General features: G+C 40.9%; 1 protein-coding gene across 1 annotated transcript; it reads left to right on the top strand.

The window, feature by feature from the left end:
• Positions 1-42,744: 42,744 nt before the first annotated feature.
• Positions 42,745-44,430, top strand: TPD52L3 (TPD52 like 3). Its single transcript, XM_077910943.1, has one exon. The coding sequence runs from the start codon at positions 43,081-43,083 to the stop codon at positions 43,603-43,605; it is 525 nt and encodes a 174-aa protein (XP_077767069.1). The 5' UTR covers positions 42,745-43,080; the 3' UTR covers positions 43,606-44,430.
• The last annotated feature ends 16,518 nt before the right edge of the window (positions 44,431-60,948 follow it).

Genomic DNA, 60,948 nt, shown 5'->3' on the forward strand with positions numbered 1-60,948 from the left:
TCACACCCTCTGTATTATGTTTGTGGTCTCATTTTATTAGGGTATAAGTCAGCTTTGAAATTAATAGAAAGGAAGCATGCAAGTTAAAGACTGCCAAATTAGTTTAAGGGTTAGTGTTGAATTTGTTTTTAAAGTCTTTTTTTTTTAAGATTTTATTCATTCATTCATGAGAGACACAAGAGACAGAGACATAGGCAGAGGAAGAAGCAGACTCCTTACAGAGAGCCCAATGGGGTACTCGATCTCAGACCCCACAATCGTGCCCTGAGCCAAAAACAGACCTCAACCACTGAGCCACCCAGGTGCCCCTAAAGTCTTTTCTTCTATTCACTCAGTCTTGACTTTCCAGAATGCAGAGGTTCAATTCAGCAAATTATTCCTCTCTTACAGCCGATTGTTGACACCATATTCTTTACCCCTAATGAAAGAACTATGGATCATATTAACATTTCATGGGCTTAAGAATAATTTGTGTTATTTTTAATCATTCAGTTAGATAGTATGGCAGACACTGTTCATGAAATTTATAACACTTGGGATAATCATACAATGCTTCTTCCCTGTTCGTGTACAATGAAGCTTATACTTGTCAATGGACATTGAGTTGTTTTGTTTTTTTGTTATCACAAACTGCACTGCTGGGATCCCTGGGTGGCGCAGCGGTTTAGCACCTGCCTTTGGCCCAGGGCGTGATCCTGGAGACCCCGGATCAAATCCCACGTTGGGCTCCCGGTGCATGGAGCCTGCTTCTCCCTCTGCCTATGTCTCTTCTTCTCTCTCTCTGTGACTATCATAAATAAATAAAAATTGTTTAAAAATTTTAAAAAACTGCACTGCTATGAATATTCCTATACTTTCTTCACATGTGCCCCAGTGCAAATGTGCAAGAATTTCTCTTGAAGTGAGACTGATGAATCATGGGGTATTTTTATTATGATTTTGTATTCCGAAACGGTTATACCAATATACATCCTGATCCACAGTGTATCTGTCCCTTTTGTAATTTCTGCCATAAAGTACTTGAACTTGTTAGGTTTCTTCTTGTTAGGTTGCTTCCAAGAACTTAATATATCTTAATACTGTTGTAAACTTTGTTGAATTACACTTCCTATTGCTATTGCATAGCAATGCGATCACTTTTTAGTAGATTTATATTTTGCCTAATAGACTTGCCAAACTTTCTTAATAATTCTAATGGTTTATTTATTGACTAATTTTCTAATCTTTACACATTTTATTCCTTTTTTATTGCCATATCACATTAGCTAGAACCTTCACTATGGTTAAAAGAAAGCAGATGATAGACTTTCCTCTTGTTCCTGTTATTTAAGGGAATGCTTTTGACCTTTCAACACTCAGATATGCTAATACTTAAAGTTGAAAAAAATCATGCTGCTGAAAAGTAAAGCAGCTGTTCAAGATCATAAGACCTCTAAGTGATAAACTCAGGATTCAACATTGATCCAAGCCCCATGCTCTTTTTTATTAATTTATGTCAGTGAACAAATACATTTGCTAGTGGGACTTAAAACAGGCAGAGGCAAAGAAATACTTTTGGATTTAAGACAATCTAAATCACAGTAAAAATAAACATCTTTGCTAAAACCTCAGAAAATCCTAGGAACCATTCTGAGAGGCAAACATAAATATAATTTTTCCTTAAAATTGCTTGATGGCTCCCTGCTAACTCACAGGGATAAATTCTCTATTCTCAGCACTACCCTTCAAAATTTATTTCTAGCCATCCTATCCCCCAAATACCTTCAACTTTACACATTTCCAACCGTGTTATATATTTTCATGCTTCTGTGACACTGAACATTTAGTCCTTCCCACTGTTATATAATTATGACTCCTAACCATTCATTCGTTCAACAAATACCAGGAGCCTAAAATGTGCCAAAAGTGCAGTAAGCACTGAAGATACATTAGTAAAGAAAACATTATTAGTGTCAGCATTTGTCAAAGCTTCAGAGAAGAATTTGTGACAGAGGAATAAGAAAAAGAATAGTACTCTTCTAAATGTCTTTACATTTGTTTTAAAGTGAGTTTTTAATTTGTAAGCTGGATTAACCATTCTGAACTCCCCTATCTTATCTTCACTTCTTATTTTAGTTAGGGTTGTTGAAAAAATAGAAGGATGGGGCAGCCCGGGTAGCTCAACAGTTTAGTGCCATCTTCAGCCCAGGGCCTGATTCTGGGGTCCTGGGATCGAGTCTTGTGACAGGCTCCCTGCATGGAGCCTGCTTCTCCCTCTGCCTGTGTCTCTGTCTCTCTCTCTCTCTCTGTGTCTCTCATGAATGAATAAATAAAATCTAAAAAAAATAGAAGGATGAATGTGTGTGCATGTATACACATACATATATATATAAATATATGTACAATAAGGGTGAACATGTATGTATATACACATACACAATGCACACATATGTATTTATGTATGTATATATGTAGAGAGAGAGAGATTGGGAAATTTATTTTGAGGAACTGTACATGATTGTGGAGGCTTGGCAAGTTCAAAATATGATAGGTAGACCAGCATGCTGGAGACTCAAGAAGCAGTTGCAGTTTGAGTCTAAAGGTAGCCTATTGGCAAAATTCCTTCTTACTTAGGGAAGGGTTGGGGAGAGGGATCAGTCTTTGTTCTGTTAAGGCTTTCTTCTGATTAGATAAGGACTGCCCACTCATATTATAGAGGGCAATTTGCTTTACCCAAAATTGACCAAATTAAATGTTAACATCATCCAAAATTTAAATGTTGATCTCACAAAACATCCAGAATAAGGTTTGACCAAATATCTATGCACCATGGCCCAACTAAATTGACATATAAAATTAACTGTCACATTTCCTACACTTTCTTTTCTTTCCCACATCCTTGAATTCATTTTTTTAATTCAATTTTTTAAGGAGAATTGAGTAGAAGAAAAAGAGGGATAAAAGAAATGTGTCCACAGGCAGAGTTAAGATGCAAGAATAGTAGGGTGACCCTGAGCTTGCCTTGTCCCTCTAACACAGCTAGATCAACATCCAACTATTTTGAACAACTAGGAAGATGATCTGAGTATTAAGAAAACAATCTGCACAGTTGGAGGGAGTGAAGGTGGCAGATGTGAAGTTTGGAGCCAAGGACTAGAGGAGAGGAAAACTGCAGAGCCACGAAGAGGAGGAAGTTGTTTTTGTGGAGTGAAGACATGGAGAGGTAGAGAGGGAGAGACAACGCAGTGGGTTAGGGATCACACAATAAGCAGCAATGAGAAGATCCCCTGGGTCACACTGGGAGAGATTGCTGCTCTTCCCAAGTACATTAAGAAGAGTGTATTTTGCCACCCTAGGGACAAAGGTCAGCTGGGAGCCACTGAGCAGAGCTCAACAGCAGAGACAGAGGTTAAGACCACAATAGATTTAAACCTCTGTATCTGCTTTTCTGGGAAGAAGTGAACAGAGAAAAGAGACACAGGCAGGCTGAAGATAATCTGTCTGCTGCTTTTTGCTTTCTACCATAATAGATTCAAGCCTCTGTACAACTGTTTTTCTGAGATAGAACAGAGTAGGAAACTGAGTCATACATAGGTGATAAACTGATTCCCACCCATGCTCACCAGTAGAGTCAGACTTCAGAGACAAAGGCAGTGCCTCCAGTGGAGGAGGCACTCCCCTACCCTAAAACCCACCCTTCTGCACCTGGCAGGGGTATCTATGAAAGGGCAAGGCAGCTTGTGAGCCAGCCCCACAGGCCTCTCCCTGGGAAGACCAACATAACACAGGCCCCCACATGTACCAAGTCTATTGAACAAAGAATGCTTCAAACCATCAGCTTCTGGTGAATATAGGACCAGACTGCCTTCTTTTTTCCTTTCTTAACTTTTTAAATATTTTCCTTTTTCTTTTTCTTATTTTTAGTTTTCTATCTTTTATTTTATATATTTTTTCTTTTTGATTTCTCTTTTTTTTCTTGGTATCAGGTTTATAATTTTTTGTTCATTTGTTAGTTTGTTTGCTACCTTTTCTTATTTTTCAGTCTTATTATTTCTCTTTTTTAGTCTTATTTTTTTCTCTTTTCTTTTTTGCTTATTCTTTTTCCCTTCTGTTTTTATTCTTTGGAATGACACTTAAGGTTTTTTCTTTATGTGTTTGCATTTTTCTTCCTTTTTTTTTTTTCTCTTGTCTTGGATCAGGCTTGTTTTTTTCTGTCTTTTTTTTTCCCAAGCTTATCTGAACAAACAAATCAAGGCACACCTAGTTAAATGTCAAACACCTCCCACTACAAACAAAGAGGAATTCTGTAGAGGAAAGACCAGTGGGAAAGAGAAGCCAAAACCCAACAGCAGAGTGGATAAACCATACAAAAGAAACAGCTCCTAAAGTTTTTTGTGGTGGTGGTGGTGATAGTGGGTTTTTCCTTCTTCTTTCTTCCTTTCTTTTCTGGACAAAAATTACAAGATGGAGAAATTCACTCCAAAAGAAAGAACAGGAGGTAGTACTCACTACCAAGAATTTAATCAAAATGGATATAAGTAGGATGTCTGAACCAGAATTTAAAACAAGAATTACAAAAATACTATCTGGGCTTGAAAAAAGCATAGAAGACATTAGAATCTCTCTTACTGAAGAAATAAAAGAATTAAAATATAGTTGGGCCAAAATTAAAAATGTAATTACTGAGATGCACTCCCAAGTGGAGGCCATAAAAATGAGAATAGATGAAGCAGAAGACTGAAAAAGTGATATAGAAGATACAATGATAGAAAGTAAAAAGCTGAAAACGGAAAAATTGCAAAGGGAGACTTAGAGAACTCAACAATTCTATAAACTGAAATAATATCCATATTCCAAAAGATGAGGAGAAAGAAAAAGGGCAGGCTTATCTGAAAAAATTATAGCTGAGCACTACCCTAACCTGGGGAAGGAAATAGGCATTCAAGTCCAGGAGGCACAGAGAACCCCCCTCAAAATCAACAAACATAAGTAAACACTTCAACATATTATAGTGAAGCTTACAAATTATAAACATAAGAGAAAAGTCTTGAAAGCAGCTCGGGACAAGAGGTCCTTACCTGGGATACCTGGGTGGCTCAGTGGTTGAGCATCTGCCTTCAGCTCAGGACGTGATCCCAGGGTCCTGGGATTGAGTCCCACTTTGGGCTCCCTGCATGGAGCCTGATTCTCCCTCTGCCTGTGTCTCTGCCTCTGTGTGTGTGTGTGTGTGTCTCTCATGAATAAATAATATGGAATCTTTAATTTTAAAAAAAGAGGTCCTTACCTACAAGGGTAAACACATAAGGCTGGCAGAGACCTGTCCACAGAGACTTGGCAGGCCAGAAAGGACTCCCATGATATATTCAATGTACTAAATGGGGAAAATATGCACCCAAGAATGCTTTATCCAACAAGGCTGTCATTCAGAATAGAACGGAGAGATAAAGAGTTTCCAGGACAAACAAAAACTAAAGGAATTTGTGATCACTATACCAAGTCCTGCAAGAAATATTAGAGGGAATCCTTTCAGTAAAGAGAGAGAGAGAGACCAAAAGTAACAAAGATCAGAAAGGAACAGAGGCAATCTACAAGACCAGCAACTTTACAGGTAATACAGTGGCCTTAAATTCATATCTTTCAATAATTACTCTGAATGTAAATACACTAAATGCTCCAATCGAAAGACATAGGATATCAGAATGGATTAAAAAAAAAAAACAAGAACCATCAATATGCTGCTTACAAGAGATGAATTTTAATCCAAAGACACCTTCAGCTTAAAAGTGAGGGTATAGAGAACAATTTATCATGCTAATGGGCCTCAAAAGAAAGCTGGAGTACCCACTCTTACATCAAACAAAGTAGATTTTTAAACTAAAGACTGGAAAAAGAGATGGACACTATACCATAATAAAGGGGTCTATCCAACAAGAAGATATAACAATTGTAAATATTTATGCCCTTAACTTGGTAGCAGCCAAATATATAAACCAATTGATAACAAAATTAAAGAAGCTCATTGATAATAGTATAATAATAGTAGGAGACTTTAACACTTCACTTACAACAATGGATAGATCATCTATGCAGAAAATCAACAAGGAAACAAGGACTTTGAATGACACACTGGACCAGATGGAGTTGACAGATATATTCAGAACATTTCATCCTAAAGCAGCACAAAATACATATTCTTTTCAAGGGTACCTCAAATATTCTCCAGAATAGATCACCTCCCACATCACAAATCAGGTCCCAACCAATACAAAAGGACTGAGATCATACCATGCATATTTCCAGACAACAATGCTGTGAAACTTGAGGCCAACCTCAAGAAGATATTCGGAAGGACCACAAATACATAGAGGTTAAAGAATATCCTACTAAAGAATGAATAGGTCAACCAAGAAATTAAAGGAGAATTATAAAAATACATAAAACAAATGAAAATGAAAACATAACAATTCAAAACCTTTGGGATGCAGCAAACATGGTCCAAGAGAACAGTATACAGCAATACAAGCCTCTCCCAGGAAATGAGTCTCAAATACACAATCTAACGTTACACCATAAGAAGCTGGAGAGAGAACATCAGGAGAAGAGAAATAATAAAGATTAGAGCAGAAATCAATGATACAGAAATTTAAAAACAACAACAAAGTAGAACAGATCAACAAAACTAGAAGCTGGTTCTTTGAAAAAATTAATAAGATTGATAAACCCCTACCCCTTTCCAAGATGCATTCTTAGAAATATACAAACTACCCCTACCCAGACTTATCAAAAAGTAAAAAAGACCCAAATAAAATCATCAATGAAAGAGGAGAGATCACAACCAACACTACAGAAATATAAACAATTATGAGAACATATTATGAGCAACTATATGCCAACAAATTAGGCAATCTGGAAGAAATAGATGCATTCTTGGAAACATACAAACTACCAAAACTGTAACAGGAAGAAACAGAAAACATGAGCACACCCGTAACCACAAGGAAATTGAAGCAGTAACCAAAACTCCTCTAAAAACAAGAGACCAGGACTCAATGGCTTCCCAGAGGAATTCTATCCAACATTTTTTTTATCCAACATTTAAAGAATTGATACCTATTCAGGAATGGAGGCAAGATGGCTGAAGAGTAGGGGACCTTGTTTCATCTGGTCTCTTGAATTTAGCCAGATAACTATCAAATAATTCTGAACACCTATGAATTCAACCTGATATGTAAGAAAAGAATTGCTGCAATTCTACAAATAGAAAAACAACCACTTTTTACAAGGCAGGAGGTGCAGAGAAGTGAATCTGAGATGATATATCAGAAGATAAATTGCATGGTGGAAGGAGCCTCCATAAGCCAGCTAGAGCGCAAAATCAGAAGTTTCAGAAATCTGCTCCAGTGAGAGACATCCCTGCCTGAAAGGTGCTCAGGCAGCAAATCAGGGCAGAACCCTGGGTGGAACAGCGTGGTCTCAAGATCCCTGGGGTCACAGAAAGAATGGGGGTGCCTGAGCTGGCAGTTTCCAAGCATTGGAGCAGGGAAACCGACTACAGTCAGTGAGCTTGAGAGGGAGCTCTCAGCTTTTTTGAAATAAACTGCACCAAAGCACAATCAGGCAACTGCTCTCCATGCAGGATTTCTGAAAGCTCAGAAACTGCTCTTCCCTGGGAGGATCCAAGCAGGTGCACACCGCAGGAGTCTGCAGTTTGGCATACACAGGAGTGAAGACTGCTCTTCCCTGAGGGTTTGCTGAAGAGAGGAGGCCTCGATCTTTCAGCTTCAGGGCTGGAGATCAGGGCCTGGTCATTCTGCTTTTGACCCTCTAAAGCAGTGAGGAAAGCCTTCAGGGAACAAAAGCCACATAGAGCAACCAGAAGCAGCTTACACTGAGCCAGACCAGTGGCAAGGGGCAGTACAACAACACCCAGGCCGATGCCTGGGCAAAAGTGCTGCAGGCCCCTTCCCCGAGAGACTGGCTGGAACAGTAGGTGAAAACCAAGCTCACAGAGTACACAGAACTACAAAACACCAACACTAGGGGAAAATACTGTGTAGAATTCAAGGGGTTTTTTTCTCATGATTTTTTATCATTCAGTTTAAAATTTTCCTTTTCTTTTATTCTTTTTTCCTTTTCAAATAGTTTCTTATTTTGTCAACTATTTGTTTTTTAAGTCTTTTTTAAATTTTCATTTTTACATTATATTTTATAGATCTATTCTCCATTTTTGTCTTCCTTTCACTGTATTCAATTTATTTTTGTATACATATTACAATTTTGGGATTTAGTGTCTTATAACAAACAGACTAAAGTACACCTAGGACCAAGTGGATCACCCTGTTTTGTCCACCTGGGAGATTATATTCTCTTTTTTCCATTGTTTCTTTTTCATTCTTGGTTTCTGACTTCTTTGGATTGGTCTAATGTGTATTTTGCTCCGGCCGTGTTTGATATATATTTTTTCTCTTATTGATCCCTTCATCTCTAGGAAACATGACTAGTAGATAATACTCTCTGCCAGAGACCTAACCAATATGTATATAAGTAAAATGTCAGAGTTGTAATTCAGGATAACGATCATAAAATTACTAGCTGGCCTTGAAAACACTAAACAAGACACTAGAGAACCTCTTAGTGCAGAAATAAAATCGAATCTGGCCAGAATTAAAAATGCTTTAACTGAGATACATTCTAAAATAGATACTCTAACAACTAGCATAAATGAGGCAGAAGACAGAGTCAGTGACATAAAATAAGATGATGGAAAAGAAGGAAGCTGTGGAAAGGGAGAAAAACTAATGGACCATAAGGGAGGCTTCAAGAAATCAGCAATACCATAAAGCAAAACAATATTAGAAATATTGGAGTCCAAGAGGAAGAAGAAAAAGAGAGAGACAGAGGTATATTTGAGCAAATCATAGCTGATAACTTCCCTAATCTGGGTAAGGAAAGAGCCATAGAACAGGAAGGACAGAGAATCCTCCTCAAAATCAATAAAAATAGATCAGCACCCCAAATATAATAGTAAAACTTGCAAATTTCAGGGATAAAGAGAAAAAGCATCAAGGATAGCCATCTTATTCTCTTTTCTAGTTTGAACCTGTGAGGAAGGTGTAGTTAAGGAACGGCTCAGTTGTGCAGTCTGTGGAACCCTGGAACCCCAACAAACAGCAATGTCTTCATGATCACCTTCCTCAGAAGCTCCTAGTACATGCATAGATTACCAACCTTGCTGCAGTTAAGGGAAATAATCTTATAAAGCAGAGTATTAATTTTCTTTATTAAGAGACAATGAACATAAAATCGCTTGGGATTTCTATTCTTTTATGGTAGACACAAACTAAAAGAAACTAAATTTCAATCTGGAATATCAGAAATAACAAAAATTATTATTTAACATCCTATAAAATAAGAGTATAGGGAAGATAAAATATATTAAATACAAAACAAGAGGGCCCTTGTGGGGATACTGGAAGTACATATGTGTTTGTTTTTCTAAGTCTCTCTTTTACACAGATGAAAAAAAAGAAAAGAAATACCGAGTAACAAAATGTATTTCACTTGTAATATCATATAAAATAGTTTCTTCAGGATAAGTATAAAGCTCATTTACCAACAGATAAATAACAATCATAAAGCATTGTAAAATAAGGATGCAAATAAAGAAATCTGAATCCACGAGAGGCAGGGCAAGACGGCAGAGGATTGGGGTCCCCGCCTCGCCTGGCCCCACCAACTCACCTAGATACCTTCCAAACCATCCTGAACACCTACGAATCCGGCCTGAGACTTAAAGAGAGAACAGCTGGAGCGCTACAGAGGGAAGGGTTTTCGCCTCTAGCAAGGTAGGGAGGTGTGGACACAATGAAATAAGAAAGAATCCAGTGGGGGAGGCCCCGGGGAGCCGGCCGAGGCCGGGGTGAAAGCCTCGGCACACGGAGGCCCCGCCCGGGGCAGCGGGAACTTCACACCCGCCCCGGATTCTTCCCGAGGGAAAGGCGCTGAGCGGGGAGCCCGGGCGGAGCCGCGGAGGGGCCGTGGGGCCTCCAGCCTCCCGGGGTCACTGGCAGGACGTGCGCCCGGGGCAGGGCGCCCCACACCCCGCGGGCCGAGCGCGGGAAAGGGCTGGAGCGCCCGGCGGGGCCTCGGGGAGCAGCCGGGCGGGCGGGGGCTCCGGGCGGAGGGGGCTGCGCCCTGCTGCCTTCGGGAGCCGCGGCCCCGGGAGCGACCCCAGCAGCGCAGGCCCCGGAGCCCAGGGCGCGGGGGACACGGCCGGGACCCTGCGCTCCCCCCGGGACGGGGAGGCGGGGAGGCGGGGAGGCGGGGAGGGCCCGGGACGGCGGGGACGCTCCTGCCGCCGCCGCCGGGCGCCCCCGAGCTGTGCGGGGCCGCGCCCCCCGCCCCGGAGCATCCAGGCCAGTGCGGACGGGGAGCTGCGGTCGGTACCGCGGGAGCTGACGCCGGGGCTGGGGACCCGGCCGCCGCCAGGGGGGTTGTCCCTCCTGGGTCACCCTGCGCCTGGGAGGGGCGGGGCCGCCAGGGGACGGGGCCTCACGGGGTCAGCAGCAGGGGCGGAGCATCTCCCCAGGTGCACACACCTGAGAACCGGCACAGCAGGCCCCGCCCCAGAAGACCAGCTGGAAGGACGGGGAAGGGCAAGTTCTCCACCCAGCAGCGCTGTGAAGCTCCAGGGGAAGTCGAGAGATTTACAGTATATAGGACCAGAGGGTACCTCTCCTTTTTTTTGCCTTTTTCCAGTACAATTCATTTTTATATGAAACTATAAATTTCCAATTTTTTTCTCTTTATCCACCTTAACCACAATATTTTACCACCCCTTCATTTTTAAGTTTCTTCCTTTTTGATTTTCATATTTCTACAATTATAGGTCTTAGATATAGTTTCCACTTCTAGATTCCCTTCAACATATTCAACTTAATTTTGGGAGATATACAAGATGTTTTTTTCTGTGTTTTTTTTTTGTTTGTTTGTTTGTTTTTTTCTGCCTCATTTTGTTCTACAATGGTGGAAGTTAATACTTTCTAAAACATGACCAGCATGCACCCAGAACCAAGTGGTATACCGTGCTGGTTCATTCTGTCAGATTATATTCTCTCTTCATTCCCATTCTCCCCACTCTTGTATCTCATTTATGTTTTGGTGGTCAATGGTGGGGCTCTCTACAAGTATTGCTGGTGTATATAATTTGGGACTGAGCATCTTCTAACATACAGAACTTAATATGCTCAGAACCAAGAAGATCACCCTCCAGGACTCCTCAGGTAGACTACATTCTCCCTCCACTACAACTTCATCACCACCACCATCTTCCAGTACCCCCCTTTCTTTTTTCTTATTTTTTAACCTCTTCTTTTTTTTCTTTTTCATCTTCTTTTGGATTCTTGACCTTTTACTTTTTACTGCTTTGTTTTAAAATTTGTGTTTCACTTTAGTGGTCCTTTTGTTTTATTTTGTTCTGATCTTTGTTTTCAATTTCTGGTCTCTGACCTCAGCAGAATCATCTAGGGTGAAATTTACTGAGGTCGTGGTTGATATTCTTGACTCAGCACACTGATAAGCCCACTCTGCACTGAGCAAAATTACTAGAAGGAAGAACTCACCAAAAAAAAAAAAAAGAATCAGAAACAGCACTCTCTGCCACAAATTATAGAATATGGATTACAATTCAATGTCAGAAAGCCAATTCAGAAGCATAATTATAAAGCTACTGTTGGCTCTGGGAAAAAGTATAGTGGATTCTAGAGACTTCATGACTGCAGAATTTAGATCTAATCAGGCCGAAATTAAAAATCAATTAAATGAGATGCAATCTAAACTGGAGGTCATAAATGAGGGTTAATGAGGTAGAAGAAAGAGTGAGTGACATAGAAGCAAGTTGATGGTAAGGAAGGAAGCTGAAGAAAAAGGAGAAAAACAATTAAAAGTCCACAAGGAAAGGTTAAGGGAAATAAATGATAGCCTCAGAAAAAAAAAAATCTATGTATACTTGGGGATCCAGAGAGCGCCAAGAGGGACAGACTGCCAGAAAGCATATTTGAACCAAGCATAGCTGAGAACTTCCCTAACTTGGGGAGGGAAACAGGCATTCAGATCAAGGGGATAGAGAGGCCCCCCAAAAAATCAATAAAAACCATTCAACACCTCGACATTTAATAGTGAAACTTGCAAATTCCAAAGATAAAGAGAAAATCCTTAAAGCAGCAAGAGACAAGAGATCCCTAATTATATGGGGAGGAATATGAGATTAGCAGCAGACCTCTCCACAGAGACCTTGCAGGCCAGAAAGGGCTGATATGATCTATTCAGGGTACTAAACAAGAAGAACATGCAGCCAAGTATACTTTATCCAGCAAGGCTCTCATACAGAATAGAAGGAGAGATAAAGAGCTTCCAAGATAGGCAGAAACTGAAAGAATATGTGACCACCAAACCAGCTCTGCAAGAAATATTAAGGGAGACCCTGTAAAAGAAAGAGGAAGCCCAAAGAAATAAGAACAGGGACTGAATAGGTAATACGGTGCCACTAAATTCATATCTTTCAATAGTTATTCTGAATGTGAATGGGCTAAATGATCCCACCAAAAGACGCAGGTTTTTGGACTGGATAAAAAAGCAAAACCCATCCATATGCTGTCTACAAGAGATTCATTTTAGACCTAAAGACACCTCTAGCCTGAAAATGAAAGGGTGGAGAACCATTTAGCATTCAAATGTCCTTCAAAAGAAAGCAGGGCTAGCAATCCTCAATCATATCAATTAAAGTTTATCCCAAAGACTGTAGTAAGAGATGAAGAGGGACACTGTATCATACTTAAAAGGTCTATCCAACAAGAAGACCTAACAATACAATCATGAATATTTATGCCCCTAATGTGGGACATGCCAAGTATATCAATCAATTAATAACCAAAGTAAAGAGGTACTTAGATAATAATACACTAATAGTGGGAGACTTCAACATGGCACTTTCTGCACATGACAGATATTCTAAGCACAACATCAAAGAAACAAGAGCTTTAAATGGTACACAGGGCCAGATGGTTTCTACAGATACATACAGAACTTTGCATCCAAACACAACTGAATACACATTCTTTTGAAGTGTACATGGAACTTTCTCCAGAATACACCACATACTCGGTCACAAATCAGGTCTCAACTGATACCAAAAGATTGGTTTCTCCCCTGCATATTTTCAGACCACAAGGCTTTGAAACTAAAACTCAATCACAAGAAGAAATTTGGAAGAAACTCAACACATGGAGGTTAAAGAGCATCCTGCTAAAAGATGAATGGATCAACCAGGAGGTAAGAGAAGAATTAAAAAGATTCATGGAGACTAATGAAAATTAAGATACAATGGTTCAAATTCTTTGAGAATAGCAAAAGCAGTCCTGAGAGGAAAATACATCGCAATACAAGCATCCCTCAAAAAATTGGAAAAACTAAAATACACAAGTTAACCTTGCACCTAAAGGAACTGGAGGAATAACAGCAAATAAAACCTACACCCAGCAGAAGAGAGATAATAAGGATTCGAGCAGAACTCAATGAAATAGAGACCAGAAAAATGGTAGAACAGATCAACAAAACCAGGAGTTGGTTCTTTGAAAGAATTAAGAATGTAGATAAACCATTAGCCAGTCTTATACAAAGAAAAGAGAAAAAAACTCAAATTAATAACATCATGAATTAAGAAGAAGAGATCACAACCAATACGAAGGAAATACAGATGATTTTAAAAACATTATGAGCAGCTATATGCCAATAAATAAGGCAATCTAGAAGAAATGGGTGCATTTCTGGAAACCCACAAATTACCAAAACTGGAACAGGAAGAAATAGAAAATCTGAACAAGACAATAACCAGGGAGGAAATTGAAGCAGTCATCAAAAACCTACCAAGATACATAAGTCCAGGGCCAGATGGCTTCCCTGGGGAATTCTATCAAACTTTTAAAGAAGAACCCATACCTATTCTACTAAAGCTGTTCCAAAGGATAGAGAGGGATGGAATATTTTCAAACTCATTTTATGGGGCCAACATCACCTTAATGCCAAAACCAGACAAAGACCTCACCAAAAAGAATTATAGACCAATATCCCTGATGAACACAGATGCAAAAATTCTCAACAAGATACTAGCCAATAGGATCCAACAGTACATTAAGATTATTCACCATGACCAAGTGGGATTTACCCCGGGATACAAGGTTGGTTCAACACTCGCAAGCAACCAACATGATAGACCACATCAACAAGAGAAAAAACAAGAACCATATGATCCTCTCAATAGATGCAGAGAAAGCATTTGACAAAATAGCATCCATTCCTGATCAAAACTCTTCAGAGTGTAGGGATAGAGGGAACATTCCTCAGCACCTTAAAAGCTATATATGAAAAGCCCACAGCGAATATCATTCTCAATGGGGAAACACTAGGAGCCTTTCCCCTAAAATCAGGAACACGACAGGGATGTCCACTCTCACCACTGCTATTCAACATAGTACTGGAAGTCCTAGCCTCAGCAATCAGACAACAAAAAGACATTAAAGGCATTCAAATTGGCAAAGAAGAAGTCAAACTCTCCCTCTTCACAGATGATATGACACTGTATATAGAAAACCCAAAAGATTCCACCCCAAGATTGCTAGAACTCATACAGCAATTCGGCAGTGTGGCAGGATACAAAATCAATGCCCAGAAATCAGTGGCATTTGTATGCACTAACAATGAGACTGAAGAAAGAGAAATTCAAGAATCAATCTCATTTACAATTGCACCCAAAAGCAGCATAAGATACCTAAGAATAAACCTAACCAAAAAGGTAAAGGATCTTTGCCCTAAAAACTACAGAACACTTTGAAAGAAATTGAGGAAGACACAAAGAGATGGAAAAACATTCCATGCTCATGGATTGGAAGAATTAATATTGTAAAAATGTCAATGCTACCCAGGGCAATTTACACATTTAATGCAATCCCTATCAAAATACCATGGACTTTCTTCAGAGAGTTGGAACAAATCATCTTAAGATTTGTGTGGAATCAGAAAAGACCCCGAACAGCCAGGGGAATATTGAAAAAGAAAACCAGAGACGGAGGCATCACAATGCCGGATTTCAAGTTATACTACAAAGCTGTGATCATCAAGACAGTGTGGTACTGGCACAAAAACAGACACATAGATCAATGGAACAGAAGAGAGAACCCAGAAAGAGGCTCTCAACTCTATGGTCAACTAATATTCAATGAAACAGGAAAGACTATCCACTGGAAAAAGGACAGTCTCTTCAATAAATGGTGCTGGGAAAATTGGACAGCCACATGCAGAAGAATGAAACTAGACCACTCCCTTGCACCATACACAAAGATAAAGTCAAAATGGATGAAAGACCTAAATGTGAGACAAGAATCCATCAAAAACCTGGCGGAGGACACAGACAACACCCTTTCTGAACTTGGCCACAGCAACTTCTTGCAAGATACATCCATGAAGGCCAGGGAAACAAAAGTAAAAATGAACTATTGTGACTTAACAGGATAAAAAGCTTCCGCACAGTAAAAGAAACAGTCAACAAAACTAAAAGACAACCTACAGAATGGGAGAAGATATTTGCAAATGACCTATCAGATAAAGGGCTAGTATCCAAGATCTATAAAGAACTTATTAAACTCAACAGCAAAGAAACAAACAATCCAATCTTGAAATGGGCAAAAGACATGAACAGAAATTTCACTAAAGAAGATATACACATGGCCAACAAGCACATGAGAAAATGCTCTGCATCACCTGCTATCAGGGAACTACAAATCAAAACCACAATGAGATACCACCCCACACCAGTGAGAATGGTGAAAATTAACAAGACAGGAAACAACAAATGTTGGAGAGGATGTGGAGAAAGGGGAACCCTCTTGCACTGTTGGTGGGAATGTGAACTGGTGCAGCCACTCTGGAAAACTGTGTGGAGGTTCCTCAAAGAGTTAAAAATAGAGCTACCATATGACCAAGTAATTGCACTACTGGGGATTTACTCTAAAGATACAGATTCAGTGAAAAGCTGAGACTCCTGCACCCCAATGTTTATAGCAGCAACGTCCACAATAGCCAAACTGTGGAAGGAGCCTCGGTGTCCATCGAAAGATGAATGGATAAAAATGTGGTCTATGTATACAATGGAATATTACTCAGCCATTAGAAAGAATGAATACCCACCATTTGCTTTGACGTGGATGGAACTGGAGGGTATTATGCTGAGTGAAGTAAGTCAATCGGAGAAAGACAACATTATATGTTTTCACTCATATGGGGAATATGAAAAATAGCGAAAGGGATTATAGGGGAAAGGAGAGAAAATGAGTGGGAAATATCAGTGAGGGTGACAGAACATGAAAGACTCCTAACTCCGGGAAATGAACAAGGGGTAGTGGAAGGGGAGGTGGACAGGAGGATGGAGTGACTGGGTGACAGGCACTGAAGGGGGGCACTTGATGGGATGAGCACTGGGTGTTATGCTATATGCTGTCAAATCGAACTCCAATAAAAAATATACAATAAATAAATAAACATCTGAATTCACCTTAGGATCAATGAATAGTGAACCATCAGAAGAGTTTATACTACCATCTAGTGGTTCCTTTAGGAAAAAGACATTTGTACCATTCAAAATGTTTCAACTAGATAGGAAATATAACAGATAACAGGCTATTTTCCTGAGAGAAAACAGGCTAAAAGCATTAAGACAAACACTGCAATATACAGTAGGCCATTATAGACAGGTTTTTTGGCTAAAAATCTGATTTTTGAGTTCTAGCTCTGAGCTCTACTATTCACAGCTGTTTGATATTGAAAAAGTTTTACCTCTCCAAGCCTGTTTCTCATTTGTAAAATAAAGTGACTACACTAGACTGGTGTTTCTGAAATGACAACTTATAACACGGTGGTCATACAATCAATTTAGTGAGTCATGGCCAGGATTTTTTTAATTTAAATGTAATCCCCCCCCCCAAAAAAAAATATGAGAGTGCATCACAGACTGTAAGAGTTTTGTTTGATGAAGTGAATAACATATATGTTGTGTGAGTGTGTCTGTGAATGTCTCTGGAATATAATATAAAATGTATCTGTTCCTATGGATCACAATCAAAAAAGGTGGAAAGCCTCTAAGTTTCCTATCAGCTACAAATTCCATGTTCCTATTAATTGTGGTCATGAGTCCTGCATCAGAGTACTGATACAGGGTTTGAGCCTGTATAATTTATAGTTAGATGTTTGATAGACCTGTGTGCTGACAGTTAGATGTCTTTGTTTCTCTCTTACAGCAACTCAAAAAGAGAAGTATTTTCCTGGCTTTGTTTAAGTGGTTTTTTTTTTTTTTTTTTTATTTTTCCTAAGACTACTACTAATCTTTTTAACATAGTGATTTTTTTAAATAATGGTCCAGGAACCAAATGCCTTGGGTTTATGTCAGGTGGTTGTTTAAAATATACATTTTTGCCTCCCCTCCCCACTCACTGCCAGATCTACTGCATCAGAACCCTAGGGCATAGAACTCAATAATCTGCCCTAAATTTTTAAGAAATATTAGTTTAATTCTCAATAACATTTTCAAGGAGAGCTCTTAGCAAGTAATTTTTGTTAATACTTGTTCATCCTCTGTGTTGTCTCTATCCTTCCTTCCATTTATCCCTCCCAAAAGGAGGTAATCCTTGCTAATCACCATCTCCAAATGACAGGTCTCTACTCTCTACAGAGAATTAGGCCAATGGAAGCAACTGGTAATTTCCAGGCGTAAGATCTATAATATCTAACATACTACCTAAGACCAAATATGATTAATATATTAAGCTATACTGAATACAAATCACACAGCAATTATTTGTTTGCATGTACCCATGCTTGATAACTTCTTAAGCAAAGCCCCAATCTTTTCTTTTCCAATTTTCCAAATAAATACTTCTGAGTATATATGGTTACATATATCCTTACTATTCAAAGTGTTGTCCTATTCCAGCAACATCGACGCTACCTGAGAGATTGTTGGTAATGGATAAACTCTACTTCAGAATCTGAGTCATCTGCATTTTAACAAAATTTCCCAAGGTGAACTGTATATACACTGAAGTTTAACAAGCACTACAAATAGTGAATGTGAAATAGTCAATCAGTACATGTACAAATGACTGCAACCAGAATTTTTGATGATGCTATTAGGAAGAAAAAAAGTAATGGCTTCTATGCATTGTTATGGACTGAATGTTTATGTCCACTCCAAAATCATATATTGAAGCCCTAACCTCCAATATGATGGTATTTGGAGGTGGGGGTCTTTGGGAAAGTAATTAGGTTTAAATGAGGTCATGAGTGTGGTTCTTATGATAGGATTAGCATCCTTCTAAGAAGAGACACCAGAGCTTTCTCTCCATCATGTGAGAATACAGTGAAAAAACAGTCATCTGCACACCAGGAAGATAGCTCTCAAAAAGAATCAAATCTGCTGGCACTTTGATCTGGACTTCTCAGCCTCCTGAACTTTGGCTGTTTGAGCCACTTAATATATGGTATTTTGTTCTAGTAGCCTGAGCTAAGACAATGTACTAAACTATCTTTTTAAACCTAGAATCTACTCTTTAAAAAAAAAGTAAGAACCTTAATACCATCCTGCCTATGTAGGAAAGCTCAGAGTAATACACAAGAGAGACAGAGACAGAGTCGGAGAGAGAATTTTTTTAAGAACCACACATCTCCACTTAGTTATTGAACGTTATGCACCAAATGAAGTAGTTGCAATAGAGAGACAGAGAAATAGCTAATATCAATATGAAATCATTGATACAAGGATATGAGCAAATCAATATTAGACACAGAAAAAGATCAAGGCCAATATAAACCAGTTAGATGCCAGAACAAGACATTTGCCAATTGCAGTAGAGATTCCATTACTTAAAGTCACCAAAGCAGAGATTATTGCCAGGATGTTCACATGTTATACAAACCCCACGATTGCTGCCAAAATACTTTTTAAAAGTTGAGTCCATTTGGGGAAACTACCTAGACAGAATGAACACAATTTTTTAAGACTTAAGGTTTAGGGGCTCAATGTTTTTGGTACAAAAGGAAAGTGATAATAACACCATAATTATAATATCCTTGACATCAAGGCCATTTATTCTTAAGAAGTGAGGTAGAAATGAGATGTATAAGAATCTAATATAAATAAATGCATCTCCTATCCTGCTCAAACTATCTTTCAGTTTTGACTTTCTTTCCGACTTGATTTTGTTTCCCTAGTTTGAATTAACCTCCACTCTGCAAATAGTGTGAATCAGGACTTGAAACATTCATATGTGTCAGGTAATCTATTAATTGCCTCTTCTTAAAGAAGTCTTCTGAATGCTCCATTCTGGACAAGTTGCCTTCAATGCCTTGTTGCATCACTCTCATCCTGGAATATTTCTTCATCATCAATCTCAGGAATTCCTTTGACCTCTTATGTATCATCTATTTCATGTGCCCTATGTCTTCCTCTTCTTTATTTTGGTGGAGCATATCCTCCAGTAACTTCTAGGGAAGGGTGAATTGTAGATAAAATATATTTAAATTTTTTATTCTACCTTCACAGTTGATCAGCAGTTTGGGACAGAATTCTAGGATAAATCTTGAAGGCATTGCTCCATTGCCTACTAGGTTCCAGTATTGCTTCTAAAAAATCTGAAGCCACTGTGATTCCTAGCCTATTGTATTTGACATTCCTCTGTCTCAGCCCTTCCTTGTTCATAGAATCTTCTCTTTGTCTCTTGAGTACTAGAATTTCACAATGATGTGCCTTATAAAACTATGTTGAAACTGATTCCTATGGTTCTGAAGAATATTCTTGACTGATGTCACTGACAAATTTCTCCCCCTCACTTTCTCAGTTCTCTTTTTTGAAATCTCTAACATTCAGCCATTAGATCTGCTAGAATCTAAATGTTCTTTTATTTTCTCTCTTTTTTTCATTTCCTTTTTTTTTCTCTATATTCAATCAATATGTCTTCAATTTCACTGCCTGATTCTTTTATTGAGTTTACCATTTTTGTGATAGTTTTCGTTTATATGAGTTCTTTTTTTTTTATTCTTCAAATATTCCTTTTTTTGGTTTTTTTAAAAGGTTTTATTTATTTATTCATGAGAGACACAGAGAGAGAGAGCCAGAGACACAGGCAACAGGAGAAGCAGGCTCCTTGCAGGGAGCCCAATGTGGGACTCGATCCCAGATCCCGGGATCATGCCCTGAGCTGAAGGCAGAAGCTCAACCACTGAGCCACCAGGCATCCCTAAATATTACTTTTATAGTATTCTCTTCTTGTTTCATGATTATAATATTCTCTTATCTCTCTGACAATACTGATAATTTTAAAACTTTTTTCTTCTCCCTACATTGTCTGTCTTCTCCAACTTATTTTTTGTTTACATGCTTTGGTATCCTCCGTGTGTAGTTTTCCCCATATATATGATAATCTTTGGCTGTCTTCTCATAGTTAAGAGAGGAGTACTAAAAAGCCAGTTGGAAGCCCTGAGTATCTGAGTAGCATTTGCCCACTATAAGCTTCATCACAAGATATCTTGGAGGGCCTGTTGGGTTGGGAACATTCCATGCTAGTATGTAGTATGGTGTGCCAAAAGCTATTTGATAGCTAACCTGTTAGTCATTCTTCCCTCCATCCTTAATAACATAACATCTATTTTTTTAGGGTGGTAAATTTGCTCAATCCAAGGTATAAAATATAGTCCTGTGGGGGCAGCTGGACAGCCTATACTATAACATCCAGAGTTCATAGAAATACTTGGCTGTGAGTTGAACAAGTATCAATGTAATCCAGGAGTAAAGAACAGCACCGAGGTGACAGTTGTCAGTTGTGTTCCATGGGAACTATATCATGATTTCAGGCTATATCCGTCCATTTGCAGCAAGAGAACAGAAAATGACTGGGGAGAGGGGAACCAAAGGAAGTAGGATGTACCAAAAGTTATCAGGTACCAAGCATACTGGGGAAGGAAACTGAGGCAGAAGTCCACCCTACTAACAAAATCAATATTGAGAGATGGAAGGGAAAGCTACAACTCAGGGATTACCTAGATAGCCAGGGCTCTTGTTGGAGAGCAAGTGCTAGATTGCTGATGTTATTGATTAGACTACCACCATCTTCAGGGTTGGCTCAGAACTAGTGAGATCCTGAATCTAATATATGGGATCCATCATGTGTAGAAAGCTGGGAAAGATATTGAGTAGAGGAAATAATGAGTGACAGACAAAATAGGTAAAACATAGGTTAAAGTAACATCTACAGCATCCTTAAAAGGGTAAATAATTCACATTAGGGCACCATGGTTGGAGGAAAGGGAAAGGCTCAAAGTTGATAATTAATTATATATACCATTGTGGTCTACCTACCATAAAATATAAAAATACTTCTATACCAGTTGACAAATAGGAGCTTCACTCAGCCTCAAATTATTCCTCTTCCCTCACTCTGCCCTTTCCTAGGCCTCCCCAATGGCCCAGATCATCGTATGATCCAGCATATAAATGACCCAGCAGAAGGCCTCGTAGACCCTATTCCAGCCACTGACAATTCTGATTATCTGTGCTCATGCATCATCAGTTATTAAATATTTTGCAATTTCCCTGAGAGGTTTAACTTGAATTATGAATATAATAAATGTGTACCTGTCAGGTTAATTAGACTGCATGCAAATAAGCAACTTCACAAGTTTCTTGTATGAACAACCCAACTGTTTGGTACCTTTAAAAATATGAGTGCAGAGATATTCTAAAAGATCATAAATAGAATTTTCATCAATAAAAGAGCCTTCCTTGTACTGATCTGGAGCATCTACAAGGCTCTCTGGTTTCAACAGCTATCCTTTATATCCATTCTGAATCTATGAAATATTTGTGGTACTTACCAACCTAACAAGGCCCAGCAAAACACTTTCAACTTCAAGATATAAATTCAACTCAAAATAAAAAAAAAAAAAAAAAAAAAAAAACAGAACGTAAAGACTGCTAACTCTGGGAAACGAACTAGGGGTGGTAGAAGGGGAGGAGGGCGGGGGGTGGGAGTGAATGGGTGACGGGCACTGGGTGTTATTCTGTATGTTAGTAAATTGAACACCAATAAAAAAATAAAAAATAAATAAATTCAACTCAAGACTTCCCTGTTAAAACTCCATGTCCCCCAATAAAGAGTAAAATAACAGCAGAGTGAATTATATACTTTTAAGGCATAGTCTATAAGGACAAAAAAGATTAGGAGATGAGATAACCACCACAAAAATGAAGAAGATGGGAAGCACAAGGGAGAACAGTAACTTATTCAGAAGACCTAAGAAAAGTAAATCTTAAACTGGCAGTGGAGAAAGTCAAGAATCAAAGCAAATTACATTGTATTCCACCAAAAGGCCTGGGAATTGGCAGCACCAGGTATCTCTGGCAGTAGGAAGAGGTGGGTAGTGGTGTGAAACGAGACTAAAAACATTAACATGGGTTGAAAATCTAGTTAAGGAGGTAGACACTCTTATAGCTCTCCCTAAGATCTAGTAAAGCAACTATGGCAAAGATCATCACAAAATACTAAAAGTTTACTCTCTGGAGAGAGTAAAACAGAGGACTATGGATTGAAGGGCACTAGGTACAAATGAGAGCATAGAATTTAACAAAATAGCACAGCCACAAATGTTCAATGAAGATCTTTTTTATTTTTAAGTTCAACTAGTAATCTAGAAATATAAATTTAAACTGTAAGATGAAATTTTTTCTATTAAACTGACAAAGACTAATGATAACACCTTGTGTTAATGAGAATGCAGGGAAACATGGGATCCCTGGGTGGCGCAGCGGTTTGGCGCCTGCCTTTGGCCCAGGGCGCGATCCTGGAGACCCCGGATCGAATCCGACGTCGGGCTCCCGGTGCATGGAGCCTGCTTCTCCCTCTGCCTGTGTCTCTGCCTCTCTCTCTCTCTGTGACTATCATGAATAAATAAAAAATTTTTAAAAATTTTAAAAAAAAGAGAGAATGCAGGGAAACAAACTCATATTCTCCTGGTAGAGGGTAAATTGTTAAAATTTTTCTGAAGGTGTTCCAGTCCAAGATAGCAACATAGAAGATTCTGAGCTCATGTCCTCTAAGGACACACCAAACCTACACCTATTTATAGAGCAATTCCTCCTGAAGAACTGAGACCTGTCTCACAAAAGAAGAGCTTCTACTCACAAAAGAAAACCGTAAGAAAGACAGAGACATGGTAGCAATGGGAACCTCCACCGCTGATACTGCAAACTGTAGTGGGAAGGAATAGTATAAGAGACAGGGTGGCAGATTCCTATGCCCTGAGGCAAAAAAGCCTTGGTTTCAAAGAGCAGCTAGACTGTAAAGGAACTAGCCTAGAGCCCTACCAATAGTTAAGGAACTACTAAAACTCTCTCCAGGTCAGAAAGGCTGGCAGGTGCCACATTTTATGCTCCCCTTCCACCATGATAGCATGAATAAGAGCAAGGTCTATGCACCCTAACCCACCAACTGCATCAGTGAACCATGAGCCCCTAGCCCACACCAGCCCCAGGCATCCCACTAAGGCAGTTGCAGGGCAGTGCACTGGAACACCCCGGACAGCGCTCACTACAGCTCCAGCCATCACCTCACAGTAATACAAGCATAAAGCACCCTGGACACTCTAGGCCCCACTTTGGCTTCAGATAGCTTGCTAGGGCACCCCCAGGGCACAGCACTCTGGGTGTTTCCAGCTGTCCCACATCAGGACACCCCAGCTTGCACCCATTTCAGCTTTTGCTGTCTTGCCTAGGAACCCTTTAAACAAAGAGCCTTAGGACCACCTCAGCCTGCACCCACTTTAGCTACAGCTGTCTTACCAAGGCACTCCTTGTGCAGAGCACTCTGGAACCCTGGTTTGTGCCCCACTTTAGCTCCAGCTGCTCCACCAGGGCACCTTCTGCACACAGAGTCCTGGAACACCCAGCTTAAACACACTTCAGCTTCAGCTATCCTCCCAAGGTGCCCTCTGTACATAGGGTCTTTGGATTCCCCAGCTTGCACCCACTTCAGCTTCAGTTATCCTGCCAGGGCACCTTCTGCACAGAGAGCCTCAGAACTGCCCCCAGCCCATACCCACCTGAGCTCTGGCTATCTCATCTGGGTAGCCCCAGCACAAACTGACCCACAGCATGCATTGCACACCAGACACAGATCCAGCCAGCCATAAAAGTCACCAAACACAGTCTACACAGGGGATAAGCATACATAAGACTATTCCTTCAAGGTTAAGTAACTATTCCACCCAGTTCAGAGAAACAACACAAAATCAAGCTAAATAAGGAGACAGAGAAATATGCTCCAGATGAAAGAATAAGACAAAATCTCAGAAAAAGAACTAAATGAAATGGAGATAAGCAATATGTTTGACAGAGTTTAAAGCAATGATCATAAAGATACTCACCAGACTAGAGAGAAGAGTAGTAAACTCAGTGAGAACTTCAATAAAAAGATAGAAAACAGAGAAACCAATCAGAGTTGAAGAATACAATAACTGGAATGAAAAACACACTAGAAATATACAAGAGTAGATTAGCAGATGCAGAAGAACAGATCAAAGATCTGGAAGACAAGACAGATGAAAGCACCCAACCTGCAAAACAAAAAGAAAAAAAAGAATTTTTTAAAAATGAAGGTAGGCTAAAGAATCTCTTAGGCAACATTAAGCAAATAAACATTCATATTATAGGGGTTGCAGAAGAAAAAGAGAAAAGGTGGTAGAAAACTTTTAAAAAGATTTATAGATTTGTTATATAAATGAGAAGAGTAGAAGCAAGTAGAAAAGAGGAAGTCTGGAGGAAACCGTTAATCCAGTATCCATATGTTCATGGAGGCATTTTATTTGATGTCCATGACAGTTGTTGCAGGTAAGCTGAAATCCAATAGAAGAGCCAAAGCAAAACAAACGTGCAGCTCCAGCATTGCTAGTATTAACTCTTTAATTCTACATTCTTATCAACTTGCAAATCTATCCATCCCTCTCTTTTTTGCAGTTGTTTCCTAAGTCAGAGATTCTACCTCTTAAATACTCCTCAATCTATTTCCATAGAGACCAGAGTGGAAGATGGCAGAGGAGTAGGGTCCCCAAGTCACCTGTCTCCACCAACTTACCTAGATAACTTTCAAATCATCCTGAACACCTACGAATTCGGCCTGAGATTTAAAGAGAGAACAGCTGGAACACTACAGAGGGAAGAGTTTGTACTTCTAACAAGGTGAAGGCGGAAAAAATAAAAATAAGAAAGAATCCAGTGGGGGAGGGGCCCCGCGAGGAGCCGGGCTAAGGCTGGGGGGCGGGAGCCCCCAGGACAGGAAAGCCCAGTCCTGGAGAATCAGGAACTTTACCAATCTTCCCGGACGGAAAGGGGCTCGCAGGAACTCGGGCAGGATCTCAGGGTGGGCAGTGGGGCCTCCAGCCTCCCGGGGTCACTGGCAGGACGTGCGCCCGGGGCAGGGCGCCCCACACCCCGCGGGCCGAGCGCGGGAAAGGGCTGGAGCGCCCGGCGGGGCCTCGGGGAGCAGCCGGGCGGGCGGGGGCTCCGGGCGGAGGGGGCTGCGCCCTGCTGCCTTCGGGAGCCGCGGCCCCGGGAGCGACCCCAGCAGCGCAGGCCCCGGAGCCCAGGGCGCGGGGGACACGGCCGGGACCCTGCGCTCCCCCCGGGACGGGGAGGCGGGGAGGCGGGGAGGCGGGGAGGGCCGGGGACGGCGGGGACGCTCCTGCCGCCGCCGCCGGGCGCCCCCGAGCTGTGCGGGGCCGCGCCTCCCGCCCCGGAGCATCCAGGCCAGTGCGGACGGGGAGCTGCGGTCGGTACCGCGGGAGCTGACGCCGGGGCTGGGGACCCGGCCGCCGCCAGGGGGGTTGTCCCTCCTGGGTCACCCTGCGCCTGGGAGGGGCGGGGCCGCCAGGGGACGGGGCCTCACGGGGTCAGCAGCTCCCGCTGAGCCCGGCACCGGCAGGGGCGGAGCATCTCCCCAGGTGCACACACCTGAGAACCGGCACAGCAGGCCCCGCCCCAGAAGACCAGCTGGAAGGACGGGGAAGAGCAAGTTCTCCACCCAGCAGCGCTGTGAAGCTCCAGGGAAAGTGCAAGGATTTACAGTATATAGAACCAGAGGGTACCCCCTCCTTATTTTTTCTTTGCTTGTTTGTTGTTTGTCCTTTTTCTTCCTCCTTTTTTTTTTCTTCCTTTTTCCAGTACAACTCATTTTTAGCCACTCTGCACTGAGCAAAATGACTAGAAAGAAGAACTCACCACAAAAGAAAATCAGAAACAGTACCCCCCACCACAGAGTTACAGAATTTGGATTACAATTCGATGTCAGAAAGCCAAATCAGAAGCACAATTATAAAGCTACTGGTGGCTCTGGAAAAAAGCATAAAGGATTCAAGAGACTTCATGACTGCAGAATTTAGATATAATCAGGCTGAAATTAAAAATCAATTCAATGAGATGCAATCCAAACTGGAGGTCCTAACGATGAGGGTTAATGAGGTAGAAGAAAGAGTGAGTGACCTAGAAGACAACTTGATGGCAAGGAAGGAAGCTGAAAAAAAAGGGAAAGACAATTAAAAAACCATGAGGAAAGGTTAAGGGAAATAAATGACAGCCTCAGAAGGAAAAATCTACATTTTATTGGGGTACCAGAGGGCGCCAAAAGGGACAGAGGACCAGAATATGTATTTGAACAAATCGAAGCTCAGAACTTCCCTAATTTGGGGAGGGAAACAGGCATTCACATCCAAGAGATAGAGAGATCTCCCCCTAAAATCAATAAAAACCCAACACCTCAGCATTTAATAGTGAAACTTGAAAATTCCAAAGATAAAGAGAAAATCCTTAAAGCAGCAAGAGACAAGAGATCCCTAACTTACATGGGGAGAAATATTAGATTAACAGCAGACCTCTTCACAGAAACCTGGCATGCCAGAAAGGGCTGGCAGGATATATTCAGGTCCCAAATGAGAAGAACATGCAGCCAAGAAAACTTTATCCAACAAGGCTCTTATACAGAATAGAAGGAGAGATAAAGAGCTTCCAATAGGCAGAAACTGAAAGAATATGTGACCACCAAACCAGCTCTGCAAGAAATATTAAGGAGGACTCTGTAAAAGAAAGAGGAAATCCAAGAAACAATCCACAAAAACAGGGACTGAATAGATATCATGATGACACTAAACTCATACCTTTCAATAGTAACTCTGAACATGAACGGGCTTAATGACCCCATTAAAAGGCGCAGGGTTTCAGGCTGGATAAAAAAAGCAGGACCCATCTATTCGCTGTCTACAAGAGACTCATTTTAGACAGAAGGACACCTACAGCCTGAAAATAAAAGGTTGGAGAACCATTTACCATTCAAATGGTCCTCAAAAGAAAGCAGGGGTAGCCATCCTTATATCAGATAAACTAGAATTTACCCCGAACACTGTAGTGAGAGATGAAGAGGGACACTATATGATACTTACAGGATCTATCCAACAAGAGGACTTAACAATCCTCAATATATATGCCCCAAATGTGGGAGCTGCCAAATATATCAATCAATTAATAACCAAAGTGAAGAAATACTTAGATAATAATACACTTATACTTGGTGACTTCAATCTAGCTCTTTCTATACTCGATAGGTCTTCTAAGCACAACATCTCCAAAGAAACGAGAGCTTTAAATGATACACTGGACCAGATGGATTTCACAGATATCTACAGAACTTTATCCAAACTCAACTGAATACACATTCTTCTCAAGTGCACATGGAACTTTCTCCAGAATAGACCACATACTGGGTCACAAATTGGGTCTGAACCGAAACCAAAAGACTGGGATCATCCCCTGCATATTCTCAGACCGTAATGCCTTGAAATTAGAACTAAATCACAACAAGAAGTGTGGAAGGACCTCAAACACATGGAGGTTAAGGACCATCCTGCTAAAAGATGAAAGGGTCAACCAGGAAATTAAGGAAGAATTAAAAAGTTTCATGGAAACTAATGAGAATGAAGATACAACTGTTCAAAAACTTTGGGATGCAGCAAAAGCAGTCCTAAGGGGGAAATACATCGCAAAACAAGCATCCATTCAAAAACTGGAAAGAACTCAAATACAAAAGCTAACCTTACACATAAAGGAGCTAGAGAAAAAACAGCAAATAGACCCTACACCCAGCAGAAGAAGAGAGTTAATAAAGATTCGAGCAGAACTCAACGAAATCGAGACCATAAGAACTGTGGAACAGATCAACAGAACCAGGAGCTGGTTCTTTGAAAGAATTAATAAGATACAAAAACCATTAGCCAACCTTTTTAAAAAGAAGAGAGAGAAGACTCAAATTAATAAAATCATGAATGAGAAAGGAGAGATCACTACCAACACCAAGGAAATACAAACGATTTTAAAAACATATTATGAACAGCTATACGCCAATAAATTAGGCCATCTAGAAGAAATGGACACATTCCTGGAAAGCCACAAACTACCAAAACTGGAACAGGAAGAAATAGAAAACCTGAACAGGCCAATAACCAGGGAGGGAATTGAAGCAGTCATCAAAAACCTCCCAAGACACAAAAGTCCAGGGCCAGATGGCTTCCCAGGGGAATTCTATCAAATGTTTAAAGAAGAAACCATACCTATTCTACTAAACTGTTTGGAAAGATAGAAAGAGATAGAGTACTTCCAAATTCGTTCTATGAGGCCAGCATCACCTTAATTCCAAAACCAAGACCCCACCAAAAAGGAGAATTACACACCAATATCCCTGATGAACATGGAAGCAAAAATTCTCAACAAGATACTAGCCAATAGGATCCAACAATACATTAAGAAAATTATTCACCATGACCAAGTAGGATTTATCCCCGGGACACAAGGCTGGTTCAACACTCAAGAACTCAAATACAAAAGCTAACCTTACATATAAAGGAGCTACAGAAAAAACAGCAAATAGACCCTATACCCAGCAGAAGAAGAGAGTTAATAAAGATTAACTCTTTAAAACAATCAATGTGATTCATCATATCAGCAAGAGAAAAACCAAGAACCATAAGATCCTCTCATTAGATGCAGAGAAAGCATTTGACAAAATATAGCATTCATTCCTGATCAAAACTCTTCAGAGTGTAGGGATAGAGGGAACATACCTCAACATCTTAAAAGCCATCTACGAAAAGCCCACAGCAAATATCATTCTCAATGGGGAAGCACTGGGAGCCTTTCCCCTAAGATCAGGAACAAGACAGGGATGTCCACTCTCACCACTGCTATTCAACATAGTACTGGAAGTCCTAGCCTAAGCAATCAGACAACAAAAAGACATTAAAGGCATTCAAATTGGCAAAGAAAAAGTCAAACTCTCCCTCTTCTCAGTAGACATGATACTCTACATAGAAAATCCAAAAGCCTCCACCCCAAGATTGCTAGAACTCATACAGCAATTTGGTAGCGTGACAGGATACAAAATCAATGCCCAGAAATCAATGGCATTTCTATACACTAACAATGAGACTGAAGAAAGAGAAATTAAGGAGTCAATCCCATTTCCAATTGCACCCAAAAGCATAAGATACCTAAGAATAAACCTAATCAAAGAGGTAAAGGATCTATACCCTAAAAACTATAGAACACTTCTGAAAGAAATTGAGGAACACACAAAGAGATGGAAAAATATTCCATGCTCATGGATTGGCAGAATTAATATTGTGAAAACGTCAATGTTACCCAGGGCAATTTACACGTTTAATGCAATCCCCATCAAAATACCATGGGCTTTCTTCAGAGAGTTAGAACAAATTATTTTAAGGTTTGTGTGGAATCAGAAAAGACCCCGAATAGCCAGGGGAATTTTAAAAAAAGAAAACCATATCTGGGGGCATCACAATGCCAGATTTCAGGTTGTACTACAAAGCTGTGGTCATCAAGACAGTGTGGTACTGGCACAAAAACAGACACATAGATCAGTGGAACAGAATAGAGAACCCAGAAGTGGACCCTGAACTTTATGGTCAACTAATATTCGATAAAGGAGGAAAGACTATCCATTGGAAGAAAGACAGTCTCTTCAATAAATGGTGCTGGGAAAATTGGACATCCACATGCAGAAGAATGAAACTAGACCACTCTCTTTCACCATACACAAAGATAAACTCAAAATGTATGAAAGATCTAAATGTGAGACAAGATTCCATCAAAATCCTAGAGGAGAACACAGGCAACTCCCTTTTTGAACTCGGCCATAGTAACTTCTTGCAAGATACATCCACGAAGGCAAAAGAAACAAAAGCAAAAATGAACTATTGGGACTTCAGCAAGATAAGAAGCTTTTGCACAGCAAAGGATACAGTCAACAAAACTAAAGGACAACCTACAGAATGGGAGAAGATATTTGCAAATGACGTATCAGATAAAGGGCTAGTTTCCAAGATCTATAAAGAACTTCTTAAACTCAACACCAAAGAAACAAACAATCCAATCATGAAATGGGCAAAAGACTTGAAGAGAAATCTCACAGAGGAAGACATAGACATGGCCAACATGCACATGAGAAAATGCTCTGCATCACTTGCCATCAGGGAAATACAAATCAAAACCACAATGAGATACCACCTCACACCAGTGAGAATGGGGAAAATTAACAAGAGAGGAAACAACGAATGTTGGAGAGGATGCGGAGAAAAGGGAACACTCTCTTACACTGTTGGTGGGAATGTGAACTGGTGCAGCCACTCTGGAAAACTGTGTGAAGATTCCTCAAAGAGTTAAAAATAGACCTGCCCTACAACCCAGCAATTGCACTGTTGGGGATTTACCCCAAAGATACCGATGCAATGAAACACTGGGACACCTGCACCCCGATGTTTCTAGCAGCAATGTCCAAAATAGCCAAACTGTGGAAGGAGCCTCGGTGTCCAACGAAAGATGAATGGATAAAGAAGATGTGGTTTATGTATACAATGGAATATTACTCAGCCATTAGAAACGACAAATACCCACCATTTGCTTCAACGTGGATGGAACTGGAGGATATTATGCTGAGTGAAGTAAGTCAATCGGAGAAGGACAAACATTATATGTTCTCATTCATTTGGGGAATATAAATAATAGTGAAAGGGAATAGAAGGTAAGGGAGAATAAATGTGTGGGAAATATCAGAAAGGGAGACAGAACATAAAGACTCCTAACTCTGGGAAACGAACTAGGGGTGGTGGAAGGGGAGGAGGGTGGGGATGGGGTGACTGGGTGACGGGCACTTGACGGGATGAGCACTGGGTGTTATTCTGTATGTTGGCAAATTGAACACCAATAAAAAATAAATTTATTAAAAAAAATAAATTAAAAAAACAAAAACAAAAACCACAATGAGATACCACCCACACCAGTGAGGATGGGGAAAAATTAACAAAGCAGGAAACAACAAATGTTGGAGAAGATGTGGAGAAAGGGGAACTCTCTTGCACTGTTGGAGGGGATGTGAACTAGTACAGCCACTCTGGAAAACTGTGTGGAGGTTCCTCAAAGGGTTAAAAATAGATCTTCCTACAACCCAGCAATTGCACTGCTCGGTATTTACCCCAAAGATACAGATGAAGTGAAACTCCAGGACACCTGCTCCCCTTTGTTTATAGCAGCAATATCCACAATAGCCAAACTGTGGAAGGAGCCTCAGTGTCCATCAAAAGATGAATGGATAAAAAAGATGTGGTCTATGTATACAATGGAATATTACTCAGCCATTAGAAACGACAAATACCCACCATTTGCTTCGACGTGGATGGAACTGGAGGGTATTATGCTGAGTGAAATAAGTCAATCGGAGAAGGACAAACATTATATGGTCTCATTCATTTGGGGAATATAATAAATAGTGAAAGGAAATAAAGGGGAAAGGAGAAAAAGTGAGTGGGAAATATCAGAAAGGGAGACAGAACATGAGAGACTCCTAACTCTGGGAAACAAACAACGGGTGGTGGAAAGGGAGGTGGGCGGGGGGTGGGGATGACTGGGTGACGGGGACTGAGGAAGGCGCTTGATGGGATGAGCCCTGGGTGTTATGCTATATGTTGGCAAATTGAACTCCAATAAAAAAAATAAAAATAAATAAACTTGGCACATGCTCTAAAAAAAAAAAAGGCATTCAAATTAGCAAAGAAGTAGTCAAACTCTCCCTCTTCGCAGATGACATGATACTGCACATAGAAAACCCAAAATACTCCACCCCAAGATTGCTAGAACTCATACAGCAATTCGGCAGTGGGGCAGGAAACAATGCCCCAGAAAACAGTGGCATTTGTATGTACTAACAATGAAACTGAAGAAAGAGAAATTCAGGAATCAATCCCATTTACAATTGCACCTAAAAGCAGCATAAGATACCTAGGAATAAACCTAACCAAAGAGGTAAAGGATCTTTGCCCTCAAGACTACAGGACACTTCTGAAAGATATTGAGGAAGACACAAAGAGATGAAAAATATTCCATGTTCATGGATTGGAAGAATTAATATTGTGAAAATGTCAATGCTACCCAGGGTAATTTGCACATATAATGCAATCCCTATCAAAATACCATGGACTTTCTTCAGAGAGTTGGAACAAATCATCTTAAGATTTGTGTGGAATCAGAAAAGACCCTGAATAGCCAGGGGAATATTAAAAAAAGAAAATCAGAGCTGGGGGCATCACAATGCCAGATCACAAAGCTGTGATCATCAAGACTGTGTGCTGGCACATTACAGATACATAGATCAATGGAACAGAAGAGAGAACCCAGATATGGGCCTTCAACTCTATTGGCAACTAATATTCAACAAAGCAGAAAAGACTATCCACATGATAAAAGCCTCTTCAAAAAATGGTGTTGGGAAAATTGGACAGCCATGTGCAGAAGAATGAAACTAGACCATTCTCTTACACCATACACAAACATAAACTCAAAATGGATGAAAGACCTAAATGTAAGACATGAATCCATCAAAATCCTAGAGGAGAACACAGGCAACACCCTTTTTTAACTTGGCCACAGCAACTTCTTGCAAGATACATCTATGAAGGCAAGGAAAACAAAGCAAAACTGAATTATTGGGACTGAACCAAAATAAAAAGCTTCTGCACAGCAAAAGAAACAGTCAGCAAAACTAAAAGACAATCTACAAAATGAGAGAAGATATTTGCAAATGACATATCAGATAAAGGGCTAGTATCCAAGATCTATAAAGAACTTCTTAAACTCAACACCAAAGAAACAAACAATCCAATCATGAAATGGGCAAAAGACATGAAGAGAAATCTCACAGAGGAAGACATAGACATGGCCAACAAGCACATGAGAAAATGCTCTGCATCACTTGCCATCAGGGAAATACAAATCAAAACCACAATGAGATACCACCTCACACCAGTGAGAATGGGGAAAATTAACAAGAGAGGAAACAACAAATGTTGGAGAAGATGTGGATAGAGGAACCCTCTTGCACTGTTGGTGGGAATGTGAACTAGTACAGCCACTCTGGAAAACTATGTGGAGGTTCCTCAAAGAGTTAAAAATGGAACTGCCCTACGACCCAGCAATTGCACTGCTGAGGATTTACCCCAAAGATACAGATACAGTGAAAAGCCGAGACACCTGCACCCCGATGTTTATAGCAGCAATGTCCACAATAGCTAAACTGTGGAAGGAGCCTTGGTGTCCATGGAAAGGTGAATGGATAAAGAAGATGTGGTCTATATATACAATGGAATATTACTCAACCATTAGAGAGGATAGATACCCACCATTTGCCTCGACATGGATGGAACTGGAGGGTATTATGCTGAGTGAAGTGAATTGGAAAAAGACAATCATTATATGGTTTCACTCATTCAGGGAATCTAAGAAATAGTAAAAGGGAATAAAGGGGAAAGGAGAGAAAATGAATGAAAATATCAGTGAGGGAGACAGAACATGAGAGACTCATAACTCTGGGAAATGAACAAAGGGTTGTGGAAAGAGAGGTGAGAGGGATGATGGGGTGACTGGGTGATGGGCACTGAGGAGGGCACTTGACAGGATGAGCACTGGGTTTTATACTATATGTTGGCAAATCAAACTCCAATAAAAAATATTATAAATAAATAAATAAATAAATAAATAAATAAATAAATAAATAAAAACAAAGACTATCACAAGAGATGAAGGGCCTGCATAAATAAAGTCATGAGTGATAGAGGAGAGGTCACAACAAACACCCCACAGAAATATAAACAATCATAAGAGAATATTGTGGAAAAATTACATGCCAACCAACTGGCCAACCTGGAAGAAATGGATAAAATCCTAGAAACATACAAACTACCAAAACTGATACAGGAAGAAATAGAGAACTTGAGCAGATCCATAACCAGCAAAGAAATTGAATCAGTAATCAAAATCTCCCAACAAACAAAAGTCCAGGGCCAGATGACTTTCCAGGGCAATTTTTACCAGAGATTTAAAGAAAAATTAATAACTTATTTTTGTCAAACTCTTCCAAAAAATAGAAATGGAAGGAAAACTTCCAGATTCGTTTTACAAGGGCAGCATTACCTTGATTCCAAAACCAGACAAGACCCCACCAAAAAGGAGAATTATAGACCAATATCCCTGATGAATATGGATCCAAAAATTCTCAACAACATACTAGCAAATCAAATCCAAGAGTACACTAAAAGAGTCATTAACAAGAACAACAACAAAAAAAGAGTCATTCACTATAATCAAGTGGGATTTATTCCTAGACCGCAAGGGTAGTTCAACATTCACAAGTCAATCAACATGATACACCACATTAATGAAAAAATATGTATTCTTCCAATGCATGAGCATGAAATGTTTCCCCATCTCTTTGTGCTTCCTCAATTTCTTTCATAAGTGTTCTATAGTTTTTAGAGTACAGGTCCTTTACCTCTTCAGTTAGGTTTATTCCTAGGTATCTTCTGGTTTTTGGTGCAATTGTATACAGGGTCAATTTCTTAATTTCTTAATTTCTCTTTTTTTCAGTCTCATTGTTAGTGTATAAAAATGCACCTGATTTCTATGCATTGATTTTGTATCCTGCCACAATCCTGAATTGCCATATGAGTTATAGCAATTTTGTGGGTGGAGTCTTTTGGGTTTTCCATATGCAGTATTATGTATATGGTGAGAGTGAGAGTGACAGTTTAACTTCTTCTTTGCCAATGGAAAGTCTTTTATTTCTTTTTGTTGTCTGATTGCTAAGGCTAGGACTTCTAGTACTATGTTGAACGACAGTGGTGAGAGTGAACATCCTTGTCATGATCCTGACCTTAGGGGAGAAGCTCTCAATTTTCCCCATTGAGAATAATATTCGCTGTGGGATTTTTGTATATGGCTTTTATAATATTGAGGTATTTTCCCTCTATCCCTACATTGAAGAGTTTTAATCAAGAAGGGATGCTATAAAGGGATACTGTATTTTGTCAAATGATTTTTCTGTCTCAATTAAGAGGATCATATGATTCTTGTCTTTTATTAATGTGTTCTATCATGGTGATTAATTTGCAAATGTTGAACCACCCTTGTATCCCAGGAATAAATTCCATTTGGTCATGATGAACAATCCTTTTAATGTACTGTTAGATCCTACTGGCTAGTATCTTCATGAGTATTAAAGTTTGGACTATACTAGTCCAAACTGGATACTGGATAGTATAAAAGTTTGGAAGTTTTCCTTCCATTTATTACAGCAGATATGTAAAAAATGCTATTTCCTTCTGTTCTTTCTTTCAGAAAGGAGAGAGGAACCAGTGAAAACCAAAATCCATTCTTATTCAGCCATGTAAAAAAGATTGAAATCCTTCCATTTGCAACAACAATGGATGGACCTAGAGAGTATAATGAAATAAACCAGAAGGAGAAAGACAAATGCCATATGATTTCATTCATATGTTGAATTTAAGAAACAAAACAAATGAGCAAAGGAAAAGACACACACACACACACACACACACACACACACACTCAATACAAGAAACAGACTCAAACAGACTCCCAACTATAGAGAACAAACTGATGGTTACCAGACAGGCAATGGAGGAGGGGAAAGGGTTAAATATGTGATGGGGATTAAAGAGTGCATTTGTCATGATGAGCACTGGGTGATATATGGAATTGTTGAATCACTATATTGTACACCTGAAACTAATATGACACTATATGTTTATACTGGAATTTTAAAAGATCTATTTATATGAGAGAGAGAGAGAGAGAAAGAAAGAAAGAAAGAAAGAAAGAAAGAAAGAAAGAAAGAAAGAAAGAAGAAAGAAAGAAAGAAAGAAAGAAAGAAAGAAAGAAAGAAAGAAAGAAAGAAAGAAAGAAAGAAAGAAAGAAAGAAAGAGAAAGAAAGAAAGAAACTCACAGGGAGGGGGAGAGGGAGAGAGAAACTTTATCAGACTCCTTGCTGAGCTTGGAGCCCAGTTCAAGGCTTGATTTCAGGACCTTAAGATCATGACCTGAGCTGAAACCAAGAGTGGGACAACCAATCAACTGTGTCACCCAGGGGCCCCTGGAATTTAAAAAACTTTTAATAACAAAGATATTCTAGACAGAAAAGACTACTCTCTCCCCAAATAAAAGAAAGCCCATTCTGAATTCCAGTAGAAGACTCAAGCAGAGCCATTAGTGTTTGTAGCTTGTTGCATTACTACTGTATTCCTTTAATTCTAAAATGCACATTTTGTGATATTTTAATGTTTCTAAAATTGGGATTTCATCTTAAAATCAATGTATGCTTTAATAGAGTAGGTTTTCCCCCTAGAAACCTCTTATTAAAATGGAGAGGTACAATTGATTGTATCTCAGAATCAAGAAAATAAAGTAATTATGCTGTTGCCATAGCAGGGGTGACAATTTTAAGACCAGAATAGCTAAGCAACCAGGGAATAGAGTACAGTCTTTAGGTTTTTCATGTTACAGCAAATCCACCACAATGACCCTAACCTTAAAAAATCATGAGTTTTCTATTAATAACCTGATTATTCCCAGGCCTTTGTAATCTGCAGTTATGTCAGTCAAGCTGCATTGCCGCCCCCGCCCCAGCATCCACATTTTGCTGGTTCAAAACCGTCAGTGCCAAGCTTCAGGACTTCAGCACCCCAACCACAAGTCTTCCCAGTCAGTTCTGGGGGTCCTCTATGTTCAGGGCTAGCCTTTCCATGTACTTCTACTCGGTCCTCTCTGTAGATGTCCACTCTGTGCCGAGTCACGAGGAAAGATGTATCTCCTGGTATACAAAATCTAAATATTATCCAGATAAATTTTCCTGCTTGGTTAAGGGTCAAGTAGTCTGGTCCTACTGCAGGTATTCTAGCAGCAGTCTACACATGTTGGAATTGCATGTAATCCAGAAAGTGTGTTGGTTGGGGAGGAGGGTGATAGTGAGAAGCAAGTCCCAATCTTGTCTTTTTACAATCTCCTGCTCTCTTTTATGGCATCCTCTGAACTTCTAGATTGTAACTACAACACGCAAAGCCCTCAGTCCCTTCACAAAACACAAACAATCTATATCTACTAGCCCATAACTGACCAAATCTTCACTGGCTCGCATACCAGCTTTGCCCACTTTCTTTCCTAGACGACTCCCCACTGTTGCCCCAGTATTTATCTTCCACCATGCTATTTTCCAACATATAAAAAGAAAACAAAAGTCAAACTTCTAGGAAGGGAGAATCAGTAGCCCCACACTTTCCTCATCCAAATGAAAAAAAGGGAAATGAGAACATCCTACACCGTGAAATTCCCTCTAAAGTTTGCCCATTCTGCCTTTTATTAAGCTTAGTTCCTAGGCTTCTTTGCCCTTCATCCTAAACCAAGAGGGCAGGTTCTCGTTCAAAGTCTGTGAGAATTCCTGAAACACTAGCATTTCTGCAAGCATCAAAGGAAAATTTTATTTTCTAGAACAAAATGCAGTGTTTAAGGAGCACCTGCTACATTCTGTAGACCTTTATATATACACCTAACATCTTTATGTTTCCAACCAGAAGAATTTTTGTTTTTAATCTATGGAAAGTTCTACATCTTTTGATCATTTTCTTTTTCTTATCTCCACCTCTCCATCTCCCTGTCATTTCTCTTCTTCTAGGATCTGTATGACAAAATTGCTAACAAGCCCATTCACCCTATACGTATCATCTCATGAAAATAGGCAGCTGTGGGAAGGAGAACAGATTCTAAATTTTAATTTCATTCCTGTGGGGATTCCTGCCACAACTCTATACACCATCAAAGAGAGTGAATAACAGTAACTCCAACTTAATATCCTGACTGCATGTTTGGGCTTCAGAAAGGAAAATCCTATTCTATAATATAGCTAGTATTTTTAAAGCTAATTAGTCCATGTAGAAGGGCTGCTGAAAGGAAATGTCATCCAAAATGAAGACAAACTCAACAACTGAAATATAAGTATTGGTAGTAATAATGCTTGCAGCTGTAAACTGCAGAAAATATTCCAGTTCATATGGAGAAAATCTCTGTTGGGGGGTGGTGACACACTGCATATATTATTGATGGAACTGGGTAATGATATGAGATAGTAGTGAAAATAACTTCCAAACTGAAATCAAACATACTATTCTGGCTTTTCACAAGAAAGGTCCAACTACCAATTTTCTCTTCCTACTCTTGATACATTCTGACTGGCTTAGGGTTTCAATTACATGCCTTATTTTCAGGCTTAATTAAATATTTAAACATTTTTTTCTGGTATTCAGCTAAAATTAACAAAATGTTCATGGTGGAAGTTCTGCAGTATCAGAAATAAGCCCTAGAGAACTCACTATGGTTAAATCTAACAGTGCAATTGATTGGCCAGCAGAGTGAATTGTCAGTTCTTCAGAAGCAATCTTAACCACCAATGTGGATTATTTTACAAGTTGGTGTAATCAGGAAGCTCTATATTGATCCTTTATAACAAAAGAATTCCAATGATTAAAACTGCTGGCATTGGTACAAGTCTCTAGTCATTTCTAGACTCAAGTATCAGTTAGTACAATCTCACTTTTTTTATCCCAAACAATCCAGACCTGGTGAAGGCTATGGCTTTGCTTTTACATTCAAGTTTCAATAATTTATTTATAAATCATAACATACAAACTACTAAACAGTAGTAGGGTGAAAAAAACATGATTTTTGTTGTACCATTTACCTTTATGTTTAAGAAGGACTGATATATAAATTCATCACTCTTACTAGAGAAATAAGTAACATTCATTCTTTACTAAAAACCGGTCAATAGGGCAGGTCTATTTTTAACTATTTGAGGAACCTCCACAAAGTTTTCCAGAGTGGCTGCACCAGTTCACATAGACCTGCCCTACGACTCAGCAATTGCACTGCTGGGGATTTACCCCAAAGATACAGATGCAATGAAACGCCGGGACACCTGCACCCTGATGTATTTATAGCAGCAATGTCCACAATAGCCAAACTGTGGAAGGAGCCTTGGTGTCCATCGAAAGATGAATGGATAAAGAAGATGTGGTTTATGTATACAATGGAATATTACTCAGCCATTAGAAATGACAAATACCCACCATTTGCTTCAACGTGGATGGAACTGGAGGGTATTATGCTGAGTGAAGTAAGTCAATCGGAGAAGGACAAACATTATATGGTCTCATTCATTTGGGGAATATAAATAATAGTGAAAGGGAATAAAAGGGAAGGGAGAAGAAATGGGTAGGAAATATCAGAAAGGGAGACAGAACATGAAGACTTCCAACTCTGGGAAACGAACTAGGGGTGGTGGAAGGGGAGGAGGGCAGGGGGGTGGGGGTGAATGGGTGATGGGCACTGAGACGGGCACTTGACGGGGTGAGCACTGGGTGTTATTCTGCAGTTGGCAAATTGAACACCAATAAAAAATAAATTTATTATTTAAAAAAACTATAAAAAAAATGAAAAATAAGTAAAAATAAAATAAAAACCGGTCAATAATGTTTTCCTTGGAAATAAAAGATAGCAAACTGTTATAGGATTGAAAATAATTCTCAAACGCTTTCTTCACAGGTTACTGAAACAAATATTTTGGCTGTTTTTAGTACCTAAATAGCATCAATAAGCTATTAGCTTCAGATTAACAACTTTGTGAACCTTTTTATGTGATATAAATTATTTCACTGTCTGAACATGAGAGACTCCTAACTCTGGGAAACGAACAGGGGTAGTGGAAAGGGAGGTGGGCGGGGGGTGGGGGTGACTGGGTGACAGGCACTGAGGGGAGCACTTGATAGGATGAGCACTGGGTGTTATGCTCTATGTTGGCAAATTGAGCTCCAATAATAAAATAAAATAAAATAAAAAATTATTTCACTGTCTAAACTAGAGATGTAAGATTCTAAAACCACGGGGCAATAGTTCAATATTTTACAACTTAATAGGATAGTTTATTCAAACAATTGGTTAGAATCACTGTAAATTAAATGAAATTTCATTAGACAGATCTACATTTTCAAAAAATAAATGTTTTGTATATGGTTATACATAAGCCTAATAAAATGGATTGTCTATTGTGTTACTTATTTGCACAGGTAGGTCTATTCATGAGGTCAAAACAATGCTAGCTAGCTAGGAGGCCCCCTTCCAGAGGCCATGTTTTGTTTTGGATCATTACACTACTTACAAGAATCAAAGTTTAACAAGAGATTTCATTCTTTGAACTGAAGTGCATGGAAGCATAGAAAAAGAACAGGCAGTGAAGCTGGTAGCTGAAATAGTTAAAGAAGGATAATCAAACGCAAATTCAAATCTGGTCATTTGGGGGTTTTTTGTGGGGGTTTTTTTGTATATTTTTTTTATTGGAGTTCAATTTGCCAACATAAAGCATAACACCCAGTGGTCATCCCATTAAGTGCCCCCCTCAGTGCCCATCACCCAGTCACCCCAACCCTCTGCCCACCTCTCTTTCCACCACCCCTTGTTCATTTCCCAGATTTAGGTGTCTCTCATGTTCTGTCACCCTCACTGATATTTCCCACTCTCAAATCTGGTCATTTGAAATCTTAACTTTGAATGGACAATGTGTGTTTCATGTTATTTAGCTTAATTCAGGGTGTTCTTTAACTTTCATCCACAGTTTTGAAAGAGTTCCAATTCAAAGAGAGCATTCCTGAAACCACTAGTGTTTCTGCAGGCAATGGAGGAAAAGTTCACTCTGTGGAATAAAACATTTTTTTTAAGATTTTTTTTTTTTATTCATGAGGGACACAGGGGGAGAAGCAGAGAAACTGGCGAGGGAGAAGCAGGCTGCCTGACAGGAGCCTAATGCAGGACTCCATCCCAGGACCCCAGGATCACAACCTGAGTCAAAGGCAGACACTCAACCATTGAGCCACCCAGGTGCCCCAAACAAAACACTTTTTAGGCAGTCCTTGCTGCCCTTTTCAGGCCTTTATACCCATAGCCAAACTTTCATGCTTTCAACAAGAACAATCCTCTTTTTTTTTAATCTAAAGAAGTACACACTTCAGAGCAAGATGTAATAAACACTACTAAGTTATGTGAAAGAGTTATTTAATATAAACCCAAAAGGCTTAAGTTAGTTTGGATGCCCAGCTAGATGCTTCACTGTAGCTACATAGGGCATGTGTATGGCAAATGCTGGAATTTGCTAAGGATCACATCATGTACCATAAGATCAAGCTTGCAGTAACTACCAGAATCTCCAACAAAATCACTAGAACCTAAAGCTTGCTCAAGGCTATTCCCTGGGAATGGGCAGCCTAGCAATGGACTAAGTGATAGGTGATCACCTGCCCTCACTGGATTAAAGTCCTGATTTTTCCACTGTATGAATTATAAGCTCTGACTGGAAATAAGGGATATGGCAGTTTTATATCCAGACAGACACTATCCAACTATGACTTTACTTTGCAGACCATTTCCCACATCTGATAGCCATGTGTGTGGGCAGACATGCTTTCAGAAATAAGTGGCTGATTGGGAAGAAAAAAAAAGCAACTGCAATATTAAAAACCCACACACTGTCCATGTGCATATGTCTTATTTCTCTTCTCCTAAATTCTGAGTATAGTAGTCTTTGCTTTTATTAAGCTTAAAATTGCCACAACAATTAGGGATTTACTTGTTCTCCTTCTCTCTCCTCCTAAAAATAACAGGCAACTATGACTGGTCAGACTCCCTTTCTGAGTTTCACTATCCGAAGCCTCTGGCACCGTTGATACTTCAAGCCACAGGAGCATGCATGTTCATCATCACCTAGACTCAAGATTATGAGGAGCCTTCAAATCTACATTATGAGAAGTCCTAGGAGTTTCTCGGGCTCTTTTGTAGCCAGGGAAGGGAAAATGGAATTTATGAGTTCTAAACTCTGTGCCCCCACTCCTGGGCAGTTTTCATTTGTTTTCTGTATTGGGCTTTTTAAATAAATTTCTGTTCTTACAAAGGGTTCAACTGATTTTCAAGAGTTTGGCCAAGTCTGGGGTGGTGCAAAGAGGTCTGTAAAGGAAGCCAGACTTTGTTCGAAGGAGGAGATCTATCCTGGACTGTGGCAAAAGGAAAAATACCTCTCTTCTCTGATAATAATCTGCGCACTGACCACCTCACATGTTCATTGTGACGTGGAAACACCACCAGGAGTGTGCAGTCATTTCGGGGGAGTCCAGGGTTCCTTCAACCCGGAAACCCCGCCTAGCGCCCTGAGCTCCCAGGGCCTGCCCTGCCCCTGCCCGCCCACTCCCTCCCTCCACCCAGAAGTGGATGCACTGAGCCGACGCATCCCCCCTGCATGTCAGTGACTTGAGGCCCACCGAGGAGACCCGCCCACCCACTACCATATGGATCCATCCCCCCCAGAGTCCTGTTACACCAGCCGGGAGTCGGACCCTACAGGGTTGGATTTCCACTCTGCTGGCCGAGATTCTCTCTCCGCTGGCCACCAGTTCAACTCTCTGTACCAGGAACTGGACCTGGACTCTCTTCATGAAGATCTTTCCTAGTCCATGCCGGGCACCACGACAGAGACTTCAGCGAGCGCCCCTGAATCCTGCCAGACTGCCGAAGCAGAGGATCTCCCAGGGGCTGCACGAAAGGAGCTCAAATCCGAGCTCACTAAATTGGAGGAGGAAATTGTAACCCTACGCCACACTCTGGCAGCCAAAGAAAGGCGTTGCACGGAGCTCAAAAGGAAGCTGGGCCTCCTAGCCTTGGTGGCACTAAGGCAGAATCCGTCCAAGAGCTGGCACAACGTTCAAGTGTCCGATGTTTACATGAAACAAAAGACGCCAGCTGCCGTGTCCACCATGGGCTCTGCTGTTTGCAGGAAGCTTGGAGACATGAAGAAGTCAGCCACATTCAGATCCTTTGAAGGTCTGATGGGAGCGATCAAATCCAGAGTTGCTGGTGGAAGAGAGCTCGCCAGGGACTGCCTGCCTTCTTCAGCTGGGAGTGGGGACGATCTCCCGGCTTCAGGCAGTAGGGATGACCCACTCCCACTTACCCAGAGTGGGAATGACCCAATCCAATGAAGTAGACTTGATCAAGTTCTGAGGAGTGGAGATGATCTGGTTGCAGGCAGTGGGCATGATTTGCTGCCCTTTCTGGAGCCAGAATGAGCCCCTTGGTAACCTTGCCTGGCCACCTAACCAGTGCAAGAACCCCCTTTTCTCATCAAAAACAAGCAACTAAACCACCCTTGTAAAGTTAATTGAGGAAATGGACAGAGTCCAGTTTTGAGAAAAGTAATTCCCATTTGTACATAGGCATTTGCTGCTGTTGGGGTAGAGAACCCAACATCTTGTACCCAGTTGTTTTACACTAAAGTTGGTAGGTGAAATGTATCACTACACTATCCTTCTGGATAAAACTTCTCTTTGCTTGGGCATATATTACAACACGTCACTACCTAAAGGTAGTCCCTCTAATCTAAGAAGGTGATCCTGTTTTGTTGATTCTTGAATGCTTCCCTATTCCTTTGATTTTCCTATAAGCAAAACCAAAAACACAACAAATGCATTAGGTAAACTGTAAAGGCACATTTGTGTATCTCAACCCTCCATGGATATCCAAACACAAACTTTGCTTCAATTAAAACAAGATGTTCACCTGTTCTACATGGTTGTTTCTTTGTAGTGTCCATAAGCCAAAATGGTTTTTCTGTGCTGAAGAACAAAAGACAGACTTCCGGCATACATAAAGTTAAAGTAGCCCAACAGGCAAAGGTTTTGACCTTATACTGCAGAAAACTTTGTGTTAGGGAAAATCTCAGACTGACATCATGGACCAAACCCAAAATATGTTCTATTTTATTCAATAATTCAAGCAAATGAACAGTTTCCCCCAATAAATCTTCAACTCCCTAAGAGAAGTAAAGAACATATCTCTTTTTATTCATCATTGTATTCCCATGCCTGGCTTAGGGTAGATGTTCAAAAAACACTTGAATTAATGAAGGAATTAATATCACCTACTTCAGACATCAAATCTTGGATCAAAGAGGTTATCAACAACATGTTGACAAGTTCCTCCAACTTCTTTTTTTTAAGATTTTATTTATTTATTCATGAGAGAGACAGATTGAGAGAGAGGCAGACACAGGCAGAGGGAGAAGCAGGCTCCATGCAGGAAGCCTTATGTGGCCTCGATCCGGAGTCTCCAGGTTCATGCCCTGGGCTGATGGCAGCACTAAGCCGCTGAGCCACCCAGGCTGCCCTCCTCCTACTTTTAAACAAAGCATTTTGCTTCCCTATTCAAAGATAATTTAAGACTACCATATGTCAGGCTCTGAAGGCACAGAAATTAGACATAGTCTATGCTCTCTAGAAACAAATTTTCAAATCACTATGACTCTGCATTGGGCGCTACAATAGAGAAAGTCTATGAAGAAAGTAGTTTCAACTCTGCCTTGATAGGTCAGAAAGGAATTCAGAGAGGCAGAAAGTCAGAGGATACTAGCTGGAATTTACCAGACAAGAGTAGAATACTCCAGGCAATATCCAGAGAAACTAAGTCATGTAGGAATGTAATAGAATGGCATGCTTCAGGAAATACCAATAAGTCATTGGGTCTAGAGAGAGATGAGGGTAGAGAAATAGCATGGGCAAGATAAGAGTCTGATATGCTCTCAGAAAGTATTCTGTAGGATATAGAAAGGTATTAAAGGTACTCAAATCAAATGTGTTTTAGATCACTCTGGTCTCTATCTTTGGAATTTACAAGTTTCACTATTAAATGTTGAGGTGTTGAATGGTTTTTACTGATTTTTTTGGGGGGTGGGGCATCTCTATCTCCTGGATCTGAATGCCTGTTTCTCTCTCCACGTTAGAGGAGTTCTCAGCTATGATTTGTTCAAATACACTTTCTGGTCCTCTGTCCTTTTCAGCGCCCTCCCGAGCTCTAATTAAACAGATTTTTCCTTCTGAGGCTGTCGTTTATTTCCCTTAACCTTTCCTCATGATCTTTTAATTGTTTTTCTCCTTTTTCCTCAGCTTCCTTCCTTGCCATCAACTTGTCTTCTAGGTCACTCACTCCTTCTTCTGCCTCGTTAACCCTCGTCGTTAGGACCTCCAGTTTGGATTGCATCTCATTGAATTGATTTTTAATTTCGGCCTGATTAGATCTAAATTCTGCAGTCATGAAGCCTCTTGAATCCTTTATGCTTTTTTCCAGAGCCACCAGTAGCTTTATAATTGTGCTTCTGAATTGACTTTCTGACATCGAATTGTAATCCAAATTCTGTAACTCTGTGGGAGAGAGTACTATTTTCTGATTCTTTCTTTTGTGGTGAGTTCTTCTTTCTAGTCGTTTTGCTCAGTGCAGAGTGGCTAAAAACAAGTTGTACTGGTAAAAGGAAGGGAAAAAAAGAGGAAAAAAGGGAAAGAAAAAAACAAAGAACGAAAAACAAAACAAACAAACACAAAAAAAAAAACAAGTAGAGGTACCCTCTGGTTCTATATACTGTAAATCCCTGCACTTCCCCTGGAGCTTCACAGCGCTGCTGGGTGGAGAACTTGCCCTTCCCCGTCCTTCCAGCTGGTCTTCTGGGGCGGGGCCTGCTGAGCCGGTTCTCAGGTGTGTGCACCTGGGGAGATGCTCCGCCCCTGCTGCTGACCCCGTGAGACCCCCGTCCCCTGGCGGCCCCGCCCCTCCCAGGCGCAGGGTGACCCAGGAGGGACAACCCCGCTGGCGGCGGCCGGGTCCCCAGCCCCGGCGTCAGCTCCCGCGGTACCGACCGCAGCTCCCCGTCCGCACCGGCCTGGATGCTCCGGGGCGGGGGGCGCGGCCCCGCACAGCTCGGGGGCGCCCGGCGGCGGCGGCAGGAGCGTCCCCGCCGTCCCGGGCCCTCCCCGCCTCCCCGCCTCCCCGCCTCCCCGTCCCGGGGGGAGCGCAGGGTCCCGGCCGTGTCCCCCGCGCCCTGGGCTCCGGGGCCTGCGCTGCTGGGGTCGCTCCCGGGGCCGCGGCTCCCGAAGGCAGCAGGGCGCAGCCCCCTCCGCCCGGAGCCCCCGCCCGCCCGGCTGCTCCCCGAGGCCCCGCCGGGCGCTCCAGCCCTTTCCCGCGCTCGGCCCGCGGGGTGTGGGGCGCCCTGCCCCGGGCGCACGTCCTGCCAGTGACCCCGGGAGGCTGGAGGCCCCACTGCCCACCCTGAGATCCTGCCCGAGTTCCTGCGAGCCCCTTTCCGTCCGGGAAGATTGGTAAAGTTCCTGATTCTCCAGGACTGGGCTTTCCTGTCCTGGGGGCTCCCGCCCCCCAGCCTTAGCCCGGCTCCTCGCGGGGCCCCTCCCCCACTGGATTCTTTCTTATTTTTATTTTTTCCGCCTTCCTACCTTGTTAGAAGTACAAACTCTTCCCTCTGTAGTGTTCCAGCTGTTCTCTCTTTAAATCTCAGGCCAAATTCGTAGGTGTTCAGGATGATTTGAAAGTTATCTAGGTAAGTTGGTGGAGACAGGTGACTTGGGGACCCTACTCCTCTGCCATCTTCCACTCTGGTCTCTATGGAAATAGATTGAGGAGTATTTAAGAGGTAGAATCTCTGACTTAGGAAACAACTGCAAAAAAGAGAGGGATGGATAGATTTGCAAGTTGATAAGAATGTAGAATTAAAGAGTTAATACTAGCAATGCTGGAGCTGCACGTTTGCTTTGCTTTGGCTCTTCTATTGGATTTCAGCTTACCTGCAACAACTGTCATGGACATCAAATAAAATGCCTCCCTCCATGAACATGTGGATACTGGATTAACGGTTTCCTCCAGACTTCCTCTTTTCTACTTGCTTCTACTCTTCTTACGCATTGCTTCCTCTCATTCTTCTCATTCTGTGGTCTATCTTCATAATTTGATCCTTCTGTTCATCTAGCCCTATTTGGATCTTGTAACCCAGTTTCAGTCTATTTAACTTTAACCTCACCACTTTTTGAGATGCAATTTCCACTAGTGTATGGAATATGTGTACCCTCAAAGATGCCCATTCCTAGGTCTGGCTCAACTCCTAAGAACCACTGGTTGGGAGGGATATTGTAATAAAACTCCCTGAGGCTCTCAGTTTTCTTGATCTTCCATTGCCTATATGAGTGTAGAAGTTGGGGTAGAAGGTAGAGACAAGGGTTGAAAGTTCTAACTCTCACAGATGATACTCCACATGCAATTGGAAGGATGGGAGTAGAATACCAAGCCCCTGTATATTATCATCATACATACCCCAGCATATTGCTAGCATCACTTCCAGAGAAATTCACCAGCAACTTCTGGAGGCTACTTCTAAGCTCCAGATTTGACAAAAACTATATCACATACCTACTCTCACGGCTTTCATATACTGCAGAGAGGCAGCAGTAGCCACTGGCCCAGAACTTTGTAGGTGTTCTTGATGGTTCTACCCATGAAGAAGATGGTGCCATGTGTTGATTATGCTAGAGTATGAGGTCAGTTGTATCTGTGCTATGAAAGTATAGTTCTTGCTCATGAACTCCAGTGTTAGAAAAAAGAATGAGTGCCATTCTATCAAAACTACTGGGCCTGGGGCACAGGTTTCTGCTCAGGTTGTGATCTCATAGGTAGTGAGATTCAGCCTCATGTTGAGCTCCATGCTCAGCAGAGGGTCTGCTTGAAGATTCTCTCCCTCTGCCCCTCCCCATCCTCTCTGTCTCAAATAAATCTTTAAAAAAAAATAATGGAGCCTCAATGCAGTCACCATCTGAGACCATGCCCCATTCCTGCTAACTAAATACTTGGTGGGAAACTCAGAGATGCCATAACTTCCAGTGTTCGGAGCCTCACTCACATAAGCCAAGGGAAGAGTGGAAGAATGCCTTACAGATAATGGTGAGCTACTATAAGCACATTATTATACCTCTTGATAACCTCTCAAAGATTACTAAGTAGGTCCCTAAAACAGTAAAATACGTCTAGCAGTTCCTGAGAGTTCACCAGGTAATTTAAAAGTTCATTCCCTGTTAATTTCTATTACTATTTAAATAATTGAGCATCTCGGGGAGGGGTAAGATGGCAGAAGAGTAGGGTCTCCAAATCACCTGTCCCAACCAAATTACCTAGAAAACCTTCAAATTATCCTGAAAATCTATCAATTCGGCCTGAGATTTAAAGAGAGAACACCTGGAAGGCTACAGTGAGAAGAGTTCACGCTTCTATCAAGGTAGGAAGACGTGGAAAAAGAAATAAAGGAACAAAAAGGCCTCCAAGGGGGAGGGGCCCCGCGAGGAGCCGGGCTGAGGCCGGGGCGAGTGTCCCCAGGACAGGAGAGCCCCGTCCCGGAGGAGCAGGAGCTGCACCGACCTTCCCGGGCGGAAAGGGGCTCGCGGGGAGTTGGAGCAGGACCCAGGAGGGCGGGGGTGCCCTCGGGCTCCCGGGGACACTAACAGACACCTGCGCCCCGGGAGAGTGCGCCGAGCTCCCTAAGGGCTGCAGCGCGCACGGGGGACCGGAGCAGCTGGAGGGGCTCGGGCGGCGGCTCCGCGGAGGGGGCTGCGGGGCGGGAGCGCGAATCCAACAGCGCAGGCCCCGGAGCACAGGGCGCCGGGACAGAGCCCAGGATCCCGCCTCCCCCGGGACAGGCAGAGGCCGGGAGGGCCCAGGACAGCAAGGACGCTCCTGCCCGGAGCTGAGCAGATCAGCGGCCCCGCCCCGGAGCCTCCAGGCCCTGCAGACGGAGAGCTCCGGAGTTCCTGCGGGGGCTGAATCCAGGGCTCCAGAGCTGGCCCCGCCACTGTGGTTGTTCCTCCTGGGGCCTCACGGGGTAAACCACCCCCACTGAGCCCTGCACCAGGCGGGGGGCAGAGCAGCTCCCCCAAGTGCTAACACCTGAAAATCAGCACAACAGGCCCCTCCCCCAGAAGACCAGCTAGACGGACAAGTTCCAGGGGAAGTCAAGGGACTTAAAGTACACAGAATCAGAAGATACTCCCCCGTGGGTTTTTTGTTTTGTTTTGTTTTGCTTTGCTTCTTGATTTATTTGCTTCCCCCACCCTTTTTTTCCCTTTCTTTTTCTTCTTTTTTTCTTTTTTTCTTCCTTTTTTTTCTCTTTCTCTTTTCTTTCCTTCTTTCTCTCCTCTCTTTTTCTCCTTTTCCCAATACAACTTGCTTTTGGCCACTCTGCACTGAGAAAAATGACTAGAAGGAAAACCTCACCTCAAAAGAAAGAATCAGAAACGGTCCTCTCTCCCACAGAGTTACACAATCTGGATTACAATTCAATGTCAGAAAGCCAATTCAGAAGCACTATTATACAGCTACTGGTGGCTCTAGAAAAAAGCATAAAGGACTCAAGAGACTTCATGACTGCAGAATTTAGAGCTAATCAGGCAGAAATTTAAAAATCAATTGAATGAGATGCAATCCAAACTAGAAGTCCTAACGACGAGGGTTAACAAGGTGGAAGAACGAGTGAGTGACATAGAAGACAAGTTGATGGCAAAGAGGGAAACTGAGGAAAAAAGAGACAAACAATTAAAAGACCATGAAGATAGATTAAGGGAAATAAACGACAGCCTGAGGAAGAAAAACCTACGTTTAATTGGTGTTCCCGAGGGCGCCGAAAGGGACAGAGGGCCAGAATATGTATTTGAACAAATTCTAGCTGAAAACTTTCCTAATCTGGGAAGGGAAACAGGCATTCATATCCAGGAAATAGAGAGATCCCCCGCTAAAATCAATAAAAACCGCTCAACACCTCGACATTTAGTAGTGAAGCTTGCAAATTCCAAAGATAAAGAGAAGATCCTTAAAGCAGCAAGAGACAAGAAATCCCTGACTTTTATGGAGAGGAGTATTAGGGTAACAGCAGACCTCTCCACAGAGACCTGGCAGGCCAGAAAGGGCTGGCAGGATATATTCAGGGTCCTAAATGAGAAGAACATGCAACCAAGAATACTTTATCCAGCAAGACTCTCATTCAAAATGGAAGGAGAGATAAAGAGCTTCCAAGACAGGCAGGAACTGAAAGAATATGTGACCTCCAAACCCGCTCTGCAAGAAATTTTAAGGGGGACTCTTAAAACTCCCCTTTAAGACGAAGTTCAGTGCAACAATCCACAAAAACAAGGACTGAATACATATCATGATGACACTAAACTCATATCTCTCAATAGTAACTCTGAACGTGAACGGGCTTAATGACCCCATCAAAAGGCGCAGGGTTTCAGACTGGATAAAAAAGCAGGACCCATCTATTTGCTGTCTACAAGAGACTCATTTTAGACAGAAGGACACCTACAGCCTGAAAATAAAAGGTTGGAGAACCATTTACCATTCAAATGGTCCTCAAAAGAAAGCAGGGGTAGCCATCCTTATATCAGATAAACTAGAATTTACCCCGAAGACTGTAGTGAGAGATGAAGAGGGACACTATATGATACTTACAGGATCTATCCAACAAGAGGACTTAACAATCCTCAATATATAGGCCCCGAATGTGGGAGCTGCCAAATATATCAATCAATTAATAACCAAAGTGAAGAAATACTTAGATAATAATACAGTTATGCTTGGTGACTTCAATCTAGCTCTTTCTATACTCGATAGGTCTTCTAAGCACAACATCTCCAAAGAAACGAGAGCTTTAAATGATACACTGGACCAGATGGATTTCACAGATATCTACAGAACTTTACATCCAAACTCAACTGAATACACATTCTTCTCAAGTGCACATGGAACTTTCTCCAGAATAGACCACATACTGGGTCACAAATTGGGTCTGAACCGATACCAAAAGATTGGGATCATCCCCTGCATATTCTCTGATCATAATGCCTTGAAATTAGAACTAAATCACAACAAGAAGTTTGGAAGGACCTCAAACACGTGGAGGTTAAGGACCATCCTGCTAAAAGATGAAAGGGTCAACCAGGAAATTAAGGAAGAATTAAAAAGTTTCATGGAAACTAATGAGAATGAAGATACAACCTTTCAAAATCTTTGGGATGCAGCAAAAGCAGTCCTAAGGGGGAAATACATCTCAATACAAGCAACCATTCAAAAACTGGAAAGAACTCAAATACAAAAGCTAACCTTACACATAAAGGAGCTAGAGAAAAAACAGCAGATAGATCCTAAACCCTGGAGAAGACGAGAGTGAATAAAGATTCGAGCAGAACTCAACGAAATCGAGACCATAAGAACTGTGGAACAGATCAACAGAACCAGGAGCTGGTTCTTTGAAAGAATTAATAAGATACATAAACCATTAGCCAGCCTTATTAAAAAGAAGAGAGAGAAGACTCAATAAAATCATGAATGAGAAAGGAGAGATCACTACCAACACCAAGGAAATACAAATGATTTTAAAAACATATTATGAACAGCTATACGCCAATAAATTAGGCAATCTAGGAGAAATGGATGCATTCCTGGAAAGCCACAAACTACCAAAACTGGAACAGGAAGAAATAGAAAACCTGAACAGGCCAATAACCAGGGAGGAAATTGAAGCAGTCATCAAAAACCTCCCAAAACACAAGAATCCAGGGCCAGATGGCTTCCCAGGGGAATTCTATCAAACGTTTAAAGAAGAAACCATACCTATTCTCCTAAAGCTGTTTGGAAAGATAGAAAGAGATGGAGTACTTCCAAATTCGTTCTATGAGGCCAGCATCACCTTAATTCCAAAACCAGACAAAGACCCCACCAAAAAGGAGAATTACAGACCAATATCCCTGATGAACATGGATGCAAAAATTCTCAACAAGATACTGGCCAATAGGATACAACAGTACATTAAGAAAATTATTCACCATGACCAAGTAGGATTTATCCCTGGGACACAAGGCTGGTTCAACACCCGTAAAACAATCAATGTGATTCATCATATCAGCAAGAGAAAAACCAAGAACCATATGATCCTCTCATTAGATGCAGAGAAAGCGTTTGACAAAATACAGCATCCATTCCTGATCAAAACTCTTCAGAGTGTAGGGATAGAGGGAACATTCCTCAACATCTTAAAAAACATCTACGAAAAGCCCACAGCAAATATCATTCTCAATGGGGAAGCACTGGGAGCCTTTCCCCTAAGATCAGGAACAAGACAGGGATGTCCACTCTCACCACTGCTATTCAACATAGTACTGGAAGTCCTAGCCTCAGCAATCAGACAACAAAAAGACATTAAAGGCATTCAAATTGGCAAAGAAGAAGTCAAACTCTCCCTCTTCGCCGATGACATGATACTCTACATAGAAAACCCAAAAGCCTCCACCCAAGATTGCTAGAACTCATACAGCAATTTGGTAGCATTGCAGGATACAAAATCAATGCCCAGAAGTCAGTGGCATTTCTATACACTAACAATGAGACTGAAGAAAGAGAAATGAAGGAGTCAATCCCATTTACAATTGCACCCAAAAGCATAAGATACCTAGGAATAAACCTAACCAAAGAGGTAAAGGATCTATACCCTAAAAACTATAGAACACTTCTGAAAGAAATTGAGGAACACACAAAGAGATGGAAAAATATTCCATGCTCATGGATTGGCAGAATTAATATTGTGAAAACGTCAATGTTACCCAGGGCAATTTACACGTTTAATGCAATCCCCATCAAAATACCATGGACTTTCTTCAGAGAGTTAGAACAAATTATTTTAAGGTTTGTGTGGAATCAGAAAAGACCCCGAATAGCCAGGGGAATTTTAAAAGAGAAAACCATATCTGGGGGCATCACAATGCCAGATTTCAGGTTGTACTACAAAGCTGTGGTCATCAAGACAGTGTGGTACTGGCACAAAAACAGACACATAGATCAATGGAACAGAATAGAGAACCCAGAAGTGGACCCTGAACTTTATGGTCAACTAATATTCGATAAAGGAGGAAAGACTATCCATTGGAAGAAAGACAGTCTCTTCAATAAATGGTGCTGGGAAAATTGGACATCCACATGCAGGAGAATGAAACTAGACCACTCTCTTGCACCATACACAAAGATAAACTCAAAATGGATGAAAGATCTAAATGTGAGACAAGATTCCATCAAAATCCTAGAGGAGAACACAGGCAACACCCTTTTTGAACTCGGCCACAGTAACTTCTTGCAAGATACATCCACGAAGGCAAAAGAAACAAAAGCAAAAATGAACTACTGGGACTTCATCAAGATAAGAAGCTTTTGCACAGCAAAGGATACAGTCAACAAAACTAAAAGACAACCTACAGAATGGGAGAAGATTTTTGCAAATGACATATCAGATAAAGTGCTAGTTTCCAAGATCTATAAAGAACTTCTTAAACTCAACACCAAAGAAACAAACAATCCAATCATGAAATGGGCAAAAGACATGAAGAGAAATCTCACAGAGGAAGACATAGACATGGCCAACATGCACATGAGAAAATGCTCTGCATCACTTGCCATCAGGGAAATACAAATAAAAACCACCATGAGATACCACCTCACACCAGTGAGAATGGGGAAAATTAACAACAGAGGAAACAACAAATGTTGGAGAGGATGCGGAGAAAAGGGAACCCTCTTACACTGTTGGTGGGAATGTGAACTGGTGCAGCCACTCTGGAAAACTGTGTGGAGGTTCCTCAAAGAGTTAAAAATAGACCTGCCCTACGACCCAGCAATTGCACTACTGGGGATTTACCCCAAAGATACAAATGCAATGAAACGCCGGGACACCTGCACCCCGATGTTTATAGCAGCAATGGCCACGATAGCCAAATTGTGGAAGGAGCCTCGGTGTCCAACGAAAGATGAATGGATAAAGAAGATGTGGTTTATGTATACAATGGAATATTACTCAGCTATTAGAAATGACAAATACCCACCATTTGCTTCAACGTGGATGGAACTGGAGGGTATTATGCTGAGTGAAGTAAGTCAGTCGGAGAAGGACAAACATTATATGTTCTCATTCATTTGGGGAATATAAATAATAGTGAAAGGGAATATAAGGGAAGGGAGAAGAAATGTGTGGGAAATATCAGAAAGGGAGACAGAACGTAAAGACTGCTAACTCTGGGAAACGAACTAGGGGTGGTAGAAGGGGAGGAGGGCGGGGGGTGGGAGTGAGTGGGTGCCGGGCACTGGGGGTTATTCTTTATGTTGGTAAATTGAACACCAATAAAAAATAAATTAACAAAAAACTATCTTTCAGGAACAAGGGTAAAATAAAGGCATTCTCAGACAAATAAAAAAAAATTGAGCATCTCAAGAAGAGAAGTGGATTCTTCTGGAAATTGAAGGTTTTGATCACCTCTACCTCAGTCCTGGCTACCAGCCTCAGACCCATGGCATCAAAAGCAATGCATCCAACATAGTGCCAGCTCTCCAAGAAGACTCTCCTCTTCCCTCTCTCCTACTCCCAGTAACTTGAAGCCAATGGACAAGAAATGGTTACCTACCTCAGAGGAACAATTCATAGACTTGGCTGAGTCAACTTTCTTTTTAGAACATTAGAACTAAGAGATAAAAAGATTCAATCAGATAGGAACTGGTCTGTTCAGTCATATAAATGTAAACTCTGTTCCTGCTTTGGTTTTTGGAACATATCCAAGCACAGAAGGTAATCTACTGAAAAATGAGAGCAGATGTGCTGAGAACTGCCACATGACTACCTAGATTCACCCCTTAGCTAAGGCTGATGGCAATCCACAATCTCAAAGAAGTGAGTATGAGCTGGGCTGTGAGGCCAAAACAACCAACACAGAAATCTTCTCTAATACTCCTCAAGTGTGTATCCGTGCCAGAAAAGAGTCACCTGGGTTTTTAAGGTAACAGAAATCAGTTATTATTACCACTTGGAGAGTTATGGGTCAGATGGGCAGTCTTTGGAACCACTGGGAAAACTAGGAAGATACTGGTACCTGGTCACCTTCCTGGAAGAGGAGGAATCTTTGCTCCTAACATGTTTCTTTAATTATGAGTTTATTGGCTTATTCAATAAATATTGAGCACCTACTGTGTGCCAGACACAGTTTAAGTGCTAAGGATTCAGCAGTGAACAAAACAGACAAAAAAAATGCCTTCATGGAGCTTACATTCATATGGGAGAAAATTAAATTATAACATGACAAACACCCATGCATTCACCACGCAACGTAAGATCAAGCATAGCTATTTACCAGAGACTATGACTACTTTATGAAAAGCGCTGGTGAAACTGATTCCTTCCTAATTAGCCTGGTTTCACATCATTCTTAGCCTCTCTTTCTCATTTTGTTATGTTTTAACTTGAAAAAATGGCTTCAAATATTCTAATATTGACCTAGAAACTTGTATTATAACCCAGGGCACACATACTTCTGACCAACTGGCTACAACCCTTCAGGGGTTCTTGCTACCCTTTCAAATTCTATAATTCACTGAAATGAGTCACAGAACTCAAGAAAGCGCCATACTTAAAATTATAGTTTTATTATAAAGGGCACGAATTAGGACTGGCCAAATGAAAAGACACATAGAATTAGATCTGGCAGGAAACCTGAAGCTTCCTCATACTCAGAACGTATCACCATCCCGGCACATTAAGTATGATTACTGACCTAGGAAATTCACTTGAGCTTCAGGTATCCGGAGTTTTTACTGACGTTTCATTACATAGGTGTATGATTGATTGAATCACTGGCCACATGACTGAATTCAATCTCTTGCCTCCTTTCCATCTCCAGAGGGTCAGGATTAGGCTGATATTGTGTGGCTCAAGTCCACAAACCTCGAGACACAGAAGTAGATCTTTCCAACATGGCCAGTCCCCACTCTAAAATTATCCAGGGACCAACAAGACAGGGATGTCCACTCTCACCACTGCTATTCAACATAGTATTGGAAGTCCTGGCCTCAGCAATCAGACAACAAAAAGACATTAAAGGCATTCAAATTGGCAAAGAAGAAGTCAAACTCTCCCTCTTCGCCGATGACATGATACTCTACATAGAAAACCCAAAAGCCTCCACCCCAAGATTGCTAGAACTCATACAGCAATTTGGTAGCATGGCAGGATACAAAATCAATGCCCAGAAATCAATGGCATTTCTATACACTAACAATGAGACTGAAGAAAGAGAAATGAAGGAGTCAATCCCATTTACAATTGCACCCAAAAGCATAAGATACCTAGGAATAAACCTAACCAAAGAGGTAAAGGATCTATACCCTAAAAACTATAGAACACTTCTGAAAGAAATTGAGGAACACACAAAGAGATGGAAAAATATTCCATGCTCATGGATTGGCAGAATTAATATTGTGAAAATGTCAATGTTACCCAGGGCAATTTACACGTTTAATGCAATCCCTATCAAAATACCATGGACTTTCTTCAGAGAGTTAGAACAAATTATTTTAAGGTTTGTGTGGAATCAGAAAAGACCCCGAATAGCCAGGGGAATTTTAAAAGAGAAAACCATATCTGGGGGCATCACAATGCCAGATTTCAGGTTGTACTACAAAGCTGTGGTCATCAAGACAGTGTGGTACTGGCACAAAAACAGACACATAGATCAATGGAACAGAATAGAGAACCCAGAAGTGGACCCTGAACTTTATGGTCAACTAATATTCAATAAAGGAGGAAAGACTCTCCATTGGAAGAAAGACAGTCTCTTCAATAAATGGTGCTGGGAAAATTGGACATCCACATGCAGAAGAATGAAACTAGACCACTCTCTTTCACCATACACAAAGATAAACTCAAAATGGATGAAAGATCTAAATGTGAGACAAGATTCCATCAAAATCCTAGAGGAGAACACAGGCAACACCCTTTTTGAACTCGGCCACAGTAACTTCTTGCAAGATACATCCACGAAGGCAAAAGAAACAAAAGCAAAAATGAACTATTGGGACTTCATCAAGATAAGAAGCTTTTGCACAGCAAAGGATACAGTCAACAAAACTAAAAGACAACCTACAGAATGGGAAAAGATTTTTGCAAATGACATATCAGATAAAGGGCTAGTTTCCAAGATCTATAAAGAACTTCTTAAACTCAACACCAAAGAAACAAACAATCCAATCATGAAATGGGCAAAAGACATGAAGAGAAATCTCACAGAGGAAGACATAGACATGGCCAACATGCACATGAGAAAATGCTCTGCATCACTTGCCATCAGGGAAATACAAATAAAAACCACCATGAGATACCACCTCACACCAGTGAGAATGGGGAAAATTAACAACAGAGGAAACAACAAATGTTGGAGAGGATGCGGAGAAAAGGGAACACTCTTTTACACTGTTGGTGGGAATGTGAACTGGTGCAGCCACTCTGGAAAACTATGTGGAGGTTCCTCAAAGAGTTAAAAATAGACCTGCCCTACGACCCAGCAATTGCACTGTTGGGGATTTACCCCAAAGATACAGATGCAATGAAACACCCAATGTTTCTAGCAGCAATGTCCACAATAGCCAAACTGTGGAAGGAGCCTCGGTGTCCATTGAAAGATGAATGGATAAAGAAGATGTGGTTTATGTATACAATGGAATATTACTCAACCATTAGAAACGACAAATACCCACCATTTGCTTCAACGTGGATGGAACTGGAGGGTATTATGCTGAGTGAAGTAAGTCGTCGGAGAAGGACAAACAGTGTATGTTCTCATTCATTTGGGGAATATAAATAATAGTGAAAGGGAATATAAAGGAAGGGAGAAGAAATGTGTGGGAAATATCAGAAAGGGAGACAGAACATAAAGACTCCTAACTCTGGGAAATGAACTAGGGGTGGTGGAAGGGGAGGAAGGCCGGCGGTGGGAGTGAGTGGGTGACGGGCACTGAGGGGGACACTTGACGGGATGAGCACTGGGTGTTATTCTGTATGTTGGTAAATTGAACACCAATAAAAAATTAATTTATTAAAAATAAATAAATAAATAAATAAATAAATAAATAAATAAATAAAATTATCTAGGGACCTACCATAAACAACAAAGATACTTCTATCACTCAGGAAACTCCAAGGGTATAGAGACCTTCTCAAAGGAGTCTGGGATAAGGACCAACCAAATTCTTTATTATACAACAAAACCAGGCAATACAAAGCTGCCCTACAAAATGGTCCCCCAAAGCTCCACAAACACAAGCAAAGGGCACTGTGCCTCCATGCCAGCCTGTAAATATTTCTTACAAAAAACTTGGCTGGTCAACATCCCTTACTACCACAAAAATCTCATATAATAATTTATTGCATTGCTCCACCATCCAACATATACCATTCCATAGTTGTTCGAGTTTCCAGACCATTATTTACCCCATATTTCCAAATTACTGATCATTGGTAACATAGTAGTGGTTGGCACCTAGAAAAGCCACAGACTACCAATGGAGAAGTATAAAATACCTTTAAATACACCATTAGGTTAAGGCAGCACTGGAGATAGAACATCTGTTCCACTCAACCCTGAACAAAACTGGAAGGTACCTTTCTTAGCATATTCAAAATTGTTATATCCTATGAAATCTCATATCTCATTATTCCCCTCTCTGCATGTTTATCTTCCCTTCCATTGATCCTTGCTGGACCTGGTGGTGCATCTGGACCTTTATCCATCTTCATATTTAATCTCCCAGCCCCAAAAACCTGGCTGGGAAGCCGGAGCACATAGAAGTATTAGCCACATGCTGGTTGTTACTTTGGCTCCCTCTATACTTAAAACCATAGAAAAGATATAGAGCCAGAAAAAATGGTAGTGGAAATCAACCATCCATTGCGAGCATACCCTAGACCCTGGTCAAGGTCTTTCATGGAGCTCTCCTGATGCGATTGGGTGGAGAGTTAAGGGGAGTGGAGCAAACATTTGCATCAAACATTCTGGACATCCTTTCCCTTATTGCTGGCTTGCTGACACTCTGAACTCTCTTCCTCTGAACTCTGCCCCACCATGTCTGACCCCAAACCTTTGGCATTCCAAACTTTGAGCTATCTCTAACCCAGTGGATTTGGTATTCAAACCAAGTGTTTCCATCAAATGGCTCTTGTCTTTTCCCAATGGACTCTTTTTTATTTAGTTTTTCCTTTGATCTCTGATTCTGTGTTGTCTATGAAAGCCTAATAAGCCTATCTGAATGTTACGGGACAGGTGATGGGCAACTCATACACTTGAAGTCACTAAAGACTGTCTAGTTTGCAGTGTGTATAGTTGCCAAGAAGACAAACATTATTTTTTTAATTTAAATTTTAGTCAGTGAACATACAGTTCAATATTGGTTTCAGGAGTAGAATTCAATGATTCCTCACTTACATACAACATTCAGTGCTCCTCACAGCAAGTGCCCTCTTTAATATTCATCACCCATCTAACTCACCTCCCACCTCCCTCCCTCCATAAACCCTCAGTTTGTTCTCTATTTTTAAGAGTCTCTTATGTTTTGTTTCCCTCTCTCCTTTTTTCTCTTTTTCCTCTTCCTATCTGATCATCTGTTCTTTTCCTTAAATTCCACATATGAGTGAGATCATATGGTATTTGTCATTCTCTGACTGGCATAATACAGTCTAGCACCATCCATGCCATTGAAATGGTAATATTTCATTTTTTGATTGTGTGTGTATATATATAATCTGTTCATCTTCTTCATCTACTCCTCAGTTGATGGACATTTAGGCTAGCTCCATCGTTTGGCTATTTTTGGTAATGCTGCTGTAAACATCAGAGTGCATGTATCCTTTCAAATCTGTATTTTTGTATCCTTTGGGTAAATACCTAGTAGTGCAAATGCTGGATTGTAGGGTAGTTCTATATTTAACTTTTTAAGGAACCCCCATACTCTTCTCCAAAGTAGCTGCAACAGGTTGCATTCCCACCAACAGCGCAAGAGGGTTCGCCTTTCTCCACATCCTCATCAACATCTGTTGTTTCTTGTGTTGTTAATTTTAGCCATTCTGACAGTTGTGAAGTGGTATCTCATTGTGGTTTTGATTTGCATTTCCCTGATGATGAGTGATGTGGAGCATCTTTTCATGTGTCTGTTAGCCACGTCTTCTTTGGAAAAGTGTCTATTCATGTCTTCTGCCCATTTCTTAACTGGATTATTTGTTTTTTGGGTGTTGAGTTTGATAAGTTCTTTATAGATTTTGGATACTAGCCCTTTATCATATATGTCATTTACAAATATCAAAAAGTCAAACATTTATAATAATAAGAGCTAACATCTCTATGCAACTTATTATGCACCAGAAACTATTCTAATGTATTTCATGCTTTAATTGATTTAATCCTCACTGTAGTCCCTTGATGTAGGATTTTTATTGTCCCAATTTTACAGATAAGGAAACCACAACTTAAAGAGGTAAAGTAATTTTCTCTAAAATCTACAGTTAGTAAGAGGCAAAGCCATCTGCAAGCCAGGTAAAGAGGTCTCACCAGAAACCAACTCAACCAGCATCTTGCTCTTGGATTTCCAACCTCCAG

Source organism: Canis aureus, chromosome 10 (assembly GCF_053574225.1).
Source record: "Canis aureus isolate CA01 chromosome 10, VMU_Caureus_v.1.0, whole genome shotgun sequence".
NCBI lineage: Eukaryota > Metazoa > Chordata > Mammalia > Carnivora > Canidae > Canis > Canis aureus.

Bases quoted from the DNA above. Each gene is read 5' to 3' on its own strand.
- TPD52L3 (XM_077910943.1), top strand. From the start codon at position 43,081: ATGCCGGGCACCACGACAGAGACTTCAGCGAGCGCCCCTGAATCCTGC.